The sequence below is a fragment of the Rhopalosiphum maidis genome, chromosome 3 (assembly GCF_003676215.2).
Source record: "Rhopalosiphum maidis isolate BTI-1 chromosome 3, ASM367621v3, whole genome shotgun sequence".
NCBI lineage: Eukaryota > Metazoa > Arthropoda > Insecta > Hemiptera > Aphididae > Rhopalosiphum > Rhopalosiphum maidis.
This window is the reverse complement of record NC_040879.1, coordinates 45,709,216-45,766,552: the sequence shown is the minus strand read 5'-3', so window position 1 is coordinate 45,766,552 and position 57,337 is coordinate 45,709,216. Positions and strand designations below refer to the sequence as shown.

Here is a 57,337-nt window from a genome sequence, read left to right as displayed (position 1 = left end):
ATTTAATATATAGTTAAATATCAATATATTATTGATGATATATGATTTATTATATTACTTGCTTATAATTTATTCTAGGGGGCAATGGCCTCCTTTGCCCCCCCCCCCCACGGTTACGCCGTTACTTATGGGCTATGATACATATTATATTAATATTGTTATTTCTGAGCGTTGTACAAATATTACTGATAATATGTTATGATATATTTAATTATTAATAACCATTTATTCACTAAACAATATTATACACTCAGGATAAGGACCTACTCGCAAGTATATCGCCAGTTCGCCACGGTCTAACTGGGGTCACCAAATAATTTTTATGGAGGTTCGTTTTGAAACTTACTAAACTGGCCACGGCCCAGAATTGAGACTTATCTAGATAGATTTTTAGTCATATTTTATCTTATTTAGATAAATAATGCCAAATTATCTAAGTACTTATTTAAGATAAAATTTTTACTTATCTAGATAATTTTCAGTATTCTTACTTAGATTAAAGTTATTTTTATTCTTATATTTTGTATTGATAATTATAAATCGGATATTAGATAGGTATCTAATTATTATTTCTTATTTTTATGTTGAGAAAATATTTTTAGGTATTTATAGATTTCTATAGAAGTTACAAATGTAGTAGGTATTATTAGAATACACAAGTAACTAATAAGCCCATTGAACTATATTGAACTATTATCATAATATATAATAAATAATAATAATATTACTTCCTATGTTATTTTTATTATGATTGTAATTTATTTCATTCAAAATTATATGGAGTATGGACATTGTTCATTTTAATTTTTAGTCAATAATCATACTCCTTACGGACTAGTCACTAGTGTGCATAGGCGTGCACACAGGGGGTTCCGGGTGTGCCCGAGCACCCCCCGACATGTAATAGGGGCCCTAAAATTTAAGTCCTATAGCATATATATGGGTCCGTATTTTAACTAATGTTACTCGAATAAAAATGATCTTTATTTAGATAAAACCATAGAGATTATCTTTCATCTTTATCTAGATAAATTTTGTGTCATCTATTCTCAACACTGCCACGGCCTCTAACAGTTTTAATGATTTTTTTTGTATACGTTAATAAATATATTATTTTTTTTAATTAGTATTTATATTTATTGATTTATTTATGCATTTACCAAATTATAAAAGGTAACATAATAGGTATAAACTTAGTTTTTATTTATTTATATAATAAACATTTTAAAATCTACTCCGCGGATAAGGGTCTGTGAAGTGTTCGCGGTCCACCAGTTGGTGACCAAAATAGTTTGAATTCCTAAAAGGCTTAAAATTATGTATTCATACTATTATTTATTTCTACGGTTTATATTTTAAATTATTTTTTAAAATAAAATTTAATAATTTGTTGATGTTATGTTAAATTTTATTAATTTATCATAGTGCTTTAAATTATTAATATTTAATATATTAGACATTTTTCGAAATGATAAATTGTTTTCTACAGTCTACATATAAAAATCAATTTTTTATGTTGATCTTGACAGCATTATAGCCGTTACAGCATATCTTTTGTAGCTTAAATCGTTTTTATTAGTTTCCATAGCAAATAAACATAATATAAAAATTATATATTATATGATTGATTTAATTATATTGTATGTAATCAACTTTATAGGTTTGTAAATGCTAAATACCTACGCCCAACACCTATATTTTATCCAAAAAGTGATGATGTGGCAAATTATCTTTACTGTATTAATTTAATCAGTTTATTATACCGGTTTTTTTTTAATGATTGGTATTGTATGTGTGTGTTGAGGGGAGAAATATATATGCCACTGGTGGCATTAAACCTTGACATAGCACTGTTTGTCGTCGTCGTCGTCGACGTCTTATAAAATAATTATTCTTTTGTGTTCTACTCGTCATCGAATGAAATTCTAAACGATTCTCTATTGAAAGATAATTACGTAAAAACTTTCGTTTATTAGCGCACGCGCAGGTTAACCTACCTACCTATAACCCTCCTCCATTTATTAAGACCAACATCTGATACAGTCTTTTTTATACCATGTTTTTCTTTTTTCACATGCATGATCGAACGCGACTAATGACGGTTAATTTTAAGTATTAATCGCAAATACACAAGACTAGTATACAAAGAACAAAAATATTATAGTGATAATTTACATGTTATTTTTGTGTTTAGAATCAGAATATTTCACGCATATAAACTATCTCAAAAGAGAATAATCACTTTTCGCGTGTACAGTGGCGAGCCCAAATTTCACGCCAATATTGTTAGCCGACGTTTTCCAAAGATAAAGTATGAACATTTACAACTAATAGTAAAATTATTATATTTAATTTGGAGACTACCCAATAGTTCAGGTCATATAATTAATTACATATCAATTTTTTTTTAATTAAATAGTATAAAAATTAAGGTAGTTAATAGTTTAAAATGCAAATCTTGTTCTAATGTCCTCAAGTCTTTTCGACACTTCAGCAGGAGTCTTGTCGAGATCTGCTGCAATGCTTTTCTGTTTGGCAATATCAATAGAATTATATTGTTCACACAAATCTCCATCACAAACATTCTAAATTAAAGAGAAAAACAATTATAATAAGTATTGAATGAAACAAATTATTAATTAATTCACTTACTTTTACAGGGAAATAATAAGATCGATATGATAAATGATCTCTTCCACAAAGTGGTGGGTTCTCAGATCTCATATGCATTTCAAGATGCTGGAAAAAGTCTTGTTCTTCGGGTGCAGTAAATGGCACGAGAATACCAATAGTACCACTAACAGTAGCATAAATAAGAGATTCAGAACCACCAGGTATTAATGTAGCTTTCTAAAACAAAAATAAGCACATTTATTATTAGCAATGACTAATAAATAAATGATTTGGTAAGTAGTTTTTAAATGTATTTAAAAACTTGTCAGTAAAATGAATGCAATTAATTTAAGACATTAATCATTATATTATCATATATTACATTATTTGGACCAATTAACAATAAATTATAGTAACATAATTATAAATATACATAAATCAATTTTTATAATTTTTCTGATCAGTTAAAATAAAAATTAATCATTTCAAATTCATAAGGCTAACGTGTGTGAAATATTTCATCATTTCAGAAAATTATTTTTTTTTAATTTTTTTAACATGTACAAAAGTAAATATTAAATAAAAATATAATGAAATAGTATAAAACAAAATATATTATTATGGTTTATTAAAAACAAAATGCATTTATTACTTACTTGTAATGAAGTACAAATTTCTCCAATATGAAAATTCACAGTAAAATCAGCTTTTTGAGAAGCTCCATTAAGTAATCCACGATCCCACAGGCTTTTATTACCTGTTGGATCATCATCAACATCATCGGATATTGATGATGCTAGCCGAACCTAAAAATGATTATTTTTATTCATTTACATTTAAAGTAAGTACAATCAATCAATAAGTGTTAATTTCAATAGCTAATTTACTTGATAACATTTTAAATGGGCCAAGCTCAAATCACATAAATTAGATAATAATGATAAAATTAAATAAAAAAAAGCACAATATAAAATATTTAAAGTAATGAATTAACAAGTAAGAAATATAGTATGTTTTAAATAAGTTAAATTTGGTGATATAAACAAATCCATTTTTAATTACGTAGTTTATTCTACACATCAAACAATAACCAACATATAAGGCAGCCATATAAATGGTGGTTACACTGCGTTCCGGAAGGCAAAAAGGAAACCACCGCATTAATACTCCTTAGTATCAGCAATGAACATGACGTTCTCTCAAGTAAAAGATTCCGGAGGTAAAATAGTCCACTTTTGGATCTCAGGGTGGGGACTACTAGAGAGGAAAAAATGATCAAAAGAGGTAGGCGAAATAGAAGAATAGCAACCTGGAATGTGCGAACCCTACTGCAATGCAGTAAACTTGATAATTTAAAAATAGAAATGGCAAGGATGAACATCGACGTTCTGGGAGTTTCGGAAGTAAGATGGCCTGAAGCTGGAGACGTATGGAACGAAGAGTATAAATTTATGCACTCAGGCACATCAGATGAAAATCCGGGAAGGGTAGGAGTAATGCTTGGAAAAGACATTGGAAAGTAGGTAAAAGGTTACGCGTAGTCTAATGAAGGAATTATTCTTGTCAAAATAGAAACCAAACCAAAAGACACAATTATAGTACATACTATATTAAAGTATATGCCAACTACCAACAGTAATAATAGTCAAGTAGAAGAATTTTATGAAAAAACGGAGAAAGCTATCGAAACAATTAAAGGAGAAGAAAACCTAATCATAGTAGGAGATTAGAACGCAATAGTGGGAGAAGAAAAAGAAAAAGGAAACATTATGGAAAAATATGGACTAGGAAAAAGGAATGATCGAGGAGATAGGTTGGTGGAATTTTATGCAAAACATGATCTGATAGTAACAAATTCTTGCTTTTACTTTTTACTATCATCCAAGGAGAAGGTACACTCGGAAAATGCCAGGAGATGTAGGAAGGTATCAAATAGGTTTTATCATGGTAAAAACTCAATTCAAAAATCAAGTCAAAGATAGTCGGAGTTATCCTGGTGCAGATATAGACAGTGATCACAATCTAGTAATGATGAGATGTTATCTTAAATTCAAAAATATTAAAAGAAAAAAGAAGAAGAAACACCAATCGATGGAAAACCAATAAATTAAAAATTTAGAGAATAGACAAATAAAATAGAAATACAAGAAGAACAGGACTTTAATACCAGATGGAATTCACTAAAAAAAGCAACTATAAATGTAGCAACAGAAACAATGAAGGAAACAGAAGGCATGCTACCAAGGAAGGAATGGATAACGTCGAAGATAATTGAAATGATAGAAGAGAGAAGAAAATATAAAAACTCAAATACTGTTGAATATCAAAGGAGATACAGAACTTTAAGAAACTCGATTCTAAGGAAATCAAAAGCAGCAAAAGAAAAATATTTAGAAGAAAAATGTGAAGAAATAGACATTTTGATGAGAATGGAAAAGAGAGAAGCAGCATACAAAACAGTAAAAAAGTTTTTTGGCGAACATACTCCGAAATGTGGAGCTATAGAAAATAAGGAGAAATTATTTATGAGCTGGAGCAGGTTGTAGATAGATGAAAGGAATACATAGAAACACTATACAATGAGGAAGAATTAGATGTTATAGATTTAGAAAGGATAGAGGATATTGAGCAAGACGAAGTGTATGTAGAATATACGATATTAAGAGAAGAGTTTGACCAAGCATTAAGAGACTTAAAACCAAAGAAAGCGGCGGGAATAGATGGGATCCAAACTGAACTTTGGAAGGAAGCAGAAGAAAATATGATGAACTAATTATTTAAACTCATTAGACATTTTTTAGAACGGCGGATACACCTACCGACTTTGTTAAAAGTATAATCATTCCCATACCAAAGACATCAGCTAAAAAGTATGAACAGTATCGAACCAATAGCTTGATATCACACGCCTCAAAGATTTTAACAAAAATTATGTTAAAGATAATGGAAAAGGAAATAGAAGACATATTATCAAAGGAACAATTTGGATTTAGAAAAAATATGGAAGCGACATTGGCTTTAAGGTTAATAATATAAAAAATAATACTGAAAGATAAGTCGTCGTTTATTGCCTTTATTGAAATTGAGAAGGCATTTGATAATTTTAACTGGGAAATAATGTTCAAAATGCTAAAAAGAGCTGGAGTGGCAAACATGGAAAGAAAACTGCTCTATCAATTGTATAAAAATGAAGCAGCAATAATAAAAATGGAAGATATTCAAAAAGAGTCCGAGATAAAGAAAGGTATCAGACAGGGATGTACATTATCGCCTTTAATATTTAATGCCTACATTCAAGAGGCCATAGATACTATAAAAAATGGAACACAGCTAGGAATAAAGGTAAATGGCTACAGAATAGACATGCTGCGATTCGCAGACAACATTGCAATATAGTGGAGAATGAAACTGACCTAAAAAAATTCTTAGTAACATTGGAACAAGTAATAAAAAAGGATTTAAATATGAAAATGAACGTTAAGAAGACGAAAGTCCTAGTATGCAGTAGAGACGATAACATAAAAATTAAAATTAAATTAAAGGATGATGAAACTAGAACAAATAAAAGATTTCATATACTTGGGTAGCGCGATAAGCTCATACGGGAAATGCAAAAAGGAAATTATAAAACGAATATGCCAAGCTAAATTGCATTTAATAAGAAAAGAAAACTTTACATAAAAAAAAATTGACCTTAACATCAGAAAGAATCTACTAAGTCTAGAGCATTATGTTATATGGATGTGAAACATGGAAAAGAATTGAAGAGAAGAAATGAGAAGAATCAAAGCATTTGAAATGTGGTTCTGCAAGAGGATGGAAAAGATAAATTGAACTGATAGAATCACTAACGAATGAGTTTTAGAAAGGGTATCTGAGAACAAATCAATATGGAAAAGTATACAGAAAAGATGAAATGAATTAATAGGGCATATCCTAAGGCACAATAGGTTGTTATTACTAATCTTAGAATGAATGATCAAGAAAAAAAATCATAGAGGAGGACCACGATTGCAATATATAAGTCAGATAATAAAAGATCGAGGATATAATTCTTATCAAGAATTGAAGAGGAAGGCTAATGATAAATAAACATGGAAGTTGCTGCAAACCAACCGTTAGATTGAATACTGCAGAAGAAGAAGTTTATGATTTTCATAATTTATTTTGTTACTGAAATGTTAAGAAAAATGTATTCTTAGACCTTCTATCACGAGTAGGAATAAGGAAGGAAACAATTTAAGAATTCAGGACAGTCAATATTTTTGGCAAAAAACTTATACAAAATGAATAAATCTACAATTACGAATGACATTATTCTAGAGGAAGCACAGCCATTGTGTTATGAGTTTAGCGAACTTGAAGCCCCGAGCTCCTTCTCTTCAAGGTATGGAGAGTTGATCTTAGGGTTAAAAACTCTATATCGTAGAAAATTTCCTGTTAAGAAACCACCAACAAAGCCTCGGACTAGAGATATGGATAACCCAAATGGAGAACGGAAAGGGAAGAACAAGGAGATTAATATCGCGACTTGGAAAACCTTAAGCTTATATCGTGCGGGAGCATTTCAGACTCTTACAGAAATGTGTCAGTATAGTGTCAATTGCGGCACTGAAAGAAATTAGATGGACGGGCGAGGGATATATAAAAATTAACGACTACATTATTTACTATAAAGGAACGGAGAATAGACATCATTTTGGAACGGATTTTGCGGTCCATAAGAACTATGAATCTTGTGTATGTTAATTTAACCCAATATCTGAACGAGTTTGTACGATACGATTAAGAACTAAGTCTAAAAATATAAGCATAATTTATATACACGCACTAACGAAAAACAGTAATGAAGTAGATAAAGATGAATTCTACAAAGAAGTAACCAGGATTTACAACAAATTACCTGGAAGCGTAATAAAAATTGTGCTAGTCGACACAAACGCAAAAATGGGGAAATAACTAATATTTGTGCCCATTATTGGACTTGAAAGAGCCCACGAAGAGAGAAATAACAATGGTCAGAGAGTAATTGCATTTGTAGCATCTAGAAGTTTGATAGTCAGTAGCACTACTTTTCCTCACAAGAACATACACAAATATACCTGGTCATCTCTAGACGGACGGACTATGAATCAAATCGACCATATATTGATTGAAAAAGGGTATAGATCAAGTATATCAGATGTGAGAAGTTACAGAGGAGCAGACTAACCACTTTCTAGTAATATACAAGTTTCGTCTCAAACTACAAAAAACGAATGGGCATTTACAAAAAACACCAAAATTCAACATCGAATAGCTAAAAGATGAAGAAAAAATACAAAAATATATCACTGAGATTACAGGTAAATTAAAGGAGAAACAAAAAACAAATGAGAGAGAATTGGACTGGAGTATCATAAAAGAGACCATACTTGAGGCGGCTGACAGCACACTAGGCGAACCAAAAAAACGAGAGAATAAAGGGTTTGATAGTAATTATAGGAAGGCCGTAGAAAAAAGAAACAAAGCCGTCAAAGATACTTCCAACTGAAGACTCCTTTAAGTGAAAAAAAATTATGAAGTAGAACGGAGATCATGTAAACGAATCATACAGAGGGATAAAAGAAACTACATGAATGAACTATTACGTGAGACAGAATAAGACCACACACAAGGTAGAAAACGGAACTTTTTCGTAAAGATTAAAAAGTACAAACAATTTAACCCTAATCTAAAAGCTGTCAATCTGCGGCTCAGTATACGACAATGACCTGGGGTGTTGGCGTAGATGGATGAACAAAGAGACCCGAGAGTTGACAGCAATATGAACATGAATTTTAAAATAAGTTTGTTATTAAAAATCAAAACAATTTCTTTAGATAAAACCTAATAGTTTTGTTTGCCTTGTAGACAATGTTGTTAATATGAAAGTCAAATTTAAGTAAAAGATAAAAAAATCAAGATTCTTAACAAACTCTATTTATATGTAGTATTTTGCCGTTAAAATTAAATTAAATTTTGAAACAACACAAACACTGGAAAATAGCATTAACTAATATTTATTAATATTAAATGTGTAGTTATTAACATACCGAGTTATAGAAAAGAGTATTTAAATCAAAAAGTAGTAAATCAGCTTTGGTTGATTGTTAACTATACGGAATATTTTAATATCATCAATTAAATTAACATATTGATATAACACAAATAAGAAATGATATTACCAGTAAATGGGATTATGATGAACACAAAATTTCATGTATTAGAATAAATCTATGCTATGATTATAATGACGGTCTTAAATTAGAGAGATAAACTAGAATAGAAGTCATCAATACCAATCTGTTTTAATTTCATAACTAAGATTTAATCATTAATTTTATCACTAAGCCTTAACAAAATCTGTATAAATAGCATCAATATTTAATCTGGTTTAATTTAAATATATAAATATATAATATGAATTTAAATGGGACTCATACAGAAAGTTTTAAGTCATATTCAAATTATTACATACCACTGAAATATTTCCATATTTGTCAGCTGTAGCAACTGTATTATAATCAAGTATTTCCATTGCAGTAATATATCTCGGTTGTGTATCATCAGCAAAAATAAGTAATTGATTTTCATCACGCTTATATCGTACCATATACACACTTTCTTGAACATCACTCACATATATTCTACAGCCCATAACACGAATTCCAACTATTAATATTGGTATTTGCTGTAATATTATAACAATTTTATTAATCATTAAATAAATAGTATAACGATTTAAAAATATTTACTTACTTTATTTTCACATTTCAGTAAGAGTTTTTTTTTGCCAAGGTCATAAAGTCGTAAGATTCTACCAATACCAATTATCACACGTCCCTGGAATCCACATATTGCAGTTGGTACATCATCAACTGTAGTCTTATGAACCAATTCCAAAGAAGTGCATGTAGGGTTAATTCTAAAATAATATATTTTATACAATATAAAATTAAATATTAACTAAGAATATGAGTATTGTTTTTAAATATTCAGGGTAGTGAGATAAATTTATTTAGGTATTTAAACTAGTTTTAAATTATTTTCTGCTTAACTTACTTATAAGTGTAGATAAATCCAGAAGTGACATGTCTTGGGTTCAAATGAAGTTCATTTGCAACACCAAAAAGAACAAACTGTGATTCTGGATCATTCGAAAAACGAATTAGAGCAACACTGTAATATAATAAGTCAAATTAAGACAATAGTAATCAAAAAAAATAAACATAAATATGTAACACATTACAATGAAATACAAACCTCATAACAGCTTCATTTTGAGGAAACCTATAAACGGCTTCTGTTATACCTTGAACTGGATCAAACAATCTGACTAATGATGCCCACATTCCAGAACCAGCTTTGGGAGCACCAAAAATATTTTCTGGTAAATCTTCATTCAAAAAAGTTTCAGCCATTTCCTTAGCTATTTCTTGTTCTTCCTCACCGGCGGCTTCTTTCATTTCTTCTGCCATTTGTATTCGCCTCTGTTTTTTGGTTTGCTCGGTGTATGCATTGTGTTCAGTTTCAATCACAATTAAATGATCAGAATCAGAGTGAATAACAAATTTTCTGGGAGTATATTCAACAGGAAATGAAACTTGGTTGAATACAGCACCCAATTTTTCAAGGGCCAAAATGCGCAAGGTATTATTAGAAATAGCGACTACACCTTCAGGACACTGTTCAGAAGAAAAACCAGACGCATAATCTAAACTTTCATATGATAATGGAGTTAGGTGAAAACGATTTTGGTAGTAATAATTAAGCCATGATCTACTTGACATGGCCAGTACCTATAAAAAAATAAAATGCAAACATAAGTAGAGCAATACATGTATTATAGTTTATTAAAGGTATACTAGAAAACTTACAGCTTCATTTCCCCGGGTTCTGATTTTAAACAGTTTTACAGGTTTGCCTCCTAAGTAACGTGCACGTGTATCAGCCATTTCTCCAGTAACACCATCCAGGATAGTACGAAGTAGTACACCATTTTGTAAACCAATATTCAAATAAAGTGTTGATAGTGAAGTCATTTCTGGTTCATCCAAAGAACCGCCGTCACTAGTACCCATTTCTACAATACATAACGATTCTGGCATAGCCGGTATCGCTTGCATTTTTAATTGTATTAAACAATCCTTTAAATAAAAGATTTATTTTTAATATTACAATATTAGAAACATACAATAACAAATTAACACTTACTGTAGTATCTAAAGAAATGATACGAACTGTTTCATCAATCAACCCAACAGCTAAAAAGCGTGACATATGTTCCCCTGAAGGGGCATTTGCTAATGCCATACAAAGGACATCAGAATTCATTTCTTTACGTTCCTTATGTTCATTTAAATGTCCAGACTAGAGTTAAAAATCATAAATAATCACTAAAATTATACATACATAAGTATTTAAAATCCAAATTTAATTGCATAATACGAAAATTGAATAAAATAGTTCACTTCAATGAGCATGTATTCGGCTATTAAAAGGTGACATATTTACTATTTTAGTATTTTATCTAGGATCAATTTTATAAATTATTGTAAATATGCAATTTAAAATAAATAATTCAAATGTATAATGTACATTATCTCACTTTGTTTGAATTAAATTATACAATTTTTAATTGTATGATAAATATACAAATATGGTTCACTTCAATGAGTATGTATCGGCTTTTAGAAGACTACATATTTATTATTTTTTTTTAAACATCTTTTATAATAATTTACTTGAAATATTTCATTAAATTTATTTACATTTTATTTTATTTAATTAATTATTTCATAATATTAATAATGTAAAATTTAATAAATATATAATATCCAGAATGATCTAAATAAACTTCATCATATTATTTTAACTATGTTTATAAATTTTTGCAGCATGACTTGGTTTGAATAATATAAAATTATTAAATAATAGTTTTTTTTCTTACAATTAATTTAGGCATATTAATAATATTAATAAGATATTTTTATATTATGACATAAAAAATCTTATTATTGTATTGTATACTGTTTTCATTTTACAATATAAAGTAGTTTATTTACCGGATCCATTTCAAAATATACAAGTTCACCACCACTAAGAGCAATCACAACTTGTCGTTGATTAGCAGCACATTTAACAATCTTTTTTTTTTCAGGAGCTTTCCAATCATGCATTCTTTTGTCAGAACGAATATGGCGCACACCAGTAGGATAAATTTGTACAACAGCATCATCGCCTAATGGAGAACAAGATAGTGTTGGCGTAGTTCCTAAGAAACCTGAATCGGAAACTTCTTCCACAGTTTCTCCGATAGACAATACTAGAGTGGCATTTGTGAAGGATACAATGATATAGGCATCAAAGTTTTCTGAAAGAATGAAAACAAAAATTTATTATCATAAAATATTGATTTAAAGTTGTAAAGATAAAACAAATAATTGAATCTTGGATCAAAAAGGGAAACAAAATTTAAAATAGTTCAACTATAATCTTTTAAGAAACAAAATGAAGTTGGCTAGTATTGAAAAAAATTTACATATCAGAAATATAACAGAAAGACCTTATCAATCAATTAACTCAGAATCGATAAATACAAAAAAACTAGATACTTTATATTGTATTTTATCAAAATAGGTTAAACTATGTTGTGATCAATAGTAGACAACTAATTGATTTTTTAGTGTTGGAATGTCCAATATTTTCTTGTCAGCTTTTAATCTATTCACTAACACATTAATATACAATTGGATTTTAAGGTTTCGTAAGAATATTCAAACAATTTAAGAGTGGATAGTCTTAAGATAACTTATTAATAACCTAAGTATCTTCCTAAATATTGATAAGATAGATTAAGTTATTAAAGTAGGTATTGATACATCCAAGAACTTAAATTTAAAAACTTAACAAGTTTCTCAAGTATTATAAAATATAAAATTTAAAATAAATACTAATATCCTAAGTTCTATATACTATTTTATGTAAAAAATCTTACCCTTTGCACTTCTTTTCACTGTCCATACTGCATTTGGACTCCCGGGTAGTTCAGAAATTGCCAATTCAGAAACTTCAAGACCGTGCCTTAAAACCCTCAAGGTAGATCTTGAACCTCGACCACAAGCCATATATAATTGTGGGGTATCTTCAGCAGCTAAAATAAAAAAATTAATAAATGCAATAAGTACTTTAAACAAATATAACTTTAAGTTTTTAACCAAAATTATCAAAAATGATAAGTTGTTGGTAACCTATTTAATTTCTATTTTAATTTAATTGAAAATCTTAAATCAGATCCGCAGATAAATACAGACATCATTGTTACATTCAGCCAAATGGTGTAATTTTTATCATCATTTTTAAAGTAGTAGGTTCTTGTGTGAATATTAAAAAAAGTTTTTAAGTACAAATACTTATTATTTAATTATAGAAATGTATCGAGTGTTTCCAAACAACTTTATTAATCAGCAACTAAGCTGTAGGATAAACAAGATTATTTCCCAACTAATATTGAAGTTTTAAAATGTAAAACTAAAAATAGTAAGTTTTTGGTAAATTGTTTATGGTAAAAAAGTTGATATTAGTTTATTAGCAACACTAACCTTAATATAAGAGAACGTTACAATTGCATATGCCGTTTCTATCTTACAAATGTAAAACATGACAAAAAATATTTTGCACAAGAAAGAATCGAGAAAGCTAGTCATAACTAAGAAACAAAATTTTCACCTCATAAAAAATAAGTAAGTTTGGCTGTTAATATTATTTTGTTTTTTATATTGGAACTACAAAAAAAAGTGATTCAAGTTCTAAAATCATGGATTTTGAAACAATGAGGATTTTTTTAATTTAAATGATATTGACAAACTAAAACAATATTTCACAAATAATGTTCTCAACTATATTGTATATCAATTTTGAATCTCAATTATCACTACAGCCTAAGTAGTTATATCCCATGCGAAAATATATGCTGTTTTACAAGTATTAGACGGAGACAACATATTCGAGTATAGCACCTTCTTAAGATAATAAGTAAAAGTATAAAATTTAAGATCATTACCTAAATCAGCAACTTGACAAGCCATTATAGGTGACAATGAATCCATTTCATCAACTAACACTAAATTCCTCAATTGTCTTGGAGCAAAAAAAAATGTATCTCCCTCCTCAAGAGGCATTGCTGAACTAAACTCTGGTTCGTCATCATCATCGCCCAAATTTGCGATCTGATATAAGTAACTATATAATTTAAAAATATTAATACCTGTATGTTATCAACCAAGTCTTAACTATTATACTTACTGGTTACCAAACTCTGATGCTACAAATAAAAACCCAGTTTTTAGAACACACATAGCAGTAGCTACTGGAACAGTATCAAAATATTTCATTTTAATTTCTGTAACAAACTCTTCATTGGTATCTAATGTTACTTTGAAAACATCGCCTTGTTCTGTTTGAACTAAGAAGAAAAACATGGATTTAGTCTTGTGTGTAGCACTACATACTAAGATCATTCCTCTTTCGGGATCATCCAAATCGTTCTGAAAATGTAAAATAACTTTATCAAACCAATAATTACATTTATGGATATAGTACCTATACTCGCCGCACAGTAAAAGAATGACTAGTCGCATATTCAAAACAAATTCCTCCATTGCGCCACTCACCATAGTAGGCAGTGGACAGGAGTTTAAAAAACCAATAAGAAGCCGACTGCACTTAACAGTTGCAAAATCAGCTCAGACATGCTCCTAACGTGAGACAAGTTTACATGTTTATCTTCAACTTATACATTATGTAAATTAATTCAAATGTTACTCTTAAATATTGTAAGACATTACAGAAAGAAATTATATTAAATAAAATCTAAACATAAAAGTATCATCTCGATTTACGACCAATGTGAAAAAAGTACTTGCACATAAGAGATACCTATAGTGCTATACAATTCAATATGTTTAAACTATAAATAAAATATTAATATTTAATTGTTAATGGTAACATTATACAAAAAAAATTGTAAATAAGCTAATAAATTATTATCATTTCAAACTAACATTTGTTGTCACCTTATAATTACGTAACATACAAAATTTAAATTAAACTTTTGATATTTAGTAATAATAATTCCAATAATATAGTGAAATTATTAGTCAACATCAAATTTTAAAGTAATAATGATGTTTGCAATAAGACTTAGTTGTTTTTAATTAATAATAGTAAATTCATACTAATATTAAAATAAATAAAATTCATGTAAACAGCTAAACATTACTGTAACGCACTTGTGAGACAAAGAAAATAAATGTACTATCCTCTTAACATACTTAAAATTTATATTATATAATTATTGTTAGACAGTACTATTAAGGAATTACATTCATATCAAATATAATCCAAAAAAATAAGTGGAATCTATTATTATAGCACTCATTAACGACCGATGTGAAAAAAATACTCACACACAAGAGACACAAATAGTGTACGTATACCTATTAAAACTAATTTATTGGAATAACACAATATAAAAAAAAATATCTATTTACACGTCTACGTGGTATTGGACATCGTATGTCTGGTTGATCTCCTAGATTTGTATAAGTAATATAATTTTCTGAACAAATAAGTACACCACCAGGTCCATCTTTATCACCAGGAACAGTAATAAGAGAATTAGCATGTTCTTCTAAAGGTTCACTACATTTACGAACTACGTGATTTAAACCAAAATCAACTTCATAAAATGAAAGAGTCTGTTTTGTAGCTTGAACAGCTTCTCCAGTTGGATCTGCGTCAGCTTCCTACAAACACATGATTAAAATAAAGGTATTAATTTATAATAAAACCAAGGACTTAAGTCCAATTATTAAATATAAATTACAATTAAAATATATACTGACTGTAAAAAACAATATTACAAATAACTAATTAAAGAAAAAACAAAAATAAATAACTAAAGCAACAATACATTTAATACATAACTAAATCACAATTCACATAATTGTCAGTAGTAGGAAGATATCAAAATTGAATATGAAATATTATTTTTCTTAGCAATATAGAATGTGAAATTAACTTGAATCAACTTTTTATAATATATTTAATTGCCACTTAACCGAAAATTTGTTTTTTGAAATTATTTATTTTGATGAACTGAAAACTATGTTAAGTTAGAATTTGTAATAACTACTTTAAAGTTTGTTTCATATCTATACTAATATTATAACTATGAGTTCACACTACCTAAATAAAAACTTTTTTGCATTTTTGTTATTCATAAAAAAAAAATATTTACAACGAATCAAGAAATGTACCAAGTTAAATTGTTTAAGCTAGCATAGCTGAACAAAATTAAAAGAAACAAGTGCAAAACAACTATTACATTTTGAAGTCATAAATCTTCATAATAAGGTTTGTTATAACATAATATATATTATTATTTAGAAAATAGAAAGTAACAATTCATGTACAATCAAAAAAATTAAAAAAATGAATAACTTCAAAATTAAACCAGCCTATCAAATTCTGTTTTCACCATCCTTTATGGAATTTAAAAATACAAAAATTGATTAAAAATAGGAATGTTTGATTAAAAAGATCCAACATAAAATATGAATATAAACATTTTATGTTTTCATTACCTCATAGTCAATTTCAAGGCAGGCAAAAATTGGATTGTCAAAAGCTACATCAACTCCAACCATGTGATACACAAGTGTATGGCTTTTATTAGCTTCCAAAGGAGATGAAATTGTAAGCCGTGCTTCACCATCTCTGTTAGGAATGTATACTAATTTTTGCTTTTCTACCGCGCCTAGAATAGATGTCTAAAAATTAATAACTGTTATTTAATTATTTGTATTTAATTAAGACCTACCAATCATTATAGCTCTTCCTTTTGGATCGATAGCCAAATATTGCCCAGGAACAATTCGCCTGCACCCACTCTTTCCAAAAGTTTCTTGATGCACTTTATCCAAGACATTTTTTGAAGGCAAATATTCTAATATAACAATTCTTCCAGAATCAGAACCAACAACTATGTAATCTAAAATATAGTTTTAATAAATATAAATACTTCAAAAAACTCTTAATTTCAAATAATATAAAATAAAATTGAAGAATAGTCTAGATTGATTGTACATTTAATGTGAAAGGACATGACAAAGTGGATTGGAAACTAATTCTATTCTGCTCCTTTGATGATTGTTTTCAATTTTACCCAAAAATTTAAGCAATAAACACACCATGTGTTAAACAGGGTCTATACATAGTTAAATAGTAAACAAAAACTCAACGTACACATCATAAATAAAATTATTCAGTGTTTTTAAAAATATGAACTATTTTATTATAATGTTATTGTCCCTGTATGAACCCAGCTTTATTAAATATTAATTTAAATGTAGAGATAAAAATGAATTAATAACAAAAAAATATATATATATATTATGTTAAAGTAATTAAAAAATGGTTAAAAACAGCATTTTACCTTTAGTACCGCCAGATTGCTTAAAACTCATCAAAGCACGAATAATTCCAAATACCTCAACAGTTAGCAATGTGTGGACTTTTCCAGTATTTGCATCAGGTCTCATAAGCTCTAAAGATTTTCCACGAGATACTAAAATTTCTTGTGCTTTTCCACCACTAAAATTGCCATGGATAGCATGCGTAATGCCGCTACCACGTTGCAATGTCATATTATACAAATACATGATTAAGTCCTTTTGATAAATTTATCTAAAATAAAAATAAAATAAACATCATATTACATGTGTTGAAACATAAGCTTTAAAGGTACTTCAAAATATTATAATATGTAATAAATCAATAGTGTCTGTATGTCACATTTTAATAACACACCACTAAAATTATGCTTCAAAAACATTTAAAAAATAATATACCAATGGCAAAAATTTCCTATTCAACGACAAAAAGGAAGGCGAAAAGAAGGAAAACTGGACATTTTTCTACATTAGTGGCAGCAGTACCGTAGCCAGGAGGGGCTTCCAGGCTCAAGCCCTCCCCCCCTCGAAATGTTAGACGACAATAGTTTTATTAATTTAATCACCGTTTGTGGTGATAAAGCAAGCCACTCTTATCCCACTTACTCGATCTTGATTTGATAATATGTATAATTATATGAATTATATTGTCAGAAATACAGTCCAACATTGGAGGATTAACCACTAGGCTCGTGAGTCTCGAGCCTAGGCAGCAACTTATAGGGGACAGAAAATGTGTTATGTTATTTAATTTTTATTCTCAAAAAATGAACAAAAAAAAAAAGAAAAAAATTCAACCATTACTATTTTTCACTCCCGGGGCGGCTATACCCGATTATACCCATCACTCTTCGATGTTAGCTCATTTAAACTACGATCCTTGGATAGTATTTAAAAAAAGGGTGCTGTAAAAACTGAGCGTGCCTCAGGGCGCTGGGAAGGTTAATCCGCCACTGCAGTGCAAACTTAATTTTTGCCGTAATTGGCCATCAATTCAATGGCAATCACTACCGTAGCATGCTGGTTTGCAGAAATCACAGCACTCGCAGCGAATAAAATCGCATCGTGAAAGGATTTTTAAATGGTAACGTTATATACCTTTACAGTTGGTAACGTGTATCCCTATTTGTTAAGATCACGGACTAAGATTAATCTTAGTCCGTGGTTAGGATATTATAAAAACGAAAACAATACATAAGTATAGACATTGTAGCGCTTTGTCTTAGAAATGGGAAAATTGCAATAGTGCATGTTATAGATTTATTGTCGTTTAGTGCTCAATGCTCATTGTGGTTGTAAAAATGTAAAGTGAACAATTTATAATATTTGTAAGAATATGTTGTTTTGTAATAATATTGATATTAAGATTTATTTAAGTGATAAAATAATATGCTACGCTACCCTAGAGCACAACTATAGAAGGGGCGGCACACTATTCCGCACAATATACCTTTTTACCTACCCGATTTCGCACATTTTCATAATACAAAAGGTTGTTTTTACTTAACCCAAATTTAACACAATTCTGTATAAAAATTGTTGCGACGTTGCCAGTTATGAGCAAAAATAATTTTAATAATAATATTAAAAATAATTTTTATAAAAAAATGTATTTCAATACTTTCGTAAATAATATTGTAGTTTGGTTTTTGTACGTAAATATATATATATACTCTATTGTTGAAAATAACAATAGAATAATACAAAAATAGTCAAATTAGTTAAAATAAGTAATTACAATTTTTTCCTTGATATCGACGACTAACTTGTGATAAAAATTGAATGACATCGCAATTTGATTTTTTTTATACTTATTGTAGGTATTTATGGTGAATTCCATACGCTATTTTTCTTTTGCGTTCAATATTTTCCGATCAATATAATAAGTAATTGATCTGACTTATGTAAAACACAATAATGCGATATATACGTACGAACGGAAATCGAACAGGTACTGATGAGTCAAGATAAAACATTATGTAATATACTGTAGACTATTCAGATAAGCTAATATTTGGGGTAAAACTAAAATAATGTTATAATATGACTTATATATGTAGTATTAATATCATCCATTTATATGATTGAAAAAATTTTTATAATACAATCGGCAACGTCGAAAATTAGTTTTGTGCGGAATCGTGAATCGCCGTATAGAAGCGGGTGTGTGCATCCGCCATTTTTTGTACAAAATATTGTAAGACAACCTATTATCATTATGAGTATCATATTTAACATTTTGCTTCACACAAAATTGCGGATGCACATTCCCGCTTGTAGTACCCTACTCCACCCCAGAGACCGTGTTCAAGGCCGGAATTCACCCAATTTGGCCAATACACACAGTGTCTATACCGAAACAGGAGCAATATAAACAATTCAATTTTGTTATCTAGCCATCTAACCTATAATAATATATGAAAAGGGAAGGGATAGAAGACTACTAGTATATAACTGGCAAAACTATAGATTGTAGACCTGAAAAGATTATCGTTGTTGACGGAAAACGTCCCGTACCGAGTCGTACCCAATACCCCTATAGTCCCTTACTGGCTACTACCCTAACAAATAAAACAAATACAGTAGTCTATAGCTGCCCGATTGATTGGTGAATTATTAAAAAGTTAACGTTACCTGTAGACGACAACGATGCCTCTATCTCTTCCGTTCACACCGATATCGCACTACACCTAATGATCAGCGCAGGTTTTTGGTAGCACCGCCGAGAGCCGGTCTAGTGAAAAACTGGAACCTTACTTTCGGATATGTTTAGACTCGATTGTTTGCCCGTTCACAAAACGAAGTGGCAGAATGCCGGCGTGTACTATTTGCCTTTGCCAAGTTGACCACACGTTATGTATAATACTTTATAAGTAATAAAAAAAATACTTCTGTGGGTTTGTGCGATCGTAGCAGTAGCAATAGCGGCGCACAACAACTTAAACAACGAACTAAGATAGTGATACAGTTATGGAAATTATATTCTGTAGAGTCGACGTATTGGTCAAACGAGAGACGCGGTGAATCACCGACGCGGTGATTTGCCAAATTATTTGCTATACGGCATTTACGACGACGCGTCGCCACTTTTTAGAGGGGTTGCGTGACAGTTACACCACGTCTGACGGTTATAAATTTCTCTAAAGTTTTGTACTGCACTGCTCTCATCCCCCTCCCCGCGTTTTTTAATATTTAAAACCTACTATGCTGCATTCATACATACATAATACATAGAAATGTAACCAGTATGGGCGATAATAGAGGGATGAGTACAGTAGCGTAACTACCCTCGTCAACGCCCCGAGGCAAAATATATTTTTCCCCCTAACTAATATAAATTCGATTCTTCGACCTTTGTCATTAAAACTTTGCCGTGACCAAATTTATGTTTTTTTTTATAAAATTAACCCTATCACACATATATCATATTAAATATTTTGTTTCAAATTAAATAAAAATGAATTTACTATTACCAAAAACCAATATTATTTTATTTGTTATTTTGCACCCTGAAACAACTGCCTATATTACCCCTACGGTAACTACGCCACTGGATGAGTATAAGTACGCTAAAACATTATTTAGCCAGCCTTTTTTTAAATAAAAAAAAGAACAGATCGGATTAATATTGTAAAATTATCTACTAAAAGAAAGATATTTCTCTGATAACCCGTGGTATCTCCGGTATAATCATAGAACTACAGTAGAATTCCGATTATCCGCACGCCTATTAGCACAGCAAGTTATTTACGTGTCGTAAAAATGTAATTCATACAACTGTATAAGTCATATAATATAGCAGTACAATAATCAGAATATATATGAATGTTGTTTTTTTTTGTGCGGGGTACTTAAATTTTTTTCTTTAGTTTTTGCAAGGTTAACTTATCTGCGTACCGATACGTATAGTGTATAGGAACAAATCTTTACAATAAATATATTATATACAGTATAGAATTAATTTAGTATATAATTGCGTAAACGACACGAAAAAGGTGCCGACCACAAATTTCTAAAACGTATCGGCGAATACCATGTACCGGATGTATGTATCGTATTTTATTGACTGCCGGAAACAGACCTCCTATTCACCTATGGCAGAATCTACGGGGGAGGGCTATCGTCCCTTTTCACCTCCCTTGTATCCACGCTTGTAGTAAAATGTGAATGTTGTTTGAATTTGAACGTTTGCGATAAAATGATATTTCGAAGGATATGAAAATAGATATTTTATATTTATACAGTGGATTCCACCTAATGTGGGCATCGGTTAATATAGGTAGAGTATTATAATATATGTCTGCAGTATTGTAGACTGTAATCAGTTTAATTATATAGGTAAATATAGTGTTTAGCGGACATCCCGTACCTATCATAAATAAATATTGAAGTAATGAAGATACTATACCTAAGATAACGATAAAATTTAAATCGATCATTTATTCTAACATCAATGTATGTAAATGTATAAAAATCGGCGTGTGTCTGATTTATATGAAATAACAAATATATTTCATATTATTATTATTATATATTTATATAATTTAATAATTATATTAGGAATGTCTGAATATAGGTACATAACGCCTATAGATGAGTCTAACAAATAAAATGTATCGAATAATATTTGGAAAAAGTAATTACTGTAATCTGGTGGTGTGGTTGGAATCACGGCCAATTATATGGCTGCATACTACTTGCGTCCTCAAGGAAGATACATTTTTCAGGTAGTAAATTCAACACGTAACTTCCGTCCCGTTTTGAGGACGTAACTCGCCCGACTGTATTCCAGAAGCGCAAAATATAATCTAAGTCCAACTCAAAAGTGCAAAAATAAATAATCCATAAACGCAAATCAATTTTATAAAAAAAGTGTACCATTTAAAAAATCGTAGTTATATTATAAATATTAAATTAAGCATTTACAAATTAAAATTAGTTAAAAAAAAACAATAAAAAAATAAAAAATAAAATTTTGATTCCTAATAATATTAGGAGATATTATTATAGATGTTGACAGATTTTCGAATTTTAAATAAAAAATAAATGTTTTATTACATATTTTTAGTTTTAGTTTAATTAATTTTAGTTGTCAGTAGATATAGGTACACACAAGTAAATATCAAGGAGGCGACCGCCCCCCCCCTTGTATACGTTCCTGTGATGGGCGATAACGTATACTATGCCAATCTTTGAGTACATGTACATTGTCACAGTCACTATAAATTTAAGTACAAAGCATAGACAAGTATATCCAAAGACACAGTACTTATTGCCTGGTTAACTGACCTTGTCATAGCAAATAGTTTAATTTAGCCATTTTAAATTTATAATATTAATGGTTAATAATAATATCTATAAACATTTCTATCATTGTTGAATGTAGATAAAGAAAGTATTAGTAATTAATAATTATACTACAGCGAGATCAACTTAATGTGATCACTGATTTATAGAATCAACCGTTTATTGGAATCAAAATTGAAAATCCCAAACCAGATCTTATGTTACTTATGTTGAATTAACCTTTTATTAGAATCACCAAGTACCGGATAATTGAATAGTTTTTAAGAACATTTTTACTGTTTTAATGGTATTTCAAACTTTCATTAAAAAGAAACAAGAATTATTTTCAAAAAGTTAAAGTCAAAAATATTTCAAAAACGATACTTTTCAGTTGTTCCAAGTTATAGGTACAATGCACAATTGTATATACATTATTATTTAATTTTAAATAATTAAAAATTATGTTTAATATTATACTAATGGAATATGGCTTTTAATTTTAGGCTAACATCAAAATAAAATTAGTAGATTCTCAAGTACAAAAAAAAATAGATAGTTTCTTTACTTTATTTTAAAATATGTATTTTATTTTAATTTAATTTTAAACATACATATAAATATGACCTCATCAATAAAAAAAAAATAATTTATGGAATCAACCGGTTAATAGAATCAAAATGGTCTGAGCCAATGTGATCACATTAAGCGGAATTTATTGTATTAATTCTGTATTATAGACTAAAATTTACTCCCAAATATTATTAATATTAGTTCTCATTACATTGCATTGATATTTTGATACAAGTAATTTTATTATAATGATTAATTTATTCGAATATTACAACAGTTTTATAATCAGAGACGTATTTAAAGAAGTGGATGAAGTGAGTAAATTTTCCACTTTTTTTTAGAAAGTTCTTCACTATAAATGTTAAATGCTACTACTAACAATAATATGAAACATTTATTTTGCACAATATATGTAAATATGTTATCATTACATTATAGTGAAATACCTATTCATAACTTATGGTTTATATGAATTCCAACTGAGTCTTGAAATAAGAGAAAAATATTTGTTGAGTTCTATACTTTTAATAGAAAATACCTTTTATTTTATTAATTAGACAATATAATTGACATGCAAAGTATTTAAGTACACCTAACACCTGTATGACTGTATGTTATAACTCTTCTAAAGTCCCGATCAACTACTTTGTGTATCATGAAATCATTATGATCAAATTAGAATTTTTCAAAAAAAAACTTAAAACTAGAATGTAAATAATATTGTAGTTGTTTCTTAATGTCGTAATAATTATTTAAATATATTTTATTTATTTTTTACATAATATGTACCTTCTACCTACATATTGATATGTTTTTATTATTAATGAATTTACAATATTTACTAGAGAGATAGAAGGCACCTTCTCTTCAGCTTCTTATTAATTATTCCTGAATAAATTATAAACTCAGTAATTTTTTTAATATACTGCAGTTTTCAATATTCTCATTTGGTAAAGGATCTGATGGGATTTAGATGGAATAATTGTCACTGAATCTAGATCACTGTATGTTTTTTGATTTAAGTATTTGAAAGAGTAGGTTTAAATAATTCAACTTAGAAACCTATGGGCCGCTCAGAATATATTATGGTCAGGCATCGAATCACCAAAATATACCTTCATTGATAAAAATAAATTGATATTTGCCATAAAAGCTAAGACATTTTGCATGTTAGTTCTTGAACAAACATGTATATCAATAACTATAGATCGACTTTATAATAATTGTTATTACCAACATCAACAAGACTTTGACAAAGGTAAATATCTATAAAATAATATGTTATAAATTGTTGAATACAAAACAAATATATTTCAATGATTAAAATGTATATTATTTTAAAATATAAATTTATAAAACTGTCGATTTTCAAATTTGTAATTCCACACAATTTACAAATATTCAAAGCAAGATAAGAAATTAAAAAAAGGATAAAAAAAAACCCATAAATGTTATAAACTTAATGTTATATCTATCTATTTGTTTTATAACCCAGTTTTATTTTGTTACATAATAGATTATCCAAAACATTTGTACGTCATTAGCTGATACTTTTGAGTAAATAATGTATATAAAATTGTAATGATTTAGTTAATTTAATTACACAATGCCAATATGTTTCATTCAATTGAAACTCACAAATAAGTTATTTAAATTCATAGACATAAATAAATTAAAACAATTGCTCCCGTGATAACGTCGTGCCAACTACATGTATGCAAACAACAACACAAAACATAACAAGTGAAAGATAATGGTACGCTAAATGCACAAATGTAAATTATACAACAGTTGATTGATTGATTTAGTATAAGAGAAAGGCAGTTTGACTGAATAAGAACATTTTAATTGTCATTTGTCATAGTAACACAATATTATTGTACTGTAAAATAGATATTAAACATTGTACATATTACCATGCTTTGATAAAATAATTATAAGTGACATGTATTATCATAAATACATTTAATCAATTGAAAACTAATTAATCTTGCCTTTAACTTACAATAGGAAAAATTAAAATTTGTCATACAATGACAGAATTTTAAAGTTTCACAAATTTTATTAATAGCAGTAACAAAATGTTTTAGGATAAATATTAATGGTATATATATAATAAATATATAACATTAATTATATGACATCCATATTAACTGAGCTAATGTTGGTAAAAACTGTTTTCAAAAATATAAAGATAATAAATGTGGATACTAATAAATAATAATACAAAATAATATAAACACTTTAAGGAATGATTAATTTCCTAGTATAAAATAAAAAGTATAAATGTATATATTTAAATAAATTATAAACTATAAATAATATTTTTTATATAACTTTCAAAATTTTAATAATCAATAAATATTTTAGTAATACAAAAAATTATGGATACATAGAGATTATAATGATTAAGGCTGTTTTAATTTTAACAATTGATAATTATATATATTGTACTAAGTTCTGACAGAACTACCATATACAGTAGAGCGTTGATTATTTGGAATAATTAGGACCAAGTGGGAAATGGATAATCAATTTACAAGAATATTACATAACGACTATAGATGTACATATGTATATTAAATTTATAAATTTTATTTATACATTTATCATACATTTATAATATATATTGTTGTGAATACAACTATATGTATAAATGATTAATAGAGATAATATAATATTGATGACTTAAAAAAAATTAAAAATACATAATGAGATAAACTTAAATAAAATTGTATGAATGTACAAAACAAGTATCAAACCACCTATGTTTAAATGTACAAAATAAACATGTTTTTACACTTTAATGTTCAACATTTTCATTACATATGTAAAAATGAATGGATAAAATAAAAATAATAAGAATTTTATATTTGGAATCATTCAATGGAATCATGATAAAAGTAATTATAGAAAAATATAATGAAAAGTCATCAACTTTTTATCTCAAATAATTAAATATAATATATAGTGTTATTTTTGAAAAAACATTAAGTTATGTAGGTAATGTATTTCAAATTAATTTATTTTTGTAAATTGACTGAAAAAATAACATAATATAAATTAAGTATACTCTGATGCATATATCTTGATACAAATAATTGACAAACCGAATAATCGACATTCCACTGTATATGGGTATATTTAAATCAGCCATAAAATAACAGTACACATTTGCTGTGAGAACTCATAAAATTGATTATGAAATTACCTCGACGTTAAGTGTTGACTTCTTTTCTTCGCTATTTATCATTTCAAGGCTGGTTTTTAGAATGTCTATTTGATGCTAAAAAAATGAATAACAAATATATTATGAATTTGCTATATAATATGTTTAAAATAGGTAAAATGTCTAAAATAAAATTAACAAAAAAGTTATAGGCCTCTTTTATTTTGTACTAAAATACACTAAAAGATAGTATAGGGTTGTTTTGTTTCCATTAAATTTTAAAACTATTTTTATTTTTAATTTAGCTTTATAGCACCGAATATACTCGTATATGATAAATGTAAATAAAGATTTATTTAAATTTTTTAAATTAGTTAAATATTTTTGAAAATTATACAGACATATTGATACCGAAATGAAATTTAAAAAATATTTACTTGTGCGTGTTTTATTTCCCACTCAGCAAGTTCCAATAAGTTTTTATTGAAAGTGGACACTCTTCTTGCTTTAAAATCAATCAATTCTAGAAAAATCAAATTATATATTAATATATTGATTACTAAAAATATGAATATATAATGGACAAAGCTATGTTGCATTTTATATTAAGTAAATAAAGTGCTAACCTTCTTTTCCTTTATCAGACATGACTTCAAATTTTTCACATGATAACTGTTGTGTTGCCTCAGCCTAAAAAATATTATTCATGAGTAAACAAAATATTAATTTTTCTGTAGAGAATCTATTCATCAAACAATAATTCATAGATTATCTAAGTAATACATAATATTTTACTGGCAATTTCTAATTGACATTATGTCTACTAAAGAAAAATAAATACAAAATACAAATCTTTATTGTTTCAACTATAAAACTGTCAAAAATTATAAAAAAAAATAAAAAAAACAAAGCTAGAATAGATCATAATATAAAAACAACTTTGTAATTCAGCATCCAATAATCTCAATACAATGAAATTTACTTATAACAAAGCCGGTTATAAGTTAAAAAAAAAAAAATATTAATACCCATTTACAAGAAACTAAATGTTTGGTTTGGTCAGAAACACTATTATTCCTAACAATATTAGTTATCGTTTAACATAAACGATAGATTAAGATATATAAATAAAATTTAAACATTAACTATTTTACTTATTAACATGCAAACTACTCTTTTATTAATAATTATAACATTTGTAAAAGTAATATATTATTTTAAATGCAATCGATATTTAAAAAAATTCGAAGTATATTTGCATAGGTTTTAACTATACATTTCTAAAAAGATAATTATTATAACAATTGGCAAATCTTAGCATACTGCTATGAGTATGTTATGCCAATATACATCATACTAATGGGTACTTACATCATAAACTTCTTGAGCCTCGTTAAACAAGTTAACGAAATAAAAATTATATAATATATCAAGTTTATTCATATTTGTACAAAGTAAAATATTACTTACTGCATGGACATCTTTATTTTTGGCCCTAGCTTTTTCTAGATTTCGATTAGCTGTTTCGTAGTTGGCTAAACAACGTAATCGCCTATATAATAATCGTTTTGCAGCAAATGAATCTCCTACATAGTAACGTAATGTATCTGAAAGTTTGAGGTCTTCATCAGATGCTACTCTCCCTTCCACTTTCTACGTATAAATACAATAAAAGAGTAATTAGTAACAAGTACTTATTGTCTTTTGTTCATATATTTGAACAAAATAATAAACTTGATCCATATATAAATATAGTTAAATATATTATAAATAAATTACATAACTTACTCGTAGTTTTTCCAATGTTTCAGAAAATCGGTTCAAGAACCAATCAAGTTCTCTATGATCAAAAGTAGATAACTGAACTAAACATGATGAAATCTTAATATAACAGTCAGCAACATCTGTTCAAAATTCAATTAAAAATTTTATATATTTTCTTAAAATACATAATATATTTTTGTGTATGAAATTATTTTTTATCATAATGTTATTAATACTGTATTTTATGAATGACTAATACATTATTCAACAAACAGCATTTTAAAGTACAATTTTACAATGAATACTGTGTATTATACAATAAATGTGTATCAAGAGAAAATCATTTAGAAAGATGTTATACTGACATGCAGTTGCAATCTAGTGTTATTAGATAAATCATTTAGTAGGTACATAAACCCATTATTAAACTTGAAGAAAAAATAATTATCTGTGCCCTCTTAGTTTTTATCTTATTTTAATTTTCAAGCGCGTTACGAGTAAATAACATATAAAAATTCCCATTGCATAAAATTATAACTGCCATAAACATTATGTTTTGCGTCAGTAAGACGGAGATAACACATACAGATATGACATTTTCTTAAGAAATATTGATTTCACATTAACAAAAATAACAAATACAATACTTCCTTGGTATGGATTAGGTTACTTAAGTATAAATTATAAATTTATTAAGCTTGCCACAACCCTTAATATAATATTAAAATTTAATTATTAGTACATTAATCAACAATAAACTAACCTTTATGCTTGTTTACCATTTTATCTGACTTCATAGTAGCATCTTTTAAATGGCCATAATAATCTATGAGGAAATTTTTTTCTTGTTCAAAAAAATCATTGACATCTCTTACAGTTGCAGAAAGAAGGTATTCGTCTGTGGTCTTTGACAGAGATTTCATAATTTCCTTAAAACAAATAGAATACAAGTAATATAAAATCTAACAAAAATAATTTAAAAACTAAAATACTCACCTCAAAAAGTTCTTTTTTATTTTTTGTACGAACAGCAAGGTCTTGATCGTATTCTAAAAATACTCGGAAATTTGTATCATAGCGAAACACAGGGTGCTGAGCTAATCTTGAAAGGAACATTTCATGCATTGCAACAGTCTTTTTAAATGTGGCTAAGTACTCACTAAAAAAAAAAAAAAAAAGATTGAAGGCTTAAAAACTTATAAAGTAATTAGCCAATGTAGAAAAACTATAAAATAATTGTATTTCCATACGCTTCTAATTCTTTTTTCATTTTCAAAAACTCTTCTTTGGTCATTGTACCTTCACCTTCTCCTAATTTTTGTAACTTTTCTCTTGAAGAATCAAAATCTGGACGTGGGGGGGCAGGTGGAATCTAAAAATCACAAATATCACTTGTCAGTAAAAAATGAAAATTTTTATTTAATAATTAATATTAATACAAATATACTAAAGAAAATAATGAAAATAAAAATGAACAAAATATATTTGTTGAATTGTTGGTAAAAGCAACTATGTAAAAACACGAAGCGGACTTGGTTATTGGCTAAATAATTTGCATGTGTATTATTTATAGATTGTTTATATTTTTTTAATTTATACTTATGGTACACGAGTACATATTTAATTTTTAAATACAGATAGCACTATTTATACATAATTAACAAGAATATCTATTAAAAAAAAACCTTGGAAAATATTAAATATTTTGTACATCAATTTAGGTTTTACTTTTATGCATTTAATTACTCGTGCGAGTTAGCTTTTCGTTAATAACACCACATTTATTTTTATATAGTATAATTGAGTTAGAGCAGATACATAAAATGTAGGCCACTTCTTTTGTAATTTTCTTAAATAATTATTTATAAGAGTGGATTTTAATGAAGTTAAAAAAACATTTGCGTTAATATCCTGTTATAAAATACTTAAAATATTTTATACTGATGAAAAAATATGATGGTCTTAATATTAAATTTCATATACATCATTGGAAAAAAATAAGCTTAATTTATTATTAATACATGTAATACTTATTGTATTAATTTTAAAATGATACTCAAGTAACTAGATGAATGGTAGTTTATACATATCTGATTTTAATTTATACAAATTTGATAAGTTTTTATAAGATAAGAAACTAAAATATTAAGATTTAAATAATTTATAATTAAGTCAATAATTCTGTTTAAAAATATTTTTAGACAATTTATTAGGCACTACTTATTAGTATTACCATTTTGTCAATACTGTAACTATAGTTAATGAGTTAATTTACATAAATTTCCATACTAACAATAAACCCAGCATAATCTTCATTTTCTTCAAACTGATCATGTAACCAGATAAATTCTTCATGCTGACGTACAACTGAAAATTCTGATCTTTGAAAATCTGGCAATGTTGTCTAAACCATAAATATTAAATTATTATAGTTGTGTTTATTACATTTTGTTACAATGCTATAACTCTCACCTTAGACAAAACAGTGAATTTGACTCTGTCCTTTTCACTGAGAGCGTCAGAAATAACTACTTGAAGAGAATTATCACTTAAATCGACATTCTCAGAATTGCTCCCCTATTGTACAAAACAAATTGTATAAATTAAAATAAGCCGAACAAATGATATTCATGATAAAACAGAAAAATTACTTCATTTAATATGTCACTCTGGGAATTGTTTTCTTCCACGTCAAACTCGTCAGACTAGAAAAATAAAAAAATTGTATACCTACTTAATACATTGTAGAAAAACAGTTAAATCATGAATGGAAAACAGGACTTAAAAATAATAAGCACCATGTGTGTTTAGATTAGTGATGAACAGTTTCAACTCGTTGACCGTACACATTGTAAATGTGCCCTGTACCGACTGTGTGATGGCAGTCAATCAAAAGCTAATTACGGGCTGATAGTGGTTTATAACACACATAGATACGAGGAAGGGGGCTACTTACAAGCATTGTGTACACGGACGTCGAGTGATAGGTCCGTTTCGCAGGATGCAAGTCGAGTCGGGCGCGAGCGGGCGGGCAGACGTTCGACGAGGAATAAAATCAAGATCTGCGAGTAATCGAAAGCGTCTTACGCCGACGATGATTTAGTTGTTGTCACTTGAGTCACCGTCCGGACGCCGAGCAAAGATCAGATATCGGCAAACGCATTAAATGCACAAATGTCGAGCGCGCGTGCGTACATACGGCAATTTCCGTCGATGGGCCTGCGGACAACAGTCGACAAAGCATCAAACGTAATGATTACAATATTGTCTAGTGTCTCCTTCCCGGTGGCCGTAAAACGCGAATAACGATACTAAATAATAAACATTAATGGAGTCGAAAGTTGGATAATAAGTACCTACGATATTATGATTTATAATATTATTTTCTGTCTCATTAGAACTTCGAACGCACTCTCTGCGCTTAGTGTGTACAAATGTACAATGATAAGAGCGTCGTCCGCAGCGGTGACGGCAGCGTACGCCAAATGCCAATACGCCCACTCTATTGTGTATTATGATTATACGATATCTCGAGGGAACTTCCGTCGTCGACCATCACACTCGGCTGCATTTACGGTGTTGCCAACGCATACGCGATATTATAATATTTAAGGAACAATTTTTATTATATAGTATTGTACTTTGCACTTCCTATTATCGCTAAAATAGGTAATTATTTATGAAAATGTTTCATTATTTATTTATTTCAACAATATTATAATTTTAAATATTATGCGTTTTAAATACGCGTGTAAATACTGAACAACTATCCTCATTCATCAATCAATCTCGATCGTAATCAAATTCATATTCGTCGTCACCCAACAGTAAAACTAAATTTTAAATTTTAACTTAATTTTTTTTTCTTTACTCATTTGTATGTATACATATATATTACATAGCTATATCATCATGTTCGCCTAATAGCAAACAAAAAATATAAGATATATGTGTGCGTACATTCATATATATCCCACTTGGTCAATATAAGTCAACACACAAACAAATTTCATAAAAAAATAATGCCAATTACTCAGACGTAAGTAGTCAATGGTCTTATTCGAAGGTACTTATTTTTTATATATCAACGAAGTGAACGCATGTGTCGAGTGTCGTTATAGTTAAAACATTAATTCTTTTACTGTACGCGAAAGTCTGTAAGTAATAATAATAATAATAAAATTTTCTAAATTTAATGACATTAGGTATATTAAAATCTTAAGCTCATAGGTAGTAGGTACCTCTAAAGCTCTAAGCTCTATATTATGTTACATAAATTATAGTTTTATATACTATTCATTATTATTAAAACTAGGTACCTAAAGACTATGAGTATAATTAAAGATTAGGATTTAGGAAGGATAGAAACACTGAAAAGACGTTCACAAAATAATTTGAAGCTCCGTCCACCATGGTTATAAGATGGAAAAATAATAATGTCTACTTACCAATATAAGAATTTCAAATTATTTTGATAATTTACCGAATTCGGAATTACCAAAGATGTACCTATTGTATAGAATATATTTACATATAGTATGTTTATTCTTATACATTTTTTGGCTAACAAAATGGTGAAACAAAATATTTAATTTAAGACAAGACACAAGAATTGTTGTCAGATCAAGATTTTTGCCGCCCATAAGAAATGAATTTACCACCTAAACAAAAAAAAAGCTATTACGTTTCGACCGTTAAAATTTTCTTCTCTTTAATATTTGCCGCCCTAGGCTTTAGCTTAAACAGCCTTAGTGGTAATACGGCCCTGATTGTTGTTTTGAATTTATTATTATTATAATAAAATATAATATTTCGTATCTACTTATACTTTACAGTAGATACTAATAAAATTATTTTTGGTTTATTTAAATACTGATTATTCATTATTAAAATATGTATATAATTTTGTGTTTGAAACAAAATAATACACACATCACGTGTAATAACGATTTGCGACTTGTCACTCTATAGTCTCTAGTAGAACAACATGCAGGTAAATAAACGATCATAGAAACATTAGAAACATTGCTTATTTTAAGTGGCTACCCACCATAGCTATCTATAGTCCCGAAATCATAAAATATAGGTAATTAAAAGAGTCTTTACCAGGTTTTAAATAAAATATATACGTATCATGTATGTATAAAATATAAATATAATATAACTAAAATGTATTGATCATTTTTAATATAATAGTAGCAATTCTACTGTTTTTTTTGCGTATGGATCGTCTAAGCAGTTAATCACATTTATTCTTGGTATCTATATTCATTAAAATTGCCATTTTTAATAAGTACGGTACAATATTATATTGTGGATACTTACCAAAATAATCGTATTATATACACATAAACATAAACACAGCGTAGATATTTTTATAACAATTATTATTATTATGATAATTGTGTAAGTACAAATATTAATTTATAATCTTTTTTTACAACAGTAAATGCGTGTTATTAATTAGTTTAAGTGCCCACTAGTCAGTAGGAAATCAAACATAATTTTAAAATATTAAGCAAAACGATAGTTATAACTATAACACTATATAACATAGGTATACCTATATTTAAATTACCATTATAACAAAAAATCTTTTTACTGAGATATAAAGTTATAAATGTTTGTAAATTTAACAAAACAAATCAAAAAGTGAACAAGTAAGCAAGTAAATCAAATTGGGCAGGTAAGCTAATGTAAATGATGTATAATAAATGCATGTTTAATTTAAATTTAATGATTAATCATTCCATACACCCACAATATCGCGAGCAAAGAATATCTGTCAATCTACATAACTTAATACATAATATTGATTATTATATATCTATATCTATTGGTATAATTTATTTATATTTATATTTTATAATATCATTTTTATTAGTCATACAGTAGATAAATTTTTTTTTTCCAAAAACAGCATTTATTGTAATTGTATTATATTTAAATCATATTATTATATTATATTATATTAAGTATATTGTTTTTAACTTTTAAATCAATACCAACTTTCCATTGAATAGTATGAATAGGTCCGTACTCCGTCTTCGTGTTATAAATATACAGATAATAGCTTAAAATTAATTTAAAGATTTTGAAAATTGCATACCTATATATGTTAAATATAGTAATTATATACCTACATAAAAGTGTCAATTTCCTACGAATACTCTTTTTGAATTACAAAAAAAGGTTATTTTGATCATCAATTGCTTACACAAATAATATGTTTAATGTTTATATTACGTATTTTAAATATTTTTAAATAATTATAACATTAAGTTTTGTGGGATCTTATAATTAAATTGTAAAGCTTTTTGGCAGACCCTAAACATTTTTATCAACATATATTATGTATACCTTTATATAAAACTAGATTATTTCAAATGCCTATAAGTAACACAAAATATTCTGACAATCTCATAGAATAGAGAAAATAATAATTAAATAACAATTAGAACTTATCAAGTTTCTTTGAGTTACAACAAAAAACCATATAATCGTTCGATGAAAAGAAATTTACACGTAAATATCCAACATAAAAATATTGGTAAAATTTATTGTACTCAACTTGTTTATAGTTCTTCTAAGAAAAATTTATATGGGGTGTCCCACTGAGATCTGACAAATTAATTAACTTTTGTTCTAATCAATATTTTAAAAAAAAATTCTTTCAAATATAATTCATAGACACTTACGCTACATTTTTAGTTTACATTTTTTATTTTTTTATTTTTAATACTAAAAATTTCCAAAATATTCAAAATAGCCAATTTGTGAATCTAATTAAAAAAAAAAAATGTAGATGGTAAAAACATTTATTTAAGTCGAGTGGCTGATTTTTTATAATTTTTTTAAATATCAATATTCTTGTTAAGTAAATTACGATCTAGCTTATATAAAACAATACAAAAATAGTAAGATTTTAACATGCCCCTATTTAAAAATGTTCATATAAAATATTTAAAAAAAAAATTATATTTTTTGGAATTATGATGTTTTTAACATAAACTACATCGTAATTTACCTAACACACGAGAATATTGATATTTAAAAAAATTGTAAACAATCAGCCACTTGACTTTTACCATCTAAATTTTTTTTTAAATCAGATTTAAAAATTGGCTATTTTGAATATATTGTAAATTTTTTTTATCAATTTTTAAGTTTTTTATTCTCGGTATTAAAAAATAAAAAATGTATACTAAAAATGTAGCGCAAGTGCCTATGAATTATATTAAAAAGAAATTTTATAAAAATATTGATTAGAACAAAAGTGATTTCATTATTTCATTTGACAGATCTCCGTGGGCCACCCTACAATCTAGTATTCAATTTTAAACCTTAGGTATGATAATAAAAAATTGTATATATATTGAATATAGGTAGAAGTTGATTTTAAATTTGATGGATTTTAATGATTTTTTTAAAAATTTGAATTTTAAATGTGTGTAAAAAAATATTATGAATCTTCTTATGATAAGATCGCTCCGTTCAAAATCTAAAAAAATATTTATAGAAGTATAGTAATTGTATTATGGGTAGATATATAATATTTACAAATAAAAACAAAAGTAGGTGCCTGTATAATAAACTGATTAATTTATATATTATATAATTTATAATGTAATATTGCAATATTATCGTTAAGCATACATAGATGATAATTTACATAATACTTTTAGATATACATTTATAATGTTAAAGATTGTGCAATTATTATTGTAAGTAATACATGTTATAATATTTAAGTAGGTATTTTGTCTCATACGCATACATACTAACGAGAATTCTTCAATATAATTACTGTTAACATTTTTTAATAGAAATTACTAATAAATAATAATTTTTCATATTGTAATAATTTATAAATTTATAGGCAGTAATATAGTATGAAAAGTTTCTAATACTAGATTTCATAATACTAATATAACATTAAACGTATAATTATACCTTTATTATATGATTTTAACCTGTTTTTTTTATATATATTATGCCAAATTAGTATAAAATTTACTTAATTTCATTTTATTAGTATATTTTACCAAGTAAATTATCTCTTTTTTAATTTATTATTAAAATGTATTAATTTTTTAATGTAGATTCCTATAATCGTATTTTGTGAACGTTGAATATTGGCTATATCTTGTTAAGATAATCACCTTAAATATTATATTATAGGTATTTAATAATTAATAATCGTATGCACTTGACATTTTTTTTATAATTTACGTCAATGATTTTTAAAGTGTTCGACTCCGATTAAAAGTAGTTATTTAATTATTATAATAATTATTATTTACTATTATATTTTAATTTTCGACTATACTTGACGTCGCGTGCTGCTATCCAAGTCATATATAAACAAAAAATGTTTAAATTTAATTAATAACCAATTTTAATTTTTAATCCTATGTATTTATCATTGGTGTATTTTCAGGGGGGGGAGATATATAATTTATATATATAAATATATAATATTATAATGTAATAAACTTTTCACCCCCACCCCAAAAAATAAGTGTAAATACGCCACTGGTAGGTACGAGTATACTGTGTAAATGCGTAGAGCTGTAGAAACAGGAAACACTTTATTACTCATTACCGCCCTCTAAGATTTTTCAATTCTGTTTGCGGGAATTTGAACTTAACTAATGGATCATAAATTTCTATCTATAATTTCTTAACTCACGTATTTTGCGCATGCATAACACAACTTAATTTTTTTTAATGACATCCCCTTTTTTTAATAACATTTTTGAATTAATCAATTTTTTTAAGTAATTTTGATCCATCAACTTGTATTCTAAGCTCAAAGATGACGAAATTAGAGCTAGGTATAATTTTTTTTTAAATGTATTAAATTTCATTTTTTTTTCTTTAGTTGTATTTATTTTTTTGTGTTAAACACCATAGGATTTTTATAATATAATGATTTACATTATTAAATAAATAAATTATTTACTTTAATTATACCTAGCTAGGTTATAATTTCGCCAATTTTGAGCTTAAAATACAAGTTGATAAATCAAAATTACTTGAAAAAAATTGACTAATTTGAAAATTATATTTAAAATAAGGGTTGTCATTAAAAAAAATGAAATTGTGTTACGCATGCATAAAATACAAGAATTAAAAAAATTGTAAGTCATATGAATTTATAATTCATTAGTCTATTAATTTAACGTCCCATAAATAGAATTTAAAAATATTTAGTTGATAATGAGTGATAAAGTGTACCCTAGTTGTTTTCACAAACACACAATATAGCATATTGATCAATTAATAATTATATTATGTTGATTTTAAATTAACATAGTATTTTTTTAATTGTAAAACTGCTTAGTTATTGCAGTATCTTAACTGCAAGAACAATATACGAAATTCTTCAGGAAATATAATTTTCTTTCTTTTTATAATAAGAATTGTCTTAACTCTAAAATAACTAACTAAACATTTATTGTTATGACTGATAATGTTGATGATATATCAATTAATTTTATTATGATTAAATTAATTCGATTTTGTTTAATATTAAGCTAACAATCTTTAAAAGTTTGACGTGATAGTGATACAGTAGTAAAATAATAATATACACCTATACTAATTACTTATAAGATTTAAGTATCTGAGATTACTATCTTATAATTGGCAGGTATCTTAGTTAGGTGATATATTTAAATATTTAACCCGTCGTACGGCACACGGATTTAGATATCTCATTTACGTACATGGGGTAAAAATTTACCCCTTAAAGATAGCTAGTTATTATTTTATGGTTAGTAGGTATATAACTGTTTTCGGTAATAGTAACTTGTTGTTATGAAAACATTTTATTTTACATTTTTTAGTAGTATATAAAATGTGTTGGTGGTATACAAAGAGAGTTTACATTATACAGAGTGATTATAAAAACATTTTATTTTTTTTAAAGAATATTTTGTATAATTGTATTTTTAGATGCAATGCTTAAGTCTATTGAGGTGATCAAATATCCACATACCGTATTATATATTTTATAAATATTTTTAAAATGTCTGGGGTAATTATTTACCCCGTGCACCGTACGACGGGTTAATATTATATTTTGTATTGAATATTGATGTAGGTTTGCTTCTTTTATAAATTATTTAGTTACTATTTAGATTTACTATTTACTAACTAAAACATTATTATTATTTTTAACTGCAATATAACATTATTGTAACATCATCAAATTGTCGTTAAAATTTATCAACATAATAAATTAGATAATATTATATCGGTTTTATCATTATTTAATCATAATTTTTTTTCATGTATTTATATAAAATATTGATTTAGTATACGTTACATTTTAAATATTTTACTTAAAAAGATTTTATTATATTATTTTCTATTATATTGACAGAGTATATATAATTGTCCTATGGATTTGACCATAATGTTGTATGGGTATCACGTTATAATTAATAACTTATTATTTTAAAGTACTTATAACTTCACTAGTACTTATGCACCTGCATTTATGATATCAAAAAATTTGTCACGTTTATAAATACGTGTAATAAAAATTATAACTTAATCTCATGTGTAATGATTGCATTTGAAATTTTAATTTTTAGTTATACGTATAGCAATAAATTGTAAATTCTTGTTAACAATTTATCGCATACTACTAACATAGGTATAACATAGCCAATATAGGTAACTATATACAGTAAAACTTCCGTTGACGGTCACTTCTATGTAACGGTAAGGTTTATTGGTTCCATCAAGTGTTATGTCATGTTTGTCCTACCTCTATATAGAATGGCCACCTCTAAATAGCGGTCATTATTTATGGTCCCTTCGGTGACCGTTAATTGGCGGTGATATTGAATTGAGGCTATGCTACTTTTATGTGTTTGAATTGAGTCCAGCTTATTATCTTAATATCTGTATATCCGTACAGATAAAATGTCATAATTACCTACACAGTAAAATTCACTCAAAATTAAATGCTTTTTTTCATTTGGGACATCCAAATATTTTTATTCTTGTGGACACTCTGCTGGGAATACAATCTGATACATATATAAAATTAAGAAGAAAAGCAAAAATACTATGTAAAGAAACATTAGAAAAAAACAAATTTTTACGGGAGCAGACAAACAAATTTATAAATAAGCAAATTTGGAGATTTGACTTTTTAAAATATCTGTTATTTAAATTTTTGCCAGCCACTATTTAATTATTAACATTATTATATTACACATAATTGTTTTATTGTTATTATATTATTTTAAAAACATTATTATTATTTATTATTATTATTTACATTTCTCCTCTTGTAACCAACCGTTCAAATTAGGTAAACGTAAATTATATTCTTAAAAAATGATCAATGTTTTCTAAAATTCTGCCAAAATATTTTACAATATTTAATTTTTTTTTTAACTAATTGAGGTTAAAAATGAACCTATATAGCTATAACAGTTTCTTTAATAATTTACATTTTAAAGATAAAACCTCGGTAGAGAACTCTAGGAAGTTATTCCTCTAAACAATTTATGATTTGTTAAGTTTACCTGATTTGAATAGTTTGACTAAAAAATTATAAAATACAAAGGCTCTACAAAAAGTAGTTGTTCAGACTTGAGATATTATACAGACTGAAAATATTACACTTATAAAAAATGTGTACCTACTAATTGCAACACACCATACACAAGATATGTATAGTCTATACGGGATAGTTTGTGAATAAAGAGCAATTTATTTTGTATATGTGATTAATAATATAAAATTACTATAATACTATAAGTATACTTGTAGTACTATATGGATCAAAAATAATACAAAACACAAGTTCTTGATAAAATAAAATGCTATTATGCGATTATTTGATTAGCAGTCATACTGCACTCATATATTAGGTATAACTATATTACTTAATATAATAATATTATTATGTATTATAGATATAGTTGAGTATCTTATTAACTTGTATATAAAAATTAATAAGTTTATCATAAAATATTTTAACTAAAATTAATCAGTTAAATTTAGACAGCTCTCGAAAGTCGACATAGTAAGATATCCATCCACACTTTTAATATGTGTATTAGTGTAGGACGTAGGTTTATCGTATACTATGCGTATATATATAAAAAATTAATTAAAGTTTTGAATTTACCATAACTAGTTTTAATTTGGTTCATAATGTATGATTCCGGCTCAATCACTGTCAATAGACTTCTGTAATTCTGTTAAAAAATTATTATTTTTTAAATTTCTAAAAGTGTTTTATGTAAATCAACTTTTACTAATATATATTTTAAAAAGAAACTTAATTTTCAGGTAATATAAATATTTAAAAAATTATATACCTGCATGTCAAAAAAATATGAATATAAATTATTTCTTTTTGGAAAAAAATAAGTTGGTATCGCCATCACCATAATAGAAAGTTCTTTCAGTGGTATTTATATCTAAGTATTTAAAAATATTGTTCTGAAGTATACTTAAAAATTCAAAAATCAGAATTTTAATAAATTCTTTATTAATGGAAAAATGGGGGATGAAAATGCTTCTCGGATGTATGTATTATTGTTTTTTTTTTTTTATTTAAAATATAATGCTTGCTATTCGAACTAACTTTTAGCTCAATCAAGTAAGTTGAAAATGACTTAAATATTTAACAAAGAGCGATTGTGAAGTAAATAAATTATGTTACAAAATAAATAGAAGTCATTAGCGCCGATTAAAACAAATTTAAACTAAAGATGAGTAAAGATAATAATAAAACGCTTTTCAAACTTCTTAATGATTATGATGATAAACAAAATAATAACTTTATACATATATTGTGTTTCTAATACATGATTTCATTTATAATTGTTTCATTGTCTTGCATATTTTAATAATAGTTTAATGTATTACTTATACATTTATCTGAGATATACTTATATTAATTAAATGCGTATTAAAATAAAATTCTAGTCAAGAATACTAAATAGTATACTAATAAGGTAATAATATATATTAAGAAGTTCATAAAATTATCAAATTATGATTGTTGTTCGTGTTCTAGTTTATAAAACACTTAATTTGTTTGAACAACACATCTTCGAAAACATAGAAAAATATTCAAAATGATTTTTTTTTAATATTTACGTTATTTAGTTTATAAAAATATATTGTATATATACTGTATAGTATACAGTTTAAGATAACTGATAAATAAAATGGTTATTATGATTTATAATATGATATTTTTTTAACATTTGTTTTTTCTTAACAAGTCGTAAATATGAACAAGAAAAATGTTACCTAAATTACAATAATTCACAATAATTTCATAATACATACATTAGTACATAGACAACTATTTACAAATTATTAACAATATTGATATATTTTATTCAGGCATTTCTTTTTTTGGTTATTTTTATTACTTGTCACTCAGATATTTTGGTATCACATCATAAATCATCAATCATTAAACTATAATATTATGATAATGAATAATCCATATATTATATTATTATATTATGCCTGCGGTAAAAATACGATTCGTTCACATGATTGTTTCCTTTATATTTTGTTTTTACCATTCCTATTTACCTCAACTAGAAATCACGTATTCCCAATAAAATTATTTGATCGCCGTTTTCGTTATCATCTAGTTATGTAGTGACTACTAATTAATAATAAAATGAGAACAATAATAATAATTATTAATTAATGTGATTGCACGCGTGTAAGCTCAAGTGGCTATTGCTATATTATATATCTATACATTATTAATCACGGAACCAAAATTATAATATTGTTAATGTATATTATTATTAATTGTTATGATATCAGCAAAAAGAAAAAGCAGTGGCTCACCATTGGGTGGCGACTTGCTGCACCACAACCGGTAACTGTCTTATTTAAACGGGCTGCGGCGGCGTTGGCAACAATCAGCGGCCGCAGTTCGTGTTCGCACTGCACACGTATATCATAACAGTGCGCACTTTCCGGTGGCGCAGTAGCAACGGTTATTATTTATGGTCATCGACTCGATCTAACATAATTTATAACTACCTCTGCTACCTAAATTTCCATTTACAACTCTACCAAATCCGGTCGTCACGCGTCTCGTCCCGTTCGCGTCTGGTTCACGGAGCTTGTAAAACCGTTTTTTTTTCGATCGAAATACATCCACGTTATCGGTATGTCTATTATATTTTATAATAATAATTATTATTAAATTTATTGTAGTCACTAGCGGTAGCATAGTATTATATTAACTTTGTTTGTATTATGCGTTCGCATGCAATGATGTGTTAAGGAATAAGTTTCACTTACTATCATTCTATACACTTCACAAAATATTTTTGTTATTTTGCTAGTCTTACGAAACAACACAACTTAGTTGTATCTATTCGCTTTTCACTAATATTAAAAAATATATATATTGAAAGACACTTCAGTGGCATCAAAATTTTCCATTTTCAGTCAAGGGCTTAGTTACTCGCGAATTGTCTCAGCGGTACCTACATTTTTTATTAAAATATAGACTAGAATATAAACTAGAATAATTTATTAAAAATGGTATAATGTAAAAATGTAAAAATTAATCATTTTAATAAACATTGCGATTTGTGTAACAGTATGTATACCTACTTATTTTGTACTTTACAATAAAATATATAGGTATAATATAAAATTTGTAAGTAAATACTAAAAAATAATACGAATGAAAATAAAAATACATGGGTTCAAGTACTAATTAGTAATTAATAATTATTTTTTCTATAACTTTGTTTTGTTTCGCTCAAATAAAATGTAATAATAAAATTTACCTTCTGGTGTAAGGAACCTCTTTGTAAAAGAGAGGCTTACATGGCACTGTTCGCATAATTTTTCGGTACGACACGACCAAATCAAATATTACCTATAACATGGATAAAATGAAAAGTACTTATTTAGTAATAATTTTAGGTTTTTATCGTCTGCACAAAATCCTATTACTTTAAATAGATACATTTTGAGGTTTTACTTTTTAAATATCCTGATTATTATATTAAAATTATTTCAAGTACTTACTGATCTTTCAAACCGTATAGACTTATATAAACATTTTTAAATTAAAATTTAAAAAATTATATAATTTAGTTTAATACTGCACCGTACGTCCAAACATATTTTGGCTGTCTACATGTATGTACAGTGGCAGTAGTTTTATCATATATATTAATAGATGGCCTATATAATTTATGGCATTATACCTTGAATTAGAACTTGAAAACTCACACAAAATAAGAAACGTTACTCATAAACGACAAAATATTTTAACCGAGCATTGGTAATATCGTTCTAATTACATAGGCGTATCGCCTGTACACCACAATTAAGATTTTTTTATTTTTTTATTTTTGATCAAACTATCGGTACAGTATTTAATACTTATATGATAATAAAACTCTGACGAATAGACAAACTAATATTTTCTTCTTAATGGAATACCCATATAGTCTGTTTACATTTTAGGTATCTATTACATATAGACACACTGTTTATTAAATAATATTAATTTTAATATATTTTTTGTGAATAAATATTCTGTAGTGTTGGTTCTGAATTTATGATATTAATTTCACATTTATAGGTGTTGTGTCGAAGATATACGTGTGGCCGGACGCTGCAACTGCAACTACTACTGTCACCACTACTGCTACCACTATTACTTATACTACTTTTTAGTGAGCTAAAATTATTTATTTTATTGCAATGGATCAAAATCCGCAACAAGAATCGCGACTGAACGGTGACATCGCGAAAAGTCTGTCAACCATCACGATCGATGTGCCCGCTAATAACAGTGGTGTTGACGGTACTACTGAACAGCAGCCGTACGTTCGGTCCATACCGTCGTCATATCTAGGATCTACGCCGTCACAATCATACCTCGGGTCCACGCCACCACAGTCGTTCCGCAGACGGTGCGACTCGATGAGCGCTAACGAGGATGGCGACCAGAACGAGTCCAAAGTTTTAGTTATCTATACGGGTGGTACCATCGGCATGATACGAAATGACGATAACAGTAAGCGTATAATATAATATATATTATATATATAAATGAGTATATAAATATATGATAGTAATAATCGTGGTGTGTAACATATTATGATATTATCAAAATGGAATAATATTGTAAAAACGATTAGAGCATTTGGACATAAACTATAACTGGAATCTATAAATCTTGTTCTGCTGGTGTGTATAGGTTTTTATAGACAAATTATCTATAAATTAGCGCTGTTTGAATAACAAGAAAAATTTGCAGAAAATAACTAGGATCATCTAAATGTTTTTTTTTAATTAAAAAATAACCAAGTACAATATTATTGAAATTATATTTAAAATTTTCAATTTTGTATACGTACAATTTTTTAGATAAGTAGGTATTGTACTTTTTATTATGAAATTAAGAATATAGATTGTGATTTAATAGTTTATAGTCCGATTGACCTACAAATATGGACATAAGGACATAAGGATGAATAAGGACATTATAAAATATCTCTAGTAATTTACATTTTTCAAATAAGTTAATAGTTTTTGAAATAACGAATATTCACTGTTAAAACTAATTCATTCTGCAATATAATATAACCAATATAAACTAAAAATGATAACAACTAATTGTATAATATTATAATGCGACACATAATGATGTACATGTGACTACTATTATTTGGGATTTGTTGTACTAGTTATATTTATTTATTCATATGACTGAATAATTAATGTACCAGTTCTGTAATTCAGAGTTATAAGAACCCTAACTATCCTGTTAAAATGCGTGATTATACCCTGGATTTGATCAAGTCATTTTCTTAATTTCTTTAGCTGCGTTTATGTAACTGAACTCATGTTACTTTCGTGGAAAAAAATCAAGTGTGTACATAAAAATTGAAATTTGGATAATTATTTTATGGTTATAAGTATTTATAGTTTAAGTGAGCGAAGTAGTGAACAGGAATACTTCGTGTAATGTTGGTCTACTACTTTGTTTACCTATAAACTTAAAATATTTATAATTTTTAAATTACTCGTTCGAATTTTAATTTTTATACATCGAAATATTCCGAGAAATATTTTGCTTTATAATATGAAACTAAAAATGTATGTCATCATTCATAAAAGTAAAAACTTATAACAATAAAAAATATAATTTGTTTAAAAAAATGTTGTTTTATTTCTACTGGAAATTATGTAAATAAAATTTTTCTTAAAACGTTTATAGATTTTAAATTAATGAGTATATAAGTACACAATAAAAATAATTGCCAAGTTTATATTAATAACACAATTTCAAATTTTAATTTAAACAAAATGATCGACTCTTTTAAAATGGAATTGAAACATTAGAAACAAAACTATTAGCGAACACGTTTCAGTAGGTATACCTAATGTAATGTATATTATAATATACACCATTTCATATACGTTACGGTGTCATTGTAGACTCAATTTTTTGCGAGTTATTTTTTTACTGTGTATAATCAATATTTACAATATACACTATCGAAGTGCTTATATCCACAGAGTTCAGTTCGTTCGTTAGTCACGTGACTTTAGACTTTCTGGTAGGCGTAAAACGCTGCAGAAATTACGTGCACATTGTTCGCCGTGAAGTAGTTAGGCAGTTTAATGATATTTATCATAATTTTTTAATCATCTCGTGGCTATAGAGACCTTGCACCGCTAATTAAGCACGCAAGATCGTCGATATGATTTTGGTGGTGGCAACGGCGAACACGTGTTCGTACACGTGTCTCGTCGTACGCCGACCATTATATTAAAATAATTTACACCGAAATACAATTGTGGATCGCTTAAACCGTTTCATAATCGAGTTGTGTAATTAATTACAGTAATTCTCGTTTTCTTAGTTGTTATGATATAGTTAATTGTAGCAAGCATATACCTATTATAATATTATGGAGGTACTTGTACCGGAACGGTAGTAACAACAACAAAGTTGTTTTAAGAACGTTCTAGATTTTGCTAACGGGCGACGACCTATTACAAGTGCCTACCATATATATAATAATAATAATATAATACAAGAACATAAGGTGGCCCCCTCCAAATAACGTAATCATCGTATAATCCCTAACTGTTTTTAGTTAAATCTTTGTACAATATATTTTTTATAAAATCTTTTGTATAAACTTTATTTATGAAATATATTGTGCATATATTTACTAACCAGTAACCAAGACATTGTTACGGTAAAAATTATATCGTTGGTCGTTTGCAAGACACCGAGAATTCAGCGCGATGACGATTTATTGAACGCAACAGAACTATTGGCTTCGATTATTATAAAATACCTAAGCGTATTATTAATTATTATTATAATTATTTAATATTACCCAAACTTAAAACGCTTTCAATTATCCAATAACACAATATTTACTAGCCGCAGTGACACAATGGTCACAAACATACACCCTGCGGTGTATCTGAAAATAATTTTTTATATAACTTTTAATACAGAGAATAAACATCCAACCTGTCCTTACTATTATTATTTATGAATTTTTATTCGTATTTATAATATTTGCCCTCTCTCCCCGTAGGAAGACGATCCACATTAAATTATAACGCACTTTGAACGGATTTATTTGCTACTTATACAATACTTTTACATAAATTGTATAAATATACAGTTTTATATTGTTAAAACCATATGAATTTTTTATTATATTACAGTAATAATAAAGGCAATTTAATACTTGATTATAACTATGAGTGACTTGCAAAGTACACATGTAATTCTAACTATAATTTTTAGATTTCGGAAAATATTACTCTGGTAGTTTAATTAAAAAGTAATACTCTAACGTGGCTTATCGTATTTACACGTACGTTTCATTTGCATTTTTATTTATAGATATTTTGTGATATAAATATTCCGGTTGTCTCTTATTATTATGGGTTGTTTATAACTTTTACTTTATAAGACTTTATATCTTTGCATATTTTTTTATAGAAATATCAAGTGAACGTAATAATATGAATTACCTAGTTTGATTATACAAACATATTTCATAAGCTTTAATTTTTAAATTAAATTTAGATTCCAAAAAAATGTACTGTAGTATATTCACATTAAATATAAAACATCGAATATTTCTGAAAATATATTATACGTTTTTACTTAGTGTTGATACCCACGCCTAGCAACGGAAACTCCACCGATTTTCTAATGGAGCACAAGATGCGCCAAGATCCCAGGTTGTACGACGCAAAGTATGCACAACATAAGTATGGAGCGTCCATGAACTGCAGTCCACTAGTTTTGCCGTAAGTATAATTGTAAAAGTATATTTTATAGATATGTTATTAGATACTATCCGGTTGTGCATGTAAGAGTTCTATGTTTTAAAGTTATAAATCTAATCCCACCCCAGAAAATATACGTGTTATTTTACAGGTAGATACATCATATACTTTATAAAGTTTAAATCAAAATAGATTTCTTCAAATTCTCACTTGCAATAATTTATGTTAGGCGTTGCTGTTAACTTTGATTATATATCAAATGTCTAAATATATGACGATTGATAATATATTTATATTGTATATACAGAGTGAAACAGGACTATTTAACAAATATAGTAAGATTTGTAATGGAAGTTTGTCAAATAGTCTTATTACACCTTATATATATATATAAATTACTCGCGCTATAAATACTGTATATATATTGACTAAATAGAAAATCTATTGTAAATATAATATAATTTATCGACCATCGTCATATTTTTACTTGATCGCAGCCTCGTCAAGGGATTCCGGAGAATTGTTTATTCGGTGTACCAGTACCCGGAACTATTAGATTCGAGCAACATGTGCATGCGCGATTGGCGATGCATAGCTGAAGACATATGGGTACGTTTATATTGTATACATTATGATATATAGTCCTTAGTTTTAATAATTTAGTATAAAGATTTATGGGTTAGTGACTTAAATTTGAGTGTAAATAGTGACTCGTGAGAAAATATGGTGATATACAGTATGTTTTTTCGTCAGAAATGTAGTATATAATGCCGGTCGATCACATGTCGGTTGGAATCATAGTAAAAGATTTCACAGAAATCGAAAACAGATGTGTTCAGTCAACACGTGAAGTACAAATTTTGACCTTTTTGAAAAAATATTTTCATCTGACTATTATAACTATTATACATTATTATTATTATTATAACTATTATACATTATTATTATTATTATATACATTTAAACATTACACATAATGTATTATAATAATTATATTATGTGCATGATTTCTAAATGTATTTTAAGCAGGCCTTAAATTAAATCTTTAATTATACATTTGTACGTATTGTCAGCTGCTGACAACGGTATCCATTGTAGTGTCATCGACTCGCTACATAGGTATGTATTGTTCTAATAATGTAGAATACTTAAATCGAAAAGAATTAAATTCAAAAATTCATTCAACTTGACAAATCTGGCATAACTATATGATATCCTTTAGACTTATAATACCACAAGTTGAGAATGTATGTATAATTTATAATAGATTTAGTGTTTGCAGAGTCGTGCCGTTAAAATTTGGCGCCCAGGGCAAAATTAAAAATATTTGTCCTCTATTTTATTTATCATTATGCATTTTAATTTTTTTGGCACCCCTCTAAACCATGCCCCCTAGGCCCCCCACGGCACGGCTCTGAGTGTTTGGAACACTTTTTAAATATGACTTTAGGGAAATTATAAATATAAAAAGTTTTTCGATATCGACGACATTATTCTCATAGTTCTAATCTAAAATATTAATTTATTTAATAATATTGGCGGGATTTTAAATATTGTTTTTTGCTTGAGATGACTGCAGTTCTATAAATTAATTTCTGAAAATATATAATCAATATATGATTCTACTTCCCTCTAACAATATCTTCAACATTACAAGTAAAAAAAAAAAGAATATCAGAAATATTATATAACATAAGTATAATGCTATAATATAATATAAATAAGTTAATCAAAATATTATAATAAATATAATACATACAATAGTATAAATAATGATAGGGGGTATTTTTAATAGAAAATTATTAGTGGGTTTATATTGTTCTGACTCAGATAAAGGCTATGTTAATTTCTTTGTGTTCATTTTTGGATGTTTCGTGGAGTGCAGATGTTAGGACAAGCTGAGCATGTGATAATGTATTGCATCGTATTTTTTTTTTCACATAGGAACATTAGAAACACTGAACAAGGTACCTATCTACATTATATAGAAGCCTCATTTTTGTTTTATTTTTCGTTCATCCTACTCCTGTCCTAAATCTGTTTAGTATTCACTAAAACGGCCATGCTTCATTATAATCCAGTGAAAGTGACTTATTTGAAATCTATTTGGAGTTACTACTTATCTGATTTTTTAACTTGGACGTTTTTTTTTCTTCAAAGTGTGTTTATGAAACAGTTTCAGTATAATTCATAAAACTTTCCATGAACTTGAGATCTGAGAGTTGAGCAGTTTCAATAATATGAATTGGAGATGCTGTAAGTCTGATATTATTTTCGTTTTTTCACAGTCAGCATGCATAGATAGAGGTGCAACTATTCCCTAATAAATATTATAATATAATATATATATAATTACTTAACTTGTACATGTATTAAGCATGATTTGTAATGCGTGACATAACCTTTTTACTTAAGACCTACATCATACTGAACATGAGTATTTATTGTATTTCATTTTCCCATTAAAACGTATAAAGCTAGTACCATCATTATTAAGACTTAGGGGCTACAACCTAATGCGCAGCCGCTGATTTTCCGCATTATGCAATAGCATAATACATGCAATGAATGCATCGATCCTCGTCATTATTTTCTGCACGGTATTTTAAGACTTAATGTAAGTGAGTGGTAAACCGTTACTCCGAGGTATTTTGAACGTTGAGTCAATTATAAATACAAGACAAGTGCGATAGCCTCAAGGAACAATGTCTTTGTATAGTGTACATCGAATAATTCTTCCATATCCAGACGTAACCTACACGTTCTACACTACAGTATTAATTTTAATAAATTTGATTGATAACAACTATGAAATTGCCTGTAATATTATAAAATATATAATATTATAAATATTATAGGGTTTGAACTTAAACCCGTTTGTGGTACCTAAGTTTTCTCGTCCAATCATCAAAAACCAAAATCTTACTTAATATTAACAGAAAAATATATAAAAGTCATTAGGATATTAAACATGTTTTGTAGCATATTATAATATATATTATTATATAACACTTAACACATATTATATTACCGAACTATTCTAAGAACAGACATTCAGAAACTGCAGCATCGTGTGTAAAATTTCTAACCAAATTATATCGAATCAAACTAAAATAATATTATTAGGTAGGTATTATAATACTGAAAATTTATTTAATATTTTACAGCAAGCATACGAACTTTACGATGGATTCGTTGTATTGCACGGCACCGATACGCTAGCGTATACTGCGTCCGCACTGTCATTCATGTTTGAGAACCTTGGGAAGACTATCATCATTACGGGTGCTCAGGTATTATACTAGTATGATGGTATTATTATTATGATATGCATTTAAAAAATATTATAATATAATTTCACTAGTCGTGAACATATATTATATAATATTATACCTATTACCTATCTCTATGGCTGTAGATACTACCATGATCACCTATTCGTTTACTATTAAGTTTCGTCAACCTCGGTTAGATATACTCGTAGGCTATTCATAAAGATTTTTTATTTATTACTTTTTACAAATCCGTAATTTGAGAAAATTCTATAGGCACGAATCAATATTACACCTATTCATATTATATAATAAATATTATACTACACTTCAATAGTAGTTTAAAATTTTATAATACATAAATATAAAACAACACAACACATGTTTATTTCGAATGTGTATACATGTTATAATTAGCTATCGTCACTGTTGTAAGTGCTGCTGTTTTCGGTCTCAAGGATAAATTGTTCTATCATAGCTAAATGTAGAAGTTTCAAAACACTTTAAAATTAATAGTGTGATTCGTTAAAAATGATTGATTAGTATTAAGTACATAGTATGATCCCCGTATTGGCGCAGTCAACACTAAACCATAAATTTAGCCCTTTCCTCGATTATTTGAATAAATTAGCTTATTATTAGATTCCTCGAATACATTTTTTGTTGTGATTTTAGGATCACTCCAGAATTATGAATTCTAGCTTTAGAAAACTAAATCTCACCAACACTTACTAATATTTACGTGCCTATAGATGAAATATGTTATAACACTACAATGTGGTTTCCTGACCGTTAGATGGTTTGTTGTATCTATTTAGCTGCCGGTATTCGATTTGCGTAGCGATGGTAGTGACAACTTCGTCACCAGTTTGCTGATGGCAGGTAATTATTGCATCCCCGAGGTGACGATTCTGTTCCATAACAAACTATTGCGCGGAAACCGTACTGTCAAGGTCGACTGCGAGAGCTTCGCTGCATTCGACTCGCCCAACTTGGCGCCATTGGCCGTCATCGGGATCGATATAAATGGTATATATATTTATAATATTGGTATCCATATACTAACATGATATTGTAGATTATTAAGTTAGTTATATTTTTTTAACGCATAAATATTATAGGATGACATTAAACATGAGTGTGTTGTATCCGTCTTAAAAACTATATTAATATTATTATTATTTATATTAATATTAACTATATAAATATTTTTGTTTTTCGAATTATTTGAGATGATGAATGTTTATTGTGTGTTACTCACATCAGTTCCCATGTAAGCGATGCTAGTCATCTGGTCATGATGCATTAGTAGGCTACAAATTATTACAGACCCCTGAAGTTTTCTCTCGTCACTCGTAGGCTACTAAATTATAAAGTTGTTTCAACGATTTTCTTTAAAATGTGACTCGATCACAGCATGAACAATTTTATTTATTTATTTATTTTTTTTTTTTTTGATGAATTTAATAGTATACTAGTATAATATTATAATCACAAAATGTTAAATTTCCTATGATATTGTAAGCGCAATCACAATTCAGCGTCCTTCTTGATTCCTTCCAAGATTGACAACCGTGCATGGCGGGTGTTGGTCGGAAATACTAAAATAATAACAACTCATATCAGTTAAATTTTTCGATAATCTATCTGTTTTATATTTACATGGTGTTTTTCATGATCCATCACTAATATTGCGATATCGTTGTCATTTGTGTATTGGTAATGCAGTGTCGTTTAGACAGATCTTCCGACCGAGGTCCATCGAGAAATTTGCGGTTCACCTGCAGCTCGACGAGAACGTCAGCTTGCTGCGCATTTTTCCCAACATTACAGCTGACACGGTAAACACTAGTTATAATAATTAATTATATTATTATGATACAAATATCACCATTATGCAAAAAGTCGCCAAAAGATATTATATAAATATTTATGTTACGGTAAACCTGATTAAAGCGTTAAAAACCGTAGAGGTGTATACGAGTATATACAAAAAATATAAATAACCAGTATTGTTTATTATTATATGTGTAATAATAATTAATAATTTAGTTTATTCGGTTACTTGTTCAGATTATTAGCTACTTTTTGCTCTCTTCGTCGACATATGCGGCTCGCGGTCTTATTTACAAAAACTAAAATTTTAATTTTTTTTACATTTATAAAAAAAAATATATATTTTTATTATTATTACTTTATAATTTCATATTTCGTAATTTGATATGTTTATCGGATGTTAGCTATGTTTATTATTTTTGTGGTATAAGAGTACAGATTAGATAATTTGGCTCTTGATATATAATTGCATTAATATATGTGGCTCGAGTACATAGTCATGTTGGCCACCCCTGTTATATACTAACGCTATATCGGGGGAGGAATGATACAGGTCCGGACGTTCCTGCAGCCACCTATCCGAGGTGTAGTGCTCCAAACATATGGAGCTGGAAATTTACCCGGAAATCGTTCCGATATCATGGCGGAGCTGAAGGATGCCACTGACAGAGGCGTCATTGTGTTCAACTGTAGTCAATGTTTCAAAGGATCAGTGACGGCCGTATACCAAACGGGACATGTATGTTTATAAAATATTATTTATTTATTTTAATTTTTATCTGATAGGCGCCCGTCATATTACAACAGTGAATTAGAAGATTAATTTGATACCTGTAAAAAAAATGTTAAAACTGTAACTGATACCTGCTTTTTCATACATATATTAACAGGTGCTGAATCAGGTTGGCGTTATATCAGGCAACGACATCACGCCTGAGGCTGCACTCGCAAAGCTCTCGTACGTATTATCCAAGGACGACTGGGACCTGAGCACCAAACGAATGGTAAGTGTACACAAGCGTTCGTTCTTCATATTTTTCTCTTTACATGCCTTGTAGGTGTTTCGCAGCTAAGTAATTTAAGTCTTTCCAATGATTTCTGTCTTCTGAGTCCTCTGTTCTTGCTGATTCATCAATATTTATTAAATAATTTATCACGTGGTCCATCTCTGTCTCAGTCGGAACCACGTGGTCTCTTTCCGCAACTGGTTTATTGATTAAGACATTATTTATGAGATCTTGTTTTGCTCTCCGTGTATATCTAGCATATTCAATTCTTTTAGATGTAAGGAAATTTTAGATGTTTGGTCTATTGAATAATTTCTAATATCTAAGTGTTTTTTTCATCACCTTTTGTTGTTGATCATCTTTTGCATCCAGCAATTGGGTAAAGGTACGAAGTATAGAATCTTATTTTAGATTCTTTTGATAGTAATTTTTACTTTAACATCTTGTTCATGGCGAAATTGCCCCGATTTGCTGACGATATCTTGAGATTTATTTCATTGTACATATTATTGTTAGTGTTTATATTTATACCCAGATATTTAAAATTATCCACTTGTTAAAAAATATATTGACCTATATCAATATTTTATTTGTTGATCATCTGCCTAGACATAACTAAATACTTAATTTTGGTTAATTTTCAATTCTGTTCTTTGGCGGCTTCTATTAGCTTAAGCATACTTGAAATTCTTAGTATAACTAAATCTATTTACATATAAATATAAAATGAGTTTTTTACTAATGGCTTTAAAAAACTACAAAACCGATATAGTTATTTTTCCTTGGCCGAAGTTGAGTTATTCAACTGTAATATAATATATAATTACCATTACGATAATATCGTTAAATTATGCAGATGCTTGGGGCAAACTTGAGGGGTGAAATGAGCAGTGGACCACCAAAACCTCCACGAAAAAATCGCGCCGCGGACGAGTGGGATTTAGTAGACGCTGTAGCCCGCACGCTGTTACACGTGAACGGTTCACAAGAATTGACCGCACTCGGGGGTGTTTTGTTTCCAGCCATGTTGGGAAACGCTGTCGCTCGTTCCGACTTGAACAAACTGGATGAACTCAAAGGCTTTGTAAGTATATAATATATATCTATGTATATATATACACTTAGAATTCGGCCTTCCTTTATCGGTGATATCATACCTTACCATCACCTATATTATAATTATAATATACAGAATGGAAAAACCGTATTTTTTAATTTAATTAACTCATCAAAATGGAAAAATATAGTAACTCCCTGTATAAGTGGATGTTTATTGATGTCAATATGTTTCATTATACGTTTTTTCAGGGAGCTGACTTTTCCGCACAAAATGCTGACGGCCGTACAGCCTTGCACCTGGCGTGCGCTTTGGGAGACGTTCGCATCGTCCGGTACTTATTGTTGAACGGATCCAGCGTACACATAAAAGACAAGTAAGTAAATTAAATACTAACTCTCAAATACAAAAAAAAAAGATAATAAAAAATTCTATAATGTATCATAATTTGATAACTTTGAGCTCACAGCTTTGGTGTACGGTACAAATATCTATTTTATGCACCTATCCATAATTACCTTCAATCACCCTTACCAATTATGTAACTCTAATGACATCAATGAAGTATGACAAAGTAATAATATTTCATATATATTTACCGATATTTTTGTTTTCACTTGTGTTTTAGATTTGATAGGACGCCGTTAATCGATGCCGTCGAAAACGACCGAAAGGACGTGGTGGCGCTATTACGAAGGTGCGGTGCTCATTTAAACTCGCCCGCTAAGCACGTCGGTCAACAGCTGTGCAAGTGAGTAGTTGTTGAGAAATATTTACATAAACGTCTAAGGCTTTATAATAACCATGATTCCTGTCTAATATTTACTCCAAATTCCATAGAACATAAATGAATTTAATAGTGGATTAAAATCTATTGAACAAATCGTGAGACACTGAATCATCAAATGTTTAATGATTTTGTTGATCGATATGCATGTGTTTAAAAATAATATTTATTATATATATGTTATAATTTTGTGTATAAGCTGATTTTAAATTTGTATGCGTATGCAGCTTTCAATCTAATCATAAAATACTAAAATAGATAAATAGATAAATATTTGCTTACATAAAAATTCCAAACTGATCAAAAATTATTAATTTATATTTTAAATTCTTATAGAGGATTTTATAAATCTGTCCAGATAACATTTTAAAAGTATCATGAGTTTTTAAATGCAATATATGAATAGTCCAGGTAGTAGTATTTTTATTAATCTCGTTGATTCTAATAGTGCTGCGGCCAAGGGAAACTTGCAGAGGTTGCGATCTTACGCAGCCGCTGGAGCCGATCCGATTTCTGCCAAGGACATGTATGGCAGAACGCCATTGCACGCAGTACGTATTGTATTATCTACAGTAAACTATTAATATTTGTTATGTTTGTTGTGTATATCACGTACATATTAGTCATTTTAATTTTCAATATTGACATGTTACGTGATATATAACTTATACGGAGATTAGAATAATCCTAATTTATACTTTCTGTCTATCTATAACTGTCGTCACTCGACAAAGTCCTTAAAATAATTCTTCTACTGTAGATTATAAATACTATCTAGGTAATAATTGTTGTTAAGATAGCTTTTTAAATGGTTACAGTAGTGTACTCATTCAATTAGATACTTTAACAGGTTCTCTATACAAGTATGATTACGAATATATTCGTATAATAATACGAATTAATTATTTTAAATCATATAATTATAGCATTGCATACATCTAGTATTGTGAACATGAGTAGGTACTCTTACTTCAATACAAATGTATAACAACATTTATAAGTTATTGTTTGAATATTATGTTCAATACGTTTATAACAACAAAAACAATACATTTGCCTAATTTAATTTATTCTAATAGAATATACTTTCTAAGGTTAGCTCATGAAATCTGGAGACAAATAGGTTTTTTAATCTGGTACTTACAGCCTACTGTCTATAGGAAGCGCTTTGACAATAGATTGAAAACGAATACGAATATTATGTCTTAGAAATATTTTGTTCTCCAACCATGTGTTCTCAGATTTTTTATTAGAGTCAATTAAAGGAAAGTTAAGATCATTTTACTATGTTTGTATATGTTGGACTTTTTACGATAAAAATTAAAAATACGAGCTAATTATGTGCTAAAGAATTTCATAAAAAAATTATTAATTTTTTGTAGCTATCTAAGCTAGTATTTTCAAACCTGCAATTTGGGCCAACTGGTGGAATAAGTGTCTAATTTTTGGCCGTTATTTAAAACAAAAATAGTGTTGAAAAACACAGGACTCTATATGCAATATATTATTTCTTCGTAGGCCGCGCTCACAGATCAAACGGAAGTGGTCGAGTACTTGCTGTCGTTACATTCAGCTGTCTTCACGCTTGGACATGTGGACGCCGGTCTCCCGGCTGATCTACTTGGCGTTACTCCAGTGGACGTAGCCCGGGCAGCTGGTCACGCGGTTCTCGCCGAAAGACTTCAGCAGCATTTCAACAACTGCAGCGGACGTGCAAAAAAGCAGTCACCGCAGCAGTGGAATGGTAATGGAGTGGAGATCAAGGAAAAGGCGTAGCCTTTTTCCTATAACTAACGTGGGACCGCTAGACCTATATAATCACCTGTATGATTATTATTATTTTTATTATCATCATCATTATTATTATTATTATTATTATTATAACTCGTATCACTATTATTATTATTATTTTATAAAATTATGTCGTGTGTGTTATTTTATAATGTTTCCTGTATTAGGCAAATATTGTATTATCTCTGATATCGCATAATAGCGCCCGTAGAAATTACTATCTAAGTTAGGTCTCGGACGATGGGCTTCTTTAGCTCATTTCGTACCATTGTTCTCTCACTCTCTTTCTTTTGCTCGTATATTCTACCACCTTATTTTAGTCTTATATTTGTCGGACCTT

At 27.9% G+C, this 57,337-nt stretch overlaps 3 protein-coding genes across 5 annotated transcripts; 1 reads left to right on the top strand and 2 right to left on the bottom strand.

The window, feature by feature from the left end:
* Positions 1-2,382: 2,382 nt before the first annotated feature.
* On the bottom strand, positions 2,383-19,812 carry LOC113556147 (splicing factor 3B subunit 3-like). Its single transcript, XM_026960916.1, has 18 exons — positions 19,782-19,812; positions 17,132-17,382; positions 16,517-16,687; positions 16,281-16,453; positions 15,186-15,440; positions 13,939-14,180; positions 13,697-13,875; positions 12,632-12,787; positions 11,700-12,007; positions 10,849-11,004; positions 10,512-10,781; positions 9,898-10,433; positions 9,697-9,813; positions 9,394-9,559; positions 9,113-9,325; positions 3,270-3,419; positions 2,653-2,850; positions 2,383-2,585 (listed from the first exon to the last, which is right to left on the bottom strand). Exons 2-18 carry the CDS (start codon positions 17,355-17,357, stop codon positions 2,445-2,447), a joined length of 3,657 nt encoding a protein of 1,218 aa, XP_026816717.1. The 5' UTR covers positions 17,358-17,382; positions 19,782-19,812; the 3' UTR covers positions 2,383-2,444.
* Positions 19,813-24,409: 4,597 nt separating this feature from the next.
* On the bottom strand, positions 24,410-31,386 carry LOC113555997 (sorting nexin-6). Of its 3 annotated transcripts, XM_026960680.2 has the most exons (14): positions 30,893-31,386; positions 30,588-30,641; positions 30,409-30,513; positions 30,230-30,340; positions 29,187-29,308; positions 28,933-29,095; positions 28,700-28,865; positions 27,961-28,076; positions 27,643-27,825; positions 27,544-27,561; positions 26,799-26,862; positions 26,610-26,695; positions 26,215-26,289; positions 24,412-24,710 (listed from the first exon to the last, which is right to left on the bottom strand). In XM_026960680.2, the coding sequence occupies exons 1-14, from the start codon at positions 30,896-30,898 to the stop codon at positions 24,627-24,629; spliced, it is 1,353 nt and encodes a 450-aa protein (XP_026816481.1). In that variant the 5' UTR covers positions 30,899-31,386; the 3' UTR covers positions 24,412-24,626. The 3 variants fall into 3 exon arrangements, with proteins under 3 accessions (XP_026816480.1, XP_026816481.1, XP_026816482.1); XM_026960679.2 differs by having other exon boundaries at positions 24,410-24,710; positions 27,544-27,825; XM_026960681.2 differs by lacking the exon at positions 27,544-27,561 and having other exon boundaries at positions 24,415-24,710; positions 30,893-31,385.
* Positions 31,387-41,855: 10,469 nt separating this feature from the next.
* On the top strand, positions 41,856-57,127 carry LOC113557093 (L-asparaginase-like). The gene is made up of 14 exons (XM_026962402.2): positions 41,856-42,116; positions 43,556-43,993; positions 47,127-47,268; positions 47,745-47,856; positions 50,415-50,540; positions 51,338-51,548; positions 52,248-52,360; positions 52,909-53,094; positions 53,246-53,359; positions 54,219-54,446; positions 54,671-54,795; positions 55,048-55,170; positions 55,655-55,757; positions 56,725-57,127. Exons 2-14 carry the CDS (start codon positions 43,678-43,680, stop codon positions 56,980-56,982), a joined length of 2,157 nt encoding a protein of 718 aa, XP_026818203.1. The 5' UTR covers positions 41,856-42,116; positions 43,556-43,677; the 3' UTR covers positions 56,983-57,127.
* Positions 57,128-57,337: the final 210 nt, after the last annotated feature.

Coding starts and splice junctions, on each gene's coding strand:
- LOC113556147 (XM_026960916.1), bottom strand. CDS start 17,357: ATGTATTTGTATAATATGACATTGCAACGTGGTAGCGGCATTACGCAT. Junction 14,181..15,185: donor GTCCAATACCACGTAGACGT/GTAAATAGATAT, acceptor TTACATTTTCAG/AACGATTTGGATGATCCCGA. Junction 11,005..11,699: donor TATATTTTGAAATGGATCCG/GTAAATAAACTA, acceptor TTTTAACTCTAG/TCTGGACATTTAAATGAACA.
- LOC113555997 (XM_026960679.2), bottom strand. Junction 29,309..30,229: donor AAGATTATGCTGGGTTTATT/GTTAGTATGGAA, acceptor TGTGATTTTTAG/ATTCCACCTGCCCCCCCACG. Junction 26,696..26,798: donor GTCTGATAAAGGAAAAGAAG/GTTAGCACTTTA, acceptor TGATTTTTCTAG/AATTGATTGATTTTAAAGCA.
- LOC113557093 (XM_026962402.2), top strand. CDS start 43,678: ATGGATCAAAATCCGCAACAAGAATCGCGACTGAACGGTGACATCGCG. Junction 54,447..54,670: donor TGGATGAACTCAAAGGCTTT/GTAAGTATATAA, acceptor ACGTTTTTTCAG/GGAGCTGACTTTTCCGCACA. Junction 55,171..55,654: donor GTCGGTCAACAGCTGTGCAA/GTGAGTAGTTGT, acceptor TGATTCTAATAG/TGCTGCGGCCAAGGGAAACT.